Source organism: Eurytemora carolleeae, unplaced genomic scaffold (assembly GCF_000591075.1).
Source record: "Eurytemora carolleeae unplaced genomic scaffold, Eaff_2.0 scaffold1202, whole genome shotgun sequence".
NCBI lineage: Eukaryota > Metazoa > Arthropoda > Copepoda > Calanoida > Temoridae > Eurytemora > Eurytemora carolleeae.
This window is the reverse complement of record NW_019397090.1, coordinates 1-65,089: the sequence shown is the minus strand read 5'-3', so window position 1 is coordinate 65,089 and position 65,089 is coordinate 1. Positions and strand designations below refer to the sequence as shown.

The 65,089-nt window shown below is 34.8% G+C and overlaps 1 protein-coding gene and 1 long non-coding RNA gene across 2 annotated transcripts; one reads left to right on the top strand and one right to left on the bottom strand.

Moving 5' to 3' along the window:
- Positions 1-43,790: 43,790 nt before the first annotated feature.
- On the bottom strand, positions 43,791-48,940 carry LOC111711773 (uncharacterized). The gene is made up of 4 exons (XR_002767315.1): positions 47,633-48,940; positions 45,526-45,649; positions 44,569-44,717; positions 43,791-44,014 (listed from the first exon to the last, which is right to left on the bottom strand). It is a non-coding gene; the product is annotated as an uncharacterized LOC111711773 (long non-coding RNA).
- A 9,145-nt stretch (positions 48,941-58,085) lies between these two features.
- LOC111711774 (uncharacterized) lies at positions 58,086-60,589 on the top strand. The gene is made up of 5 exons (XM_023486208.1): positions 58,086-58,385; positions 58,589-58,658; positions 58,806-58,948; positions 59,057-59,563; positions 59,808-60,589. The coding sequence occupies exons 2-5, from the start codon at positions 58,614-58,616 to the stop codon at positions 59,887-59,889; spliced, it is 777 nt and encodes a 258-aa protein (XP_023341976.1). The 5' UTR covers positions 58,086-58,385; positions 58,589-58,613; the 3' UTR covers positions 59,890-60,589.
- The last annotated feature ends 4,500 nt before the right edge of the window (positions 60,590-65,089 follow it).

Here is a 65,089-nt window from a genome sequence, read left to right as displayed (position 1 = left end):
GGGGGGTGTTCTATTATTTTACCCATAGAGTTGAGATAGGGGAGTGTGATACAAGTCCCTAGTCCAACTTTTCAAGGCCTGCTTATAAAAAAAATTAAACCTCTAACTTTAATGGTTAGGGTGTAAGGGAGAGTTTTTAAAAAAATTACAAAGTAAGTTGAAAAATTTTTCAAAAATAGCTAGTTTTCTTTTGACAAATATTAACACATTTTCAACCAATATGAAAATTTGAAAAATGTAAAATGTTAAGTTGTTTTTTAGCTTAATTTCAAAAGATATAGGATAGGAGGATATTGTCGTTTTTCTAAGTAAGAACTTCAATCAATTAAACATATAGGTAAAAATGAGTGTTCGAATGTGAAATTGTCTAAGCTAAGTGCTATATACATTCACGTGCAAAGCCATTCTGTTGCAATTCCACGAATATTTGTCTGCTTCCGTGTTTACAATAAAGCAAAATTGAGCGCAGCCGCAATTAAAAGGCGAAAGTGGAAGCAATCATTGCGCAGAACGGAATTTCAATTGTAAACTCAAATTACAAGTTATATTGTGACATAATTACAAGTTATATTGTGACATAATTACAAGTTATATTGTGACATAATTACTGGAATAAGGGGTACAAGTCTTTTCCGTGTACATCATGAAACATATTTCTGTTAACCTTAACATTGATGGCTTTCCAAAGCATTTTGAAAATCAACATTTTACCTAGGCAAGACTTTTTAATTTTGACAGATCATCAACCTACCTTTGGGTAATGTGATTATGTGAGTTACACAAAAAAATTGAGCCAGAATGTTTTAGCCATTTTGAGGTAATTTTACATTGTAAATAAAATCATTATATAACAACAAACGTTTGCAGCTTGTCAATAGAAATTCAGGGGTTCATGGCAGCATAACTCTCCCTCCCTCTGTCATGCAACTCAAATTTACAATACTATAAGGAATACTACATATATACATAAAATATATACATTTATGCACTTTGAAAAATAAGCAGAGATAGAAAAAAGTCCAGATATCAAAATATTGGTTTTTTTTTTTACACAGAATCCACAAAATGTTGAGATTTTTGTAAGATTACAACATTTTTTAAAATCTTTTATAATTTTTTAACAAAAACTTTTAAATTTACAATCACCAAAGTGGAAATTTTGCTTGTGATCGGAGGTCGATAACACTGATCTCTACAATGCTTGATCTTGTGCTCAATCTCGATATCCAAAGTGCAGTAGTCTGTAGACTTTAGTCTGTAGACAGTAGTCTTTAGACTGTAGTCTGTAGACTCAGTCTGTAGACTGTAGTCTGTAGACTGTAGTCTGTATACTTCGTCTGTAGACTGTAGTCTGTAGACTGTAGTCTGTAGACTGTAGTCTGTAGACTGTAGTCTGTAGACTGTAGTCTGTTGACTGTGGTCTGTAGACTGTGGTCTGTAGACTGTAGTCTGTAGACTGTAGTCTGTAGACTGTAGTTGGTAGACTGTAGACTGTAGACTGTAGTCTATAGACTGTAGACTGTAGACTGTAGACTGTAGACTGTAAACTGTAGACTGTAGACTGTAAGCTGTAGATTGTAGTCTATGTAGACTGTAGACTGTAGTCTGTAGACAGTAGACTGTATAGTCTGCAGACTGTACCAGATATTTATACCCAATAATCCGTAGGAATTGTCCATAAAGAAACGGAACCCTATAAACCCAAGGTAATTTATTTTAACAGAATACTCAGATAAAACCTTTTCAAGGCTTTAATACTTTCTTTACTGAATATTCTCACTAAACATTAATTCAGAAAATATTGATGAAATATTTCTGTTCAAAACTATTTTTAAATTGTTGTATCTAAATACATAAATGATCCTGGCAGGTGGTGTGCAGTCTAGTGTTTGCAAAATTGACCACAAAGTTTAGCATTAGAACCATTTATGCTGAAATATTAACTTTTCCTTCGCAGAAATAAACAATATTTCATATTATCAGGAAAAATATATATTTTACAAAATTTATAGATGTATAAAAGGAATGTATAAATATAGATTTTTGCAGATTAATTCTTTGCCAGAAAACACGCGAATTTTCCAGTCAGGTCCTTTTCGAGCCCAATTTTACCTATTCGCTTTTTAAATTTTTGTCGGTGGATTATTATAATGCGATTGAATCCAAATAAAAATTCAGTTGAAGCCTGCGCTCGGCAGGGATTGGACCTGCCTACGGTTTCTCAGTTAGGAGAGATCTGCGGAGAAGGGCTTATGACTCATCCTACAGGGGAGTAGGGAAACAAAGGATTTAAACTGAAACTATAAAACAAGAAAAATGGAAACTAAAAAGTAAAACCTCTGGAAGCTTTACAAGCCATGCATAATGATACTGCTTTTTTAAACAGTCAGCTGTGAGGACTTGACTATAATGGAAGATTTCACTTGATGGGGCTTTAAGCAACTTTATATTTTGCATAAACAGTGAAACTATAAAGAGAAACTATAATGGGTCACCTTAATTTCACGTAGTGGGTAACACTTTAAATCTACCGAAAGGAGGGATCTTCTATTGAAATCCTTTATACCATTCTTCATACAAACTTCCTTATCTCTTTCCTCTCCTGCTCTATGTCACAAAGAAGCCTCAAAACGTAGAAAATGAGTAAAAAAAAAAACTAATTTAGGGCAAATGGGGATGTCCCCCCCCCCTCCCTTTCTTTCCCAGCCAGAAACTGAAATGCTGACTAACATGTGCAAACAAAACAGAGTTCAGAAAAATAGGAAAGCAGGAGCCTCTCCACCTAGTTCTGAGCTAGTAGCCCAGCAATTTTTTCAAAATTTGCCAAAATATGATGAAAGATGCATGATCAAGAAGAAAATGGAGAACAAGAATTATAGAAATGTCAAAATATTTGCATCTGCTTTCTTCAAATTATTTACAGAATATTGTTAAAATTTAAATTTAAAAAAATAAATATGCAAAAAAAAGAATTCAAATAAAAGAAATCAAACACATCTCGCTCTGGTAAGTCCTCAGAAAAATTTGTTCACGTAACCTTTACTGCTGCTGCTCTGAATTCAAACCATAAAATCCTGGAACCTGGTTTAAACAAACTTAGATTTAATTTAAACTCTCTACACAGAAGTAGTTACGATATGCTGTAAAAAAGTTTACTGAATTATTATTTCGAATCAACTCCATTTCGTCTTGTAAACCTTTAACAAGTATGATTCTTGAAACAATGATTACAACAGTCCCCCAGTCCTAGCGTTTTAAAAATGTGGTTTTATTTAGATTTCATGATTTATCAAATAAAAAACGAAATTGTCTAAATCTGATCAAACTTTTTCCATATCTCCGAAGATTTTGCAAGCAAAAATGGCAGACCATATTTTCTTAAGAATTTTTCTTGTAAAATAAGTTGACGAACAATTGCTGCAAATTTTTTCAAAAATAAAAGACGATTGTAAAGCCTCCTCTTTTTCAACTATCATGTTCCGTGGAACACCCTGTAATTTTGTGTGGCTTCTGGATATAGATTTGTTGTATTTAAAATATGAAAGGTTGCACCCTTCACTTCCAAAGGAATTGAGTCTTTAAAAACAATCTCTAATGTTCTACGCCCTTTATCTTTGCAACCTGATGGTGTTAACCTTTGATATGTTAAACTATGATTATTTGATCTAACAGAATTCGTAGTTTGAAATATCAACCAGATTGGCTTCTAATGATATGGGGATTAGAAAATCAGAGTTTGAGACAAAAACTCAATTCCTTTCACTGCATTTATTCTAAACCAAAGTGAAATAACAGTATGAAGTTAACGTTTGTAACATAAAAATATTCTGAAAATGTTAAAACTTTTGTTTTTCTAAAATATTAAATACTTTTACAACTTTGTCACAATACAACTTATCTCAATGTTTGAAAAAATGGCTTTACAGTAAAAATATTTTTATTTATGAATTTGGAAACCAAGGTTTAGCCTTTAGACAATACTGCAGGATTGTGTTCATGTTGATAATATTGTCAGGGATTAGAGGAATATTTTCATGTAATCATCCCTCTAATCTATCCTATAATCTATCCTCTAATCTATCCTCTAATCTATTCTGTAATCTATCCTATAATCTATCCTCTAATCTATCCTCTAATCTTTCCTCTAATCTATCCTCTAATCTATTCTGTAATCTATCCTCTAATCTATCATCTAATCTATCCTCTAATCTATCCTCTAATCTATCCTCTAATCTATCCNATTCTGAAATTAGTAAAGTTTATAGAATAATATGTTTCAAGACGATAGTTCAGATTTGAAAAAACTATTCTGAAATTAGTAAAGTTTATAGAATAATATGTTTCAAGACGATAGTTCAGATTTGAAAAAACTATTCTGAAATTAGTAAAGTTTATAGAATAATATGTTTCAAGACGATAGTTCAGATTTGAAAAAACTATTCTGAAATTAGTAAAGTTTATAGAATAATATGTTTCAAGACGATAGTTCAGATTTGAAAAAACTATTCTGAAATTAGTAAAGTTTATAGAATAATATGTTTCAAGACGATAGTTCAGATTTCTCATTAATTAAAAGGGAAGAAGAATGAAAAACACCTTGTTGTTTAATGTTTACAGTTGCTATTTATAAACTTTTATTAATTAAAATTTGCCTTCAACAAATTGCAGACCAACAACTTTTACAGCTGACAGAGGAGAGGGAATTATTTAGTTTATGATTTTGGTTCTTAATCTTGCAATCCACTGGGGGATTTTTTGAATTTGATCCCTCAATTAAAGTATTGACAGCACGTGATATAGAGAAGAAGTTAAAATAGTCCAAATGTCTGCATGAAGATGATCCACGCACCCCTGACCCTTCAGTAAAAGTAAATTCAACCTAAAGTCTGATCACGTCAACCTTGTTGCACCGGCTAGTCCTAATGAGTGTCTGCTTTATTTACCCAATGTTCGGGCGACACTGTACAAACTGGGACCGAAAAGTTTGACCCGGCTCGGAAATTCAAATGTAGTACGACTGCCCGTGGATCTGTACAACACAAAAGTTTTGTTTTCTTAATAGAAAATACGGTTTTTTTTTGATAAGTATATCTAACAATTGCCCATTTCAATATTTTCGATCATATTATCATCTGATCTAGAACTTATATTTTTTTCGTATTTTTTGCTTGATTTTAGTGTACTGCATATATTCTGTGTATACTGTGCTGTATGCATTCTGTGTATACTGCGCTGCATGCATTCTGTGTATATATTACTGCATGCATTCTGTGTATACTGTACTGTATACATTCTGTGTATACTGTACTGTATACATTCTGTGTATACTGTACTGTATACATTCTGTGTATACTGTGCTGCATGCATTCTACTGTATACATTCTGTGTATACTGTACTGCATGCATTCTGTGTATACTGTACTGTATACATTCTGTGTATACTGTACTGTATACATTCTGTGTATACTGTACTGCATGAATTCTGTGTATACTGTACTGCATGCATTCTGTATAAAGTGTATTGTATACATTCTGTGTATACTGTATAACTGCAAGCATTCTGTGTATACTGTACTGCTTGCATTCGGTCTACAGTGTACTGTATGTATTCTGAGTAAATTTTTTGGCATGCGTTTTGTGTATACTGTACTGCATGCATTCCGTGTATGGCGTACTGCACTAGCATTCATCATCCGATCACTCTTTTTTCTGTGAAAATTTTTCCATTTCCTTTGAAAGTGTGAAAACAAATATTTTGAAAATCATGTTATTTTAATTTAAACCATTTACGCAGAATTCATCAATACCCCTCTGGAGATATCAAATAACCTTCCTGGAGATATCAAATACCCCTCCTGGAGATATAAAATACCCCTCCTGGAGATATCAAATACCCTCCTGGAGATATCAAATACCCCCCTGGAGATATTAAATACCCCTCCTGGAGATATCAAATACCCTCCTGGAGATATCAAATACCCCTCCTGGAGATATCAAATACCCTCCTGGAGAAATACCCCTCCTGGAGATATCAAATACCCTCCTGGAGATATCAAATACCCCTCCTGGAGATATCAAATACCCCTCCTGGAGATATCGACTACCCCTCCTTTAGAAATTAAATACCCCTCCTGGAGAAATCAAATAACCCTCCTGGAGATATCAAATACCCCCTTGGAGATATCAAATAACCATCCTGGAGATATCAAATAACCTCCTGAAGATATCAAATACCCCCCTGGAGATATCAAATACCCCCCTGGAGATATCAAATACAAAATAAAATACATTAAATTGTTTTTAAATGTTTAAAACTTACCATTTTCTTAAATTTGTGAGGATTTATTCTACCCTTGTTAAAACAGATAGTTTAGATAAATATTAAATCCTTATTTTCTTTATTTTCCTGTTTTATTATAATCTTTTATACAGTTGTATTTACTTTTCATTTGTTTTCTTCTGTTCACTTGAGGAGACTCTAAAACTGTTGTTCACTTGAGGAGTTGAGACTTTAAAACTTCTGTTCACTTGAGGAGTTGAGACTCTAAAACTTCTGTTCACTTGAGGAGTTGAGACTCTAAAACTTCTGTTCACTTGAGGAGTTGAGACTCTAAAACTGTTGTTCACTTGAGAAGTTGAGACTCTAAAACTTCTGTTCACTTGAGGAGTTGAGACTCTAAAACTGTTGTTCACTTGAGAAGTTGAGACTCTAAAACTTCTATTCACTTGAGGAGTTGAGACTCTAAAACTTCTGTTCACTTGAGGAGTTGAGACTCTAAAACTGTTGTTCACTTGAGACTCTAAAACTTCTGTTCACTTGAGGAGTTGAGAGTCTAAAACTTCTGTTCACTTGAGGAGTTGAGACTCTAAAATTTCTGTTCACTTGAGGAGTTGAGACTCTAAACCTCTGTTCACTTGAGGAGTTAAGACTCTAAAACTTCTGTTCACTTGAGGAGTTGAGACTCTAAAACTTCTGTTCACTTGAGGAGTTGAGACTCTAAACTTCTGTTCACTTGAGGAGCTGAGACTTTAAAACTTCTGTTCACTTGAGGAGTTGAGATTCTAAAACTTCTGTTCACTTGAGGAGACTCTAAAACTTCTTTTCAAATGTTGTCCTTTTAGATTTTATTTTTTTATCCTGCACTGCAAAAATTCTATTTTTTATTTGTCTCTCGAAAATATTAAATTTTTTTTTGCAGTTCAATAATATGGATGACAGTTTTTTAATTCGAAAAGAAATAAATAACAATTTGATCTTATTTTAACATTAAAATTGCAGAGTTACAAGCAGAATAATAATAATAATAATGATAAAGTACGATTTTTACAATTCAAAGAAATTAAATTTTATGATTATAAAGCTTCCATTAAGATTGAAATGAGGCTTAAGTGTTGACTTTTAAAATCTCCTCAAAATCTGAGTGTCCAAAGAAATTGAGTTTTTGTCACAAACTCTGATTTTCTAATCTCTAAATCTTTAAAACCTGATATCGTAGACCTTAGATATTTAAAACTATAAATACTGTGAAATCGAAAAATTTAAGTTGGAAATATCAAAGGTTTACACAATCAGGTTGCAAAGATATAGGGATTCGAGAATTTGAGTTTGTGGCAAAAACTCAATTCCTATTTTGACAAATTTTAAAATTTATTTTTAAGCTTTGTCAAATTTTGACCCCAAAAGTAAGTTTACAAAAAGAAAACCAGAAAAGACCATAAACCAAAAACACTCACTTTTGATTAGCTTTTCTCTTATATTTTCTCTTATATTTTCTCTTATATTTTCTCTTATATTTTCTCTTATATTTTCTCTGAGGATAAAACCATTGCAAAGTTAAAGTACACTATAGTTTCAGTAGAAGTAAATATTTCCATTTAGTGTAGACCGCCGATATAAGGATTCATCTTTAATTGGATAATGAGATAGATAGAAATATAGATGCATTGCAATTTCTATTGGTTCAGAATAGACACCAAACACATGACTAAACCTTGATTGGATCAGGCGCTAATGGACTCGGCATACAAGAGTGACTAAACCAAACGTTTATAGAATACAGTTTTGTATACTGGAAGTTTACAATAATTATATGGTGTCTTTTAAAAGTCGAAAAACCTCATTACGGACCTAATTTATTTGAAGGTCTTGCAAAAATGATTGTTAGCATTTCATAATTTGAACTATTTGCAACAACAAATTATTTGTGAAAATTTATATGAGGGTAATAATATATATAAAAAATGTTATTGGAGAAAATATTATGTGTTACTGCAAAAAATTCAGGCCGAAAAAGAATATGTTCGCATCTTTACCAAGATTGTATTATAAGGTTGCTTACTTTAGATGCGCTCCAATGTGCGGAAAATGTCGTCTCTTATGATAGACAGATGAAAACCTAAGATGACGTCACTCTCGCCTCTTTAATCAATGACGTCATATTAGGTTTTTATCTATTTATCTATAGGAGACGACATTCTCCGTACTCTGGAGTGCATCGAGAGTAAGCAACCTTCTTAAAGATCTTTAATCTTGACTCTTTTAGAATGATTATCCTCCTCCTCCACATTTCTAGAACTTCTTTATCCATATTAAGAGTCTGGAGTCTATAGGGAGGGATTATCTTATTTTTTAAAGAGAAAATACAAATTTAGATTAGAATAATAAGATTAAACTAAAACAAAATTAAATTATATAATAAATATGCATTTTTACATTTTAGACATTATACTAACTATTTTAATTCATTTACAGTTTGCACTCTACACTCTACACTGTACACTCTACACTGTACACTGTACACTCTACACTGTACACTCTACACTCTACACTGTACACTCTACACTGTACACTCTACACTTTAAACTCTACACTCTACACTCTACACTCTACACTCTACACTCTACACTCTTCACTCTACACTCTACATTCTACACTCTACACTCTACACTCTACACTCTAAACTCTACACTCTACACTCTACACTTCTCTCTCAACAGAACAAAAATGTTAAGTATTAAAACAAAAAGCAATATTTTAGCAAACTTAAGAACTAATGAAATTTGCAGGGGACATAATGGATTAAGTTTTCAAGAAAAATATTGTTAATTAACCGTACCCTCTACTACAGTATACTGCATTCATTATTCATCTGTTATATCCTATATCAAGAACAGATTATACAGATAGAATAGATTATACAGATAGAAAAGATTATACAGATAGAAAAGATTATATACAGATAGAACAGATTATACAGATAGAACAGATTATACAGATAGAACAGAAAATACAGATAGAACAGATTATAGAGATAGAACAGATTATACAGATAGAACAGATTATACAGATAGAACAGATTATACAGATAGAACAGATTATACAGATAGAACAGAAATTGTTTCAGTTTTATAAGTTATCACCATTTTGTATGTTATAACAATCTTAGAGAAGAAATATTTTAATTAGAAAGTTTAACAACGATTGGCACAATGATGCCCTTTAAACCATATCTGAAAAAAAACTGAGGAATAAATTCATCTTGATGAACGATAAATTCTGCTAATTTACATCCTTGACTCTGCTGCATTAACCTCCAAATCACTTTAATACTTGAACTGTAAGCAATATGTTTTGTTGTAGAAAGACAAGGATAACTTTATTTCTTTAAATTTAAATTTAAATTTAATTTCGAAAGGTTTAGATATAAATTTTGAATGAAGGAGTCACCTAATATTTCGTCTATAATCCCTTTAAAATGAATATATTCTCTCTGCATGTATTTTTACTTGTTTAATGGTTAGTAGATCTGCGTTAGTGAGAATATAATTTTATTCTTGTTTGCTCTTCAGTCTTCATAGAGGAGAAACAGATTTAAGTACAGGGTTTAAGTACAGGGTTTAAGTACAAGGTTTAAGTACAAGGTTTAAGTACAGGGTTTAGGTACAGGGTTTAAGTACAGGGTTTAAGTACAGGGTTTAAGTACAGGGTGTTAAAAAGTAAACGTAAATTTAAGTGACTCATATTTTCATTTGTGGGTTTTCTGCAAAACGAAAGCAAAGATGTTCAGTATTAGCTCTTCAATTGGAAAACCCTTTTCATTTTTATTTACGTTTCTTATTGCTTTCTTCCTCTCTATAATACGAAACCCAGCAAGAATAGGAGCACCTTGGACGGGATCATGGACGCCCTGAAGCATCCCCAAGACCCTCAATTTTCCAAATAATATTAAATTTCATCAAATATATTGTAATATGAAAAAACAATTTCGCATTTTTCGCGAAACGATTTTCGCTGTAAACCCGAGTTTGAAAGTAAATTTTAGACTTCCTGGGCCGTCTCCGGCTCTTGCTGGTAAACGCGTCAAACTTAAAATAATTTTAAGATATCCCCTAGGTCTTGGCGTTTCATAAATGTGGTGAACCTTCTTTGCGACCAAAATAGAGTGATCAGGGATTTCGGGAATTTTTTCAAGACCCAAATTTTAAAAACCTCCAGAAAGTTTTTTAAGATGAAATTTAAACCAAAAAGATTGATCAGCAAGACACAAGAGTTTTGTTTTTGTTTATTGGTTTAGCGGCAACCTCTTATCAATTGATTAAAAAAAGTTTATTTTAACTTCTTGTTTCTTTTTCCCATTTCCCTGAAGATTTGATGTTTAGAACTCAGTTCACGAACTTTAAACTAAAATACATTTATTACTTTTTATTTGATTTATCCGCTACAGCAGACAGCCTATTTATATAAAATACATTTACTTCTTTTAATTTGATTTATCCGCTACAGCAGACAGCCTATTTTATATATAAAATACATTTACTTCTTTTTATTTGATTTATCCGCTACAGCAGACAGCCTATTTATATATAAAATACATTTACTTCTTTTTATTTGATGTATCCGCTACAGCAGACAGCCTATTTATATATAAAATACATTTACTTCCTTTTATTTGATGTATCCGCTACAGCAGACAGCCTATTTATATATAAAATACATTTACTTCCTTTTATTTGATGTATCCGCTACAGCAGACAGCCTATTTTTATATTAAATACATTTACTTCTTTTTATTTCATTTATCCGCCACAGTAGACAGCCTATTTTTATATAAAATTTGCAATTTTAAAATTTTAAATTCATTTTCAAGATTTTTTTTATTAAAGAGGTCACGTGATTTAGATGTTGAGGTTACATGGTCAGTGAGCCTTTATTTTCAATCCTATTTTCACTAATTTAACGTTGATTTAGAACCATTTAGAGAAACGTTTGAAACTCAAAATTATGCTCTTAGAGCTCATACAATTTTTAGGGTATTTTCTTTAAAATTTTTTCTTAATCATTTTTTTATATTACAAAATTTTTAATTATTTTTTATTATACTGTCCTCCCTACCCCCTTACTCTAACATCTTCTCTATACTGCTACCCCCTTACCTTCTATACTAAAGTATTTAGAACTGGTAGGATATTTAAACTTATCCTAACCAACCCAAATTGCAGCGGTGCAGCAGCGGTGCTGCACCTGGTGCAGAGCCATGAAGAAGTGCTCTGAGAGCAAAGTGCTTGAAACAAAAGTTGTAGCCCACAGTTGTCTGCATACAAAATTTCAACCCTGTAGGTTGACCAGTTCGTGCGCACGTTCCATATTGTAATTTTAAATCGAGATTTGCGGCATTAAGACGACCTCTAATCGCAATGACACATAGATACAAAATTGTTTGCAGTATATGAAAATGGTGGGCGTTGCAAAAAATCAGACCTCTATCTCTAAAAATGAAGGCACTGCAGCGCTCGGCTCTTTCAGCACTCAGCCCCCCTATCTCGAAGGTTCTTTAAGCTACGGCCCTGAAATTTTTTTGTAGGTTCTTCATACCAAGACAAATTTTCTATAGAAAAAGAGTTTTTAAAAAAAATCAAAAATGACGATTTTGTAAAGAAAAAACGTTTTAGCGCCAAATTGCCGCCAAAAGGAGCCAAACTAACCAACCTACATACCTGGGTGCAAATATTTTGAGGCGGTGCAACAGCTATTTAGAGTGCTCTGAGAGCCAAGTGAAGAAAAACAAACTCGTAGATCTATCCAAAATAATTTTTTTTTTTTTTTTGCGATAGGACGATCGTCAGCTGAGAAATTGACCTCGGAAGTTTGACTTTTGAGCAGCGTTTTTAGCCCTGAAGACGACTTCCAATCATGATGTGAGATGAGTCTAAAGTTGTTTGCAATATATGAATTAACTACTATGTGTTTTTTATTTAAGCTGTATCTTCGAAAATGAAGCCTACAGAGCATCCGGCTTCCAAATGACGTTTTTGGTGATATTAGGTGACATTTTTGAGCAAATGATCTAAAATTTTTTTATAGATTCCCTTTGTAAATCCCAATTATATTTTGAAAAAAAAGTCAAAAAAGTTCAAAAATGACGATTTTAGATCAAAAAGACGAGTTTATTTAAATATCTGTATAGAAGTTAAGATTTTAGAAGTTAACTCAATGTTCTACAGTTGATCTTTTGCTTAAAACGACGCAGTTTTTTTTTCTAATCAAATGTTACCACAAATAATGAAGGTGTTACGTCTTTTCCTCCACGCATTAAAGTCTACCAGACTACTCTATCTTTAAACGCTTATATCTCTGGAACTAATAGAGATTTTCAAGAAATTTCAAAACTCACAGGTAGGTACAGATGTCTATCTCTGTGCAAAGCCACTACAAGCTGACCTGCATAATATAAGCGAGAGCGCTTCGCGCCAAGTGTTTTTTCTCATTTTATGAGGGTCTTTCCATATAACCTTTCTGTTATTAATTAATACACTCTTCACGATTAGAAAGTTAATAAAAGTGTATTTATTAACAACATATGAGGTAACCCCCAGGATATTGTTACTTTATTTTTGCGTATCGATGGACACCCTAAGTTGTGTCAATTAATTTTAGTTAATTGACAAAAGTTAGGTTGCCTACCCCTATGTGCAATGATTAAGTTAAAATAATGAACTTTAAAATTTTAAAAACTTAATAACTTAAACTTTCTTTTTAGTGGGTAAGGGGATGGGGGAAAAAAGGGTGGGGAGGAGTGGAGGTTAGGGATGGAATAATTACTTAACCTACATAAAAGTTATTAGTAAACAATAGCATTACCAGTGAGGAAGGCGGTCCTTCCTGGGAGGAAGATTTTCTACATATTGTGCTACACGTGAGAGCTTTTCCTCTGAAATATCAGAACTTTATAGTTCTTCTAGTACTCTCCTACGTACACGAGGTTTACGAGTTTCAGGAGCCTCTGAGTTATCACTCTCAGACTCACTCATAACATCTATTCTTTTCCGTTTCGCCTAAAAATAATAATAATGATAATAACAATAATAATATTAATAATATAATATTATTTTTATTATTATTATTACCTGAGTTTCATCGACAGTGCCTATGGCAAACAAGGTTCCAACAGTTCCATCGTCCCTTATAGTGACAGCCGTCCTATTAAAACTTCTCAACGAGAACTTGACCCTTAGGCAGAATACCATTAGGCTACTAGTTTTCTTGAGATCTGGTTTTGCAATCTCAAGAATCTCAGGCTGACCCAACATGTATGACAACAGCCAGTTGTTAAAGTAGTGATAGATTTTTGTATTCTGTGGTGCTTCAACAAACATGGCTTTACTGAATGACACATCTCTAATTTCGAGAACTGAATACAAGATAATGTTTCTTAACTCGCTTCTAATAACTTGTCTACTGTTAACTTTTCTGCCTGACCGTTTCTTTGCTTGAAGACTTTTGTGAAGCTGATGTTTAATCTTATCATTTGCATCGCACATTCTTTGTAGTTCCTCTTCCTCGCGACGAGGATCAAGAGGAAGTGCGTTAAAGGATACTTCCTTTTCCCTGTATAATATAACGGTTCCGGTTTCAAACCTACTAGTGGGGTTTAGGAGGTAAGATTGTTGCACTGTCTCCCTTGAGTGCGCATGCTCCGCACCATGCAAGGTACTGTTCTGTTCTCCTCCGGCGGCATCAATAGCAGTGCTCTGTATCTTATGGGAATCCATGATTCTGAGATCCGAACTGAATCCCATGGTAGCTGTGAACTGGTACAAACAAGGAGCTAGCTGTGAACTAGTACAAACAAGGAGCTAGTTGTTAACTGGTTCAAACATGGAGCTAGCTGTGAAATGGTCCGAACATGGAGCTAGCTGTGAGCTGACTCGAACAAGGAGCTAGCTGTGAACTAGTACAAACAAGGAGCTAGCTGTGAACTGGTACGAACAAGGAGCTAGATGTGAACTAGTACGAACATGGAGCTAGCTATGAACTGGTACGAACATGGAGCTAGCTGTGAACTGGTACAAACAAGGAGCTAGATGTGAACTAGTACAAACATGGAGCTAGCTATGAACTGGTACGAACATGGAGCTGGCTGTGAACTGGCACAAACATGAAGCTAGCTGTAAACTAGTACAAACTAGGAGCTAACTGTGAACTGGTACGAACAAGGAGCTAGCTGTGAACTGGTACAAACATGGAGCTAGCTGTGAACTGGATACAAACATGGAGCTAGTTGTGAACTAGTATGAACATGGAGCTAGCTATGAACTGGTACGAACAAGGAGCTAGCTGTGAACTAGTACGAACAAGGAGCTAGCTGTGAACAGGTACTAACAAGGAGCTAGCTGTGAACTAGTACGAACATGGAGCTAGCTGTGAACTAGTACAAACATGGAGCTAGCTGATGAACTGGTACGAACAAGGAGCTAGCTGTGAACTAGTACGAACAAGGAGCTAGCTGTGAACAGGTACTAACAAGGAGCTAGCTGTGAACTAGTACGAACATGGAGCTAGCTGTGAACTAGTACAAACATGGAGCTAGCTGTAAACTGGTATGAACAAGGAGGTAACTGTGAACTGGTACAAACAAGGAGCTAGCTGTGAACTAGTTCAAACAAGGATCTAGCTGTGAACTGGTACGAACATGGAGCTAGCTGTGAACTGGTACGAACATGGAGCTAGCTGTGAACTGGCACGAACATGTAGCTAGCTGTTAACTAGTACGAACTAGGAGCTAGCTGTGAACTGGTAGTAACAAGGAGCTAGCTGTGAACTGGTACGAACTGGTACATGTAGCCTTTCAAGCTCTCCTGCAAGATAACATAATTAAAGGACTGTCTACGGAGGGGAGGAAGGCAAGCCACAACAATTTCTCGTACGAGCCACATTAACATATATAATTAACAAAAAAGATTAGAGTTTTAGAAACACGGAATTATTAGCGGCATTCTACACCAGGAATTTCTGAAAATGCTTGTAAAAAGGTGAAAATGTCTAAGGACATTGGACTCGAAAACTTTAATTCACTTGAAACTATTTTATTTCGATTTACAAAAATTCAATATTTTATTTTAATAAAATTGTTTATATAAGAGTATTAGACACTTAAAAAAAGGATATTGGAAAGACGAGGATTTTGAGTTGGCTTGGACGAAAAATGAGGAGAATATAGCTCAGACTAGAAATTGTTGCTGGCCTTCCTCCCCTCGTGTACGTCATATTGAAGGGGGTTTAGCTGAATCAGAATTGAAGTAAATATCGATCGCTGCCATTCTTAAGTATTTCTTAGGTATGTCACTATACTGACAACTTGATGTAATATGTTTACAGCAAATAGCATAGTTGTCCAGTTGATTTTGCATTTTCAGTTGATGATAACATTAAGTTCAGTTCTGCGATATTAGATTTAAGTAATTTATTTCAGATTCAGCCTATACCTCATTTCATATAATGTTGAGTGCCTTAAACATTAATTTAAAAAGATAAAATTAAAGTGTGAGCATTATTTTCTCACAATTTGTGTAATTTACAGAATCTTTCAAAATAATCCATAAAAGCATCATATATTAAAAGTTGTTGTTAAATAAACAGTTTCCTGTACACTTAAGTTATAATTACCTTAAAGTTTGGAAGAAGCTTTTAGTACTTTTACATTCTTAACTGCTCCATTGCAGACATCTAAAAATAAAATAAAAATGAAACGGTGAAATGTATATCAAATGATAAAATAATTAGTAGGGTATTTTTACTGTTGTTATGGAAACGGATTAACAAGGTAACGATAAACTTGGAAACAAATCCAAATCTTAAAAAAGTCATACAAATGATTTTTAAATGATTTGGTTCCAAAATATTTAAAGTTAATTAGTTTTTCCAAAGAAACTGTTAAATCGAAGTTAGGTACTTTTTCAAAGACATTTTTCTCAGCATCTATTTCCCAAGGGCATTTCCCCAAGCAACAACTTCCCAAATGTGCTATTTCCCAAGTGGCAACTTCCCATATGTACACTTTCAGCCCCCTAGCCTGTCCTACCCGCAGCGCTTATCCACCTTTGTAGCCTTTTGCACCTCAAAAGGCCTAACCTAACTTCAGTATGGGATATTGTCACTTAGAAAGTTGCCTTTTGGGAAAATGTCCTTGGAAAAAACTTAATTCTCAATTATAACATCTCTGATTTCCTAAATATAGGTTAACCCAGAAAGGAGACTTTAATGAGGACCTTAAAAGCGTCAAGAATGACTTTCTGAAGTTTGAATTTGGTGAATCCAAGAATTCCATAATTCCATCAAACTTTATAATTTTAAAGGGGTTTCCAAATATTTATGATTCGTTTCCCAAAGACAAATGTATTTGATCAGTTACCCCTTTTCTTTAGTCTGTTTCCATGGCACCTAAGTTTACACATGTTGGGAACCAAGTTAGTCTGAAAAAGTCTCATTCTTTATGGGAAACCTTCTACCAAATACAAAGAACATATATAAATGCACAAACAATCAGTAAGTGATAATACAGGAACAAAAATAAAAATTTATATGACTTCCTTGTTATTTTTGAATTCATTAGAGGAACCTTTGAAGGACTCTTAGCCAGGCATTTCTTGTTTATGAAGTTCACAATATCCACCCTTTTGGGAATAGACCCACTGCTAAGTTCTTTCTTAAACATGTGCCTAAAATTTAAAAGAAATTATTTTATGGTCCGAAGAAGTACTAATCCTACATTGTATAAACGGTTCTATATGATAAAGAGAGGAGTGTAGAGAAATTGGGTTTACAAGATAAAGAGAGGAGTATATAGTTTAGTCATCTTTTTATCCTGTAAACCCTATTTCACCAAAGCATGGACCGAGGAAAAGATAAAAAAAATACCATAAAAAGTAATGGTTGGGCATTATTCTATAGAACTTCCAGGTCTCAGAACAGTTGAGATTGAAATCCTAGTTGTTCCTTCTTGAAACTTATTTCACTTTTAAGATTCATGACAAATACCATTATAATGAGTAAAGCTGGTAAGCAAAATATTTCATAAAATTTGAAATTGCACTTTCAAGATATAAAATACTTAAACCAATTCCCAACCAAGAATATTTAGTTAATACCATTGCTTTACTAGTATAATCAGTTTAAACTATTTTCAACCTGGAATATTCAGTTTAAACAGTGTTAGGTAGTATCTCAAAGGCATTTTTCCAAGGGCGACTTCAAATTAATGATTTCCCAATGGGCGCAACTTCCAAAATGTGCTATTTCCCAAGCGGTAACTTCCCAAATGTTAGGTTAGGCCTTCTGAAGCACCACAGGCTGCAATGGGAGCTGAGAGCTGCAGCTAGGATGGGCTAGGTGGCCGAGTGCTGTGTTCAGAACAGGCTGGGGGGGCAAAGCACTACGCCTATGATGGGCTAGGGGGTCAAGTAACGTGGCTAGAACAGCAAGGGGACAAGCGCTGCAACTAGGACATACTTGGGAAACTGCACATTAGTGAAGTTACTACTAAGGAAAATACCTTAGGAAGTTGCAGCTTGGGAAATTGTTTAAAACCACTTCACAGCCTATAATAATCAGTTTAAACTACTTCCAAAGCTTTACTAATTTTTTTTTTATCATTTTCTTGGGTAAGGATGGGTGTGATGCATGGAAAGCTGACTCAAACCAAAAATTACCTATATGTTGAGTAAAACTTGTTAATATAATTATCTTTTTTGTGTTTGTAATTATAATAAATATAAGAGCAACTTTAGCAAATCGTCACAAACAGTTTGTTTAAAGAACAGAAAAAAGTTTCTAAATCGACTTTGAAATTTAAGACCAAGTGCTAAAATATTTGAATTGAAAATATGTTTGTTTATTGCATTTGGATAAATGATATTTTTCTAAGATTAATTACTATTTTAAGTTTTACTCTAAAAGTTGTGTAATAATAATGATACTTACAACACCATACCTTTGTAGCCTTGCTTCAGTTTTTGACGTTTATCATATGGAGAGACAACTCCAACCATCGAATTAAGCAACTTTGTCTTCCTTGGCGTTATTGATAATATTGGAAGAAGTTTCTTCTTTGAAGGTGTGTCCTGTAACGGGATCAAATAAAAAATGAATGCTCTTAAGAGCTAGAAATTTATTTTTCTATTTTTAATTCTTTGAAATAAAATTAGCTTTGGCATTATTTATTTTTATTTATGTTCCTGGATTGATGATTCTACATGGCCGGGGAAACAGAGATCTCTAAACAAGAGAAAAATATATTTAAAAATGTTTAGAATACACTTAGTGATTTGTTGACTAACAATCATTTTGCCTTTTAACCTTTTTAAACAAATCATTGTCAATATTTCAAAATGTGCAACAGCTTAAACATGAAATGAAGTATCAGTTATTAGTAAGTGAATGCTTTTGATTCTTTCTTGTCTTAAACTAAAACTTTTTACTATACAGTATTGCGTGGTGTCAACATATTAATCTCTTTGGATTGCTTTAATCAATAAAATATTTATTTGAAACATGTGTCACTAGTGTTTTAATTAATGTGACACAATTTGATTTATTCATTTTAATGTTGCAAATTAAAGCATTTTCTTTTGGGGGGGCACTTAATCACATTTTTATTGATACAAAATTGTTTTTGTGTAAACATGTTACCCATTTTTGGAGGTCATTCAGATCATTAGAGGTCGTAAGAGGTGAAGGTCAAACACTGGATTAGTTGATGCTACTGTATTCCTGAGGTTCCTAGCTTTTAATTGACATGCACAAAGCAATAGTTAAAACATTTTCATTTTTGGAGGTCATTCAGGTCATTAGAGGTCATTAGAGGTCGTAAGAGGTCATGAGAAGGTAAAATACTGGATTTCTTGCTGTACTGTATTCCCGGATTCCTAGCTTTCGTTTGATATGCATAAAGCCATAGTTAAAACATTTTCATTTATGGAGATCATTTAGGTCATCTGAGGTCATTGGAAGGTCAAACACTGTATTTGTTGCTACTACTGTATTCCCTGGGTTCCTAGCTGTCGTTTGATATGCATAAAACCATAGTTGAAATATTTTCTATCTGTGGAGGTCATTAGAGGTCAATAGAGGTCATTAAAATGCAATTTTTTTTTTTATTATAGGACTTCCGATCACTAATTAGGAGTGCCATCAAAAAGTTGGAAGATTTGAACCAAAAATAGAGAAGGGAGTCTTACGATCCAATCCTGAGAAATACCACACGGTACATATATTAGGTCTTTAGGGAAATCGCTAAGTAGCGAAACAGAAGGGTACTGACAAAATTGTGAACAGATAATTAAAAATATTCAACAATATATGTATAAAAAAACAAATACAGTTTACAATCACCTTTCTGGATCCTCCTCCTCGTCTAAGTCTAGAACTGGTTCCTCTACCTCAACATCTTCTGTTAGCTCAACCTCCGTAAACTCAACATCATCTTCTATCATCTTAACATCTTCTATATTTGCGTCCTCCTCCATGTCTTCTTCTGCATCTTCTTCATTTCTCTGGTAGTTAGAATTCAAGACCTCTGTAACAGTTGCTGTTTTAGCTGTTACTTCATTGATACCAACCTAAACAAAATTTACTTCATGGTAGTTATAATTTCATGTGAAATTATGGACTTTAAGTTTTACTAAGAGATTATTAACACAATGTAATAATTCTTTTTCTTTCTTTCATAATTTTATGCGTTTATCAAAATCGAATTTTTCATTTATCATGGACACTCCCTTTAATGTTTAACATGATGAATCTTTAATAATTCAATGTATAGCACTAGACTTTACACACATGAAAATCTTCTTAGCTAAAAGGGTCATGTTTAGGTTGATCTGGCATCCAATCATGGCTCATTGATGCATACTGTAATGTTGAAATCTAGTGTTCATGATTCTGTTCAATATTGAAAAATCACCTCTGCGTGGACTAAATCCACAGGAAAATCTGCCAGACATGTTATAATCTGATCAGAGTCTGGGTCTGATCGGACCATTGAGGCCACACCCCTACCATAGAGGTTATTGATCTAAAAAAGAAAATTATTTAAAGGGACTGTCAAAGTCATATTGAAGCCGGTTTGGCTGGATCAGAATTGAAATAGATATCGATCACTGCCATTCTTAAGTATTTCTTAGGTATGTCACTATACTGAGAACTTGATGTAATACGTTTACAGCAAATAGTGTAGTTGTCCAGTTGATTCTGCATTTTCAGTTGATGATAAAATTAAATTCAGTACTGCGATATTAGATTTAAGTAATTTATTTCAGATTCAGCCTATACCTCATTTCATATAATGTTGAGTGCCTTAAACATTAATTTAATAAGTTAAAATTAAAGTGTGTCAATTAAATTCTCACAGTTTTTGTAGTTTACAGATTCTTACAAATTACTCCTTTAAAACATTTTAAAAAAAGTTGTATTTAAATAAACAGTAGAAATTCTACACGTACAGTCATAATTGCCATAAAGTGAGCAAAAAAATAATTATAAAAAGATGTCACCAACTAGTTTTGTTAAATTTGAGACCCGGCTCAATTTCATTAAATTAAGATTAAGTTTGAACTTTTATTCTTCTGTAGGAAATTTTTTTACCTTTAAACCACTGTACATGTATATAGTGTAGTGAAGGATAAACCACTGTACATGTATATTATTGCACCTTAATATATAAGGCTTTATGAATCCCATCTGAGTGAGCCATTGCACGTGCCAGCATAGCCTGTGTAATCATTTATGAATTCAGCCAGTTATTGGACATCATGGAAATCAATGTCAAGAATTTTCTTTAAATTTTGGACACAGGTAACAAATTATGATTAAACCTTACAGTGAGTGACTGGCTATGTGAGGTAGTTGAACTGAGTATAGCAGTGTTGTTCAAAGCTTCTTTCGGGTTCATTTGAGACATATCAAACTTTTTAAATATCTGTAAATCCAGAGTTTGAGCGCAAATTCGACGTTCAAAACTCCTACTTTGGGGGTGGATACGTTTTCAGAATTAGTTTTTTTTAATTATTAAATAATGACAATGACAAACAAAGTTAAAATTTTACTGTAATCAAATTAGATGGTTAGGAAAATTTTTTTTTCAAAAGAAATTTGCCAATACATCGATTATTTCGTATTCATTAATATATTGAATTTCTAATTTTATTTGAATTTATTAGCAATTTCTTCAAATTCTTTAAATGTCGTCTTTTCATTAATAATTCTAAAAAATCTGCAAAAATCTTTGTTAACAATGAGAAACCAGAATGATGAGATAATAGAAAATAATAATTGAACAAGATTACTTCTTTTTGATGATAAGATTAATTTTTATTTTCTCAAAATGTTCCTAGACATGACGTCTGTAGATTATTGTAGAACTTTTTACATTTCATGTCGTCGTTATTTAATAATTTAAAAAAAAATATTCTGAAAACTTATACACTGTACTCTGTACACTGTACTCGGTACACTGTACTCTGTACACTACTCTGTACACTGTACTCTGTACACTGTATACTGTACCCTCGGTACCCTGTACACTGTACTCTGTACTCTGTACACTGTACCCTGTTCAGGTTCAGGGTTAGGACTAGAAGTTAGAGGAATAAGGAGTAAAGTGTACTGAGTACAGTGTACCGAGTACACTGTACTCGGTACAATATACTCTGTACACTGTACTCGGTACACTGTACCCTGTACACTGTACTCTGTACACTGTACTCTGTACACTGTACTCTGTACACTGTACCCTGTACACTGTACTCTGTACACTGTACTCTGTACACTGTACTCTGTACACTGGACTCTGTACACTGGACTCTGTACACTGTACTCTGTACACTGGACTCTGTACACTGGACTCTGTACACTGGACTCTGTACACTGGACTCTGTACACTGGACTCTGTACACTGGACTCTGTACACTGGACTCTGTACACTGGACTCTGTACACTGGACTCTGTACACTGGACTCTGTACACTGGACTCTGTACACTGGACTCTGTACACTGGACTCTGTACACTGGACTCTGTACACTGGACTCTGTACACTGGACTCTGTACACTGGACTCTGTACACTGGACTCTGTACACTGGACTCTGTACACTGGACTCTGTACACTGGACTCTGTACACTGGACTCTGTACACTGGACTCTGTACACTGGACTCTGTACACTGGACTCTGTACACTGGACTCTGTACACTGGACTCTGTACACTGGACTCTGTACACTGGACTCTGTACACTGGACTCTGTACACTGGACTCTGTACACTGGACTCTGTACACTGGACTCTGTACACTGGACTCTGTACACTGGACTCTGTACACTGGACTCTGTACACTGGACTCTGTACACTGGACTCTGTACACTGGACTCTGTACACTGGACTCTGCACACTGGACTCTGTACACTGGACTCTGTACACTGGACTCTGTACAGGGTAATCTGTACACTGTGCTCGGTACACTGTACTCAGTACACTGTACTCTGTACACTTAACTTGGTACAAATTACACTGTACAATGGACTCTGTACACTGGACTCTGTACACTGGACTCTGTAAACTCTGTACACTGGACTCTGTACACTCTGTACACTGGACTTGGACCTAACATTTGAGGAAACCGATAAACAAATTGAGATTTTAAAAGTTTTTGAAAAAATCGGAAACGGATCAAAAATATGAGGAAACGGACCTAAAATTTGAAGAAACTGATCAACAAATTGAGATTTTTAAAGTTTTTGAAAAAAGTGGAAACCGATCGAAAATATGAGGAAATGGACCTAAAATTTGAGGAAACTGATCAACAAATTGAGATTTTTAAAGTTTTTGAAAAAAGCGGAAACAGATAAAGAATATGAGGAAACGGATCTAAAATTTGAAGAAACTGACCTAAAAATTGAGGAAACCAATCAACAAATTGAGATTTTTAAAGTTTTTGAAAAAATCGGAAACGGATCAAAAATATTAGGAAACGTACCTAAAATTTGAGGGAACTGATCAACAAATTAAGATTTAATGTAATATAAATAAATTTGTTATTTTGTATTCTACAAAACTGGACTTTTATCAGAGGCATGGAAATTTTTGCAGATTTATTCCTGTTTTTATTTTATTTCAATTAATAAATAAATTGCATATTGTGCACCCCCCACACAAATGATGTTGTACGTCCCTGTTTTGTTTGTTAATGTTTCGACTTCATATGGTCTTAAAATGGGCCTTGTATGGATATGATTGCGAATGCAGCACCAGACACCAAGGAGAATTGAATAGAAGGAGGGGGCAATAGGGTTTCCATACACTTCGCTGTGACGTTTTTGGACTGCTAGAGAACTTGTTATTGCGTAACAACAAAAATAAAAGCAGCCGATCTATTGTAAACAAACATGAGTTAGTAAACTGTGAATCTTGTTGAAAGACAGTGATAGATATGAAGAATATGATGGCAGAAGGTAATTTCTTTCATTATAATTAAGGGGAGGGGGGTGATGTCTACGCCAACGACCCCCCTCCCTCATGATGCACCTCAGAAATTTCAAGTGTTATAGCATCTTGAAATTATAAGGGACTGAAAGACTAATTTCAAGTGACTATCCATTCAAAGAGTGCAATGCCCAATTTACAATGGTACTCGTACTAGCTTAGTTTTATCAAGTTTGAATTTGTTATCTATGCTTATAATTTTTGCAACTGAGTATTTTCAATTGTGGTTTCTTTAGATAATTAACTTGGGCCTTTCTACAGCAGCAAAATGTACAAGAGTATCAGAATTAAACACATTTAAACCCAGAAAAACGACAAGATCTAATACTTTATTTCAACGATATAATAACCATCAGAATTGATACAATTATTAACAATCTAAAATCAGTTATCTTTATATATAGCTTTACTAAGCTATTTGTCGTGCTTAATTATATAAAGCTATTTATTTTGCTTTGCAGAGCTAAGGATCATCTTTATACAAATAGCTTTACAAAGCTATTTGTCTTATCTAGCTTTGCAGGGCCAAGGAGCCGGCTTAGCATTATGAAGCTATTTGTCTTGCATAGCTTTATGGAGCTTTTTGTCCGGCTTAGCTTTACAGCGCTGTTTATCCGGCTTAGCTTTACGGAGCTATTTATCTCATCTAGCATTGCAGAGCTATGTATGGTATTTAGCTATGTGGAACTATATATTCTAGTCCGTTGATGTAGAGCTAGATATTTAGTTTTGCGAAGCTATTAACTTTGCGGAGCTATCAGCTTTGCGGAACTATTAATGTTGCAGAGCTGTTAGCTTTGAGGAGCTATTAACTATTGATCCAACCAACCTGGCTCATTCTTCCCATGAGATTTAGGGAAATTCCAATTGTCCTGATAATTCAATCAACAGCAGAGGACGAATTCATGGAGTTCAGTCAAGATCAAAACAGCTTTGCCTATTACTCAAGCATGGTTTTGGAAAATTATTAGGATTCCAATGAGTCCGAATCAAATCTAATTTAAGTATAGAAGAGTCTCAAAATTGGAAAAAAATGTACTGAGAAAGTTGTGAAAAGGTGAAAAGCTCGAGAAGCTTGGCGGAGATTGTGCACACCCTCGCCCTGCAGCTATGGTAAATATAATTAGAATTCTCTAGATCGGAAAACAGCCAGAGCATGTCAAATCCACTTTTGGTGTCCAATTTGAACTATCAGAAGAACCTATTGAGGCTACTGATCATTCTTCATAAAATTTTATCTCGACCAAATTGGCTGAAAATCTAGAAGCCGATCCTATTAAAGAACTTCCAAAACTTGACCCGGAAATCTTCTCCCTTCTTAAAGAGGTATGTTACTTAATGTCAGAAAGGTTTTGTTTAAGTTTAACAGATATCTAGCTAATCTATTCTATTTTTACTTAAGAATTTTCAAATACACATGTATTTTTTGTTAATTAATGTTAATGTTTCAGACGTTAACTGGAACAGAAGGGTTACAATATATTGTTGGTTGTGTCCAACGAAAAGTTAAACTGAAATTTCCCAACCTGGAAATTCAGCCCGGACAACCCAAAGATGGATGGATTGAGAAAATTTCTCAAGGATTTCTCACCATACCAAACTGTGAAATTCAGAAGCAGTGTGAAGCCCTAGAAAGTATATTTATTCAGTTTAACAGTCCCAGAATAAATATGGATCATGATCCTATTAAAAAAATTAACATATTTATTGATCTTGTCAAAATACTAGTTTTTTAATGTGTAAAAAAATAAAAATTGAAATTTAATAGTTTTTAACACTTAGTGTAGTGTAAAGTTTTTTTATTGATTGTGTAAAGTTAAGTGTTATTTTTTATCACATAGTTTTTATGACTGAAATCTGAATTCTAAATGCAAGTTTGAAAATTTCTTTCTGAAGTAATGATAATGGAATTTAGAAAAATTTGTTTAAGAATTATTAAAAGCAAAAAAGTTTAGAGATGAGAGATAATTAGACAGTGGGGCCGATGCATAGAAGTCCGATTTAGAATAGAACTTGAAACCTCAGTAAACCAATTCTAGTTAAATCTCTATTTGGTGATGCTGCCCTCAACCAGTGAAGTTACACACAATTTAAGAAGCCTAGACACATAATCTAAAAATAATGCATATAATATATTGGGTAACAGACAGGAATACAAGGAAGTTTTGTGTACAATTAACTATGAAGAAATGGCTCCAATGATGATCCAAGTGAGTCTTACATATTCTCTTCTGAGTACTGTAGACCAGGAATCTGTAGGAGCTCTTTCCTGATGGTTGCCTGAATATTGTGAGGTTATGAAATTTGTAGGCTCTTGTGGTTACTGGTGAGGCACTATACATATAAGCAATGTCGTGCAGTGAACCTAGTCATTTAAATCTGAAATATTCCCAGCTGCTCCTTCATGCGCTGTTCTAACATGGTCAGCTTGAAGCCTCACTTGCTCGAACGTCAGTGCTGCCCAACCTTTGTATAAATTTAACTGCAGCAGCAGCATACTCCTCATACTTTGTAGGATCATACGAGACTTCTCTATTAACTAGGAACCCTATATAGTTTGCCATGTATGTTGACCTGTCATTATGTGTATGTCAGATCATCTCAGCATCTTAAGAAATTGTCTAATATTGTTCTTAACCATATTGAATCCCCAAATATGGACACACCTGTGAATAAGATGACTGCTTAAGTCAAATTTTTACACGCTTACTTTTACCCACACCTATCTTTAAGATGTCTCATCAGTAAGATAGTGTTGTATTTTCACATTCAATCATCTCAGAGCAATGAATCAAATTCATTTATTTTATGGATAATGATACACACTAAGTCTAATTCTTTTATCAGATTGGACCGTTATGTAATGCACTATCTTTGAGACCTGATACTTTCATATATGGGACTAATCTTATACTTGGATTCAGTCCTAATATTACTCATCATCTTGGTAACCTGATACTTTCATACATTGAGCTAATTCTACTTTCTAATTTCGAATCCACTCTAATATTACTCATAATCATTGCAACCTAATAACACCCTTTCTCTCTAATAAACATTTCATACATGTATTTATTTATAAATCATTATACATTACAGCATTATATTATTATATTATGTACTTTGACATTATAATCAATACAGGTGAATCATGGTCGTTATACAGTATGATTCTCAACTTGATCTTTAAGGATCTGATCAGTTGATATATTATTACGTACAGATAAGACCATTATGTTGATTAATCCCTCAACTATTTCCTGATCTTCTGTTTTCCAGGTTCGTTGGGCAACGGGCTCCTTCATCTTCTGGAGCAGGTCGCAGACCTTGTTATACAAGCGAGCTATAAAAACATCTCTACTTGCAACTGGGTAGAGATCAAACTCTCTTTCCCAAGCTAACCCCATGTCCCACAGTTTATCGTCGGGGACTACTGGTGGTTGACTAGAGCTTGCACTTCTCCTCATGGTGGTATTGAATGCTTGGATCTGCTCTGATATCTCGCCAAGGAAGTCGTACATCTCCTTCATTGTCTCCTCTTGTCTTCTCACAATCAAGTCCTCATCATGTCCATCATCTGGTGTCAATCCGTGTGCTTGGTTCATCATTGCTCATACTCGTAGAAGCTCTCTGTAAGCTGTGCTGGTAGTACGAGGCCCGGAACAATAGTGGAAGACGGACAGCTGTATATGCGTGTCTTCTCTTCTAAAGTTCGGGCGGTACTGATCCTCATCCCGTTGTATCTAAGGGACTGTTCACTCTTATTGAGATCAGTCTAAGATACAACAATAGGTGAGTGTTAATTTGAGGCTAAGCAATTCAAGAGTTTGAAGGAATACCAGTGAGATGAAGGGGTATACAAAATATCAAACTTTAAAAGGGGGGGGGGGTTTATAATGTATGGATTTAACCCCCCACCCCCTCCGTCTTAATATTTAGAATGTAAAAATTTAATTTAAAGTCCCATTTCAGAATACAAAGGAAATGAGTTGCAAAGATTTAGGGACTAGACAGTTTGAATTTGTGGCAAAGATACAATTTCTTTTGATTGCAATCTAATTTGAGTTGAATAAATTTTACCAGTAATTATGTAAAAAAGTTGACAGATACATCTTCTTACAAACGTTTAATTAAAAAGTGAATTTAAATTGTCAGTTATGTAAGCGATCCTCTATTTAAAGGACAAGAAGGGTAGCCTTATGATTCGGAAAACCCACTCTGTTCATTAATAACCATTTGAAATTGTGCATGTATAGTCCCTGTAATAAAGATGGTTAGACCTATATCTGTTAATTAACCCTGAATTTATCTGACCTAACACAATAATACTTATATCCACTTATACAGCATTAATAATTATTTTTTTATTCTTTTTTGTTCATATGTAGTTGTTTAGTTAAGGCTTGAAAAAAATATCATAAAAGATCTGTTTTAATATATGAAACTTTAAGGATCTTTGATACTTCCAAAAATCATTTTAGACCGATTAGTTCAGCCGTCTTTGTGTATATTGGATACAGACAAACAAACAGACACCAGACCCAGACTGACAAGCAAAGTATTTATATAGATAACAGGATGAGAATTAAATGACCCCTTTAGCGCTTTAAGGTTTAAACATGGACTTTTCCCTTAAATAAAGTTGTTTATTGATTTATTTAATGTTTAGGCAAAGAAATTCCACAGGTTTAGGGAAGTTAGGATAACCTTTTTGGATAACCCTGTAGTAAGTCGATATTTAATCAAATGCATTTACAGTTGTAAATGTGTTACTAATATTTAGGCTAATCAAGAGTAGGATTGTATATCTGCGAATACTATTGAATCTTGATATAAATTCTAACAGGATTTGACACAAAAGATGATTTATCGAATAATCCACCCCTCCCCCAGCGCCAGCCCCTCCCTTCCTCCCCCTCTCTCTCTCCCTAGACGAAGACAAGATAAAAGATTAAACCATCATTCAAATAAACACACAATAGGCCTGTCAAGCTGCAGCGAGACAGCAAAAAAACCTCTAAAGCTAAATCAGGCCAGAAAAACGATCCAGTACATCAAAAAAGTGAAGGTCATGGTTAACATGGCAGTCCGGGTCAACCCCTAGGCAAACTAGGCCAAACCCAAGCAGTATAAAAGGCCGAAAATTTTAACAATATTTCAGTCTTGGTTCAGCTCTGAAACGAACCATATATGTATGCTCAAACCCTCCCTCCAAACATTGCTTAAAAGGTACTTAAAGGGAAGAATTGGAGACATTGAAGATTTAATCTCTTATCCTGTTCCTAAAGCATCAGATGAGTATACATGCAAAAGTAGAACCGGCTAGCACCATTATTTACTGAGATATTGAAAAATGTCATTGATGCAACGCCTCCTTTGGCCTGTCTGGTGACATCTATTTATAATTTCTAGTCTGAGCTATATTCTCCTCAATTTTTCGTCCGAGCCACCTCGGAATCCTTGTCTTTCCAATATCCTTTTTTTTAAGTGTCTAATCCTCTAATATAAACAATTTTTTTAGAATAAAATATTGAATTTTTGTAAATCAAAATAAAATAGTTTCAAGTGAATTTAAGTTTTCGAGTCCAATGTCCTTAGACATTTTCACCTTTTAACAAGCATTTTCAGAAATTCCTGGTGTAGAATGCCACAAATAATTCTTTGTTTCTAAAACTCTAATCTTTTTTGTTAATTATATAAGTTAATGTGGCTCGTATGAGAAATTGTTGTGGCTGGCCTTCCTCCCCTCTGTAGACAGTCCTTTTCTTGCAGGAGAGCTTGAAAGGCTACATGTACCAGTTTGTACCAGTTCACAGCTAGCTCCTTGTTACTACCAGTTCACAGCTAGCTCCTAGTTCGTACTAGTTAACAGCTAGCTACATGTTCGTGCCAGTTCACAGCTAGCTCCATGTTCGAACCAGTTAAAAGCTAGCTCCTTGTTCGTACTAGTTCACAGCAACAAGGATAATATTAGCAATCTGTCCTCCGTGTAACCAGTTCACAACAGAATAGAAACAAAACTATCTTCCGTGGGTTCTCTACAGATTATAAATAAATCTACTTTCCGTAGAACCGATTTTCTACAAAATATTAACAACTCCTTAGAACCGGTTCTCAACAGAATGTAGCAAAACCTTATTATTGATTTGTTTTGGCATACTGAACAAATTATATTATATGATCACCACTGTGATTTATTTTGTCTAATGCTTGAAAGAATTCTTAAAAAGTTGAACAAATGTGAAATTTCCATTTTAAAATATTATAACTGTTAATGCAACTGAATAAAATAATGTTTAAATTTAATGATTTAGAATGCCAGTTGATATGACCGACAAAGATAGATATTTGAATTAGACAGTGATAGTTTAACTACATTTATTTCACTTATTTCATTTATAAAGGAATTGAGTCTTATCCACAAAGTAATATTTGCTACCATGCGATGCCAAAACCTGTCGCAAAATGCCAAAAACTTGTCATGGGATGCTGTAGAACAGTGTTGTGACGCTGTCATCTCCATTAAACTTTCTCTGTTTTTGTTTAAATATACTACCAGTTCTAAATATTTTAGTATAGAAGGTAAGGGGGTAGCAGTATAGAGAAGGTGTTAGAGTAAGGGGGTAGGGAGAACAGTATAAAGAAGGGGTAAAGGGGGAAGGGAAGAATAGTATAAAGAAGGTTAAATGGGGATAGTATAGTTAAGGAGTAGGGGGGAGNTGGGTAGAGGGGATAGTATAGAGAAGGGGGTAGGGGGAAGTATAGAGAAGAGGGTAAATGGGATAGTCTAGAAAAAGGGGTAGGGGGGAGGTAGTATACAGAGATGGGGGATAGGGGGGTAGTGTATAGAAGGGGTTAAGGGGGGGATGAGTATGTAAAAAAATAAAAATATGAACAAATTATTCAAATCTATCAGGAGATAAGAAAACAAACAGAGCAAGTTGCAGGTATATAATAGTTTTTGTCACCAGCTTGAGAGATGCCAAAAACCTGTCGTGGGATGCCATAAACTGTCACGGGATGCCAAAAACCTGTCATGGGATGCCCTAGACCAGTGCCATGACACTGTCATCTCCATTAAACTTGGTCTGTTTTTGTTCAGATGTATTGTTCTAAATACTTTAGTATAGAAGTATAGAGAAGGGGGTAGGGAGGACAGTATAAAGAAGGGGTGTAAATGGGGTAGGGAAGAATAGTACAGAGAAGGTTAAATGGGGATAGTATAGTTAAGGGGTAGGGGGGAGGTAATAAAGAGAAGGGGGTAGGGGGGATAGTATACAGAAGGGGGTAGAGGGGACAGTCTAGAGAAGGGGGTAGGGGGAAGTAGTATACAGAGATAGGAGGGTAGTGTATAGAAGGGGTTAAAGGGGGGATGAGTATGGAAAAAAAATAAAAATATGATCAAATTATTCAAGTCTATCAGGAATATTTGCAGGAATATAATAGTTTTTGTCACCAGCTTGAGGGATGCCAAAAACTGTCTCAGGATGCCAAAAACCTGTCGTGGGATGCCAAAAACCGTCATGGGATGCCAAAAACCTGTTGTGGGATGCCATAAACTGTCATGGGATGCCAAAAACCTGTTGTGGGATGCAGTAGACCAGTGCACTCGGTACACTGTACTCTGTACAGTGTACTCGGTACACTGTACTCTGTACACTGTTCTCGGTACACTGTACTCTGTACACTACTCTGTACACTGTACCCTGTACACTGTACCCTGTATACTGTACCCTCGGTACCCTGTACACTGTACTCTGTACTCTGTACACTGTACCCTGTTAAGGTTCAGGGTTAGGACTAGAAGTTAGAGGAATGAGGAGTAAAGTGTACTGAGTACAGTGTATCGAGTACAGTGTACCGAGTACACTGTACTCGGTACACTATACTCTGCACACTGTACTCGGTACACTGTACACTGTACCCTGTACACTATACCCTGTACACTGTACTCTGTACACTGTACCCTGTACAATGTACCCTGTACACTGTACTCTGTACACTGTACACTGTACTCTGTACACTGTACACTTAACTTGGTACAAATTACACTGTACAATGGACTCTGTACACTGGACTCTGTACACTGGACTCTGTACACTCTGTACACTGGACTCTGTACACTCTGTACACTGGACTCTGTACACTGTACTCGGTACACTGGACTGGGTACACTGTACTCACTTTACTCTGTACACTCTACTCTGAACACTGTACTCTGAACACTGTACTCTGCACACTATACTCAGTACACTGTACTCTGTGCATTGTACTCTGTACAGTTTTAAGCTTATTCCAAGAAAAAATCAGGGTTCAAGTTCAAGTTTACTCCAAGATTAAATAAGGGTTCAGGTTTATGTTTACTCCAAGATTCAATCAAGGTTTAGGTTTAAGTTTATTACAAGGAAATTATTGTGTGTAAAGAACCATATTAAAAGGAGTGTTTGCAAAGAAATAAAGGGTGTATAGACTTACAGTGAAAAATAATCGCTTACGATCACTACTAATCTTACTTCTGTCTGTTGCGTGTATAAGGAGAAAATGGTTAAAAACTACTGATACCAAAGAATGTAGTGTTCATACAAATAGAGAAAATTGCAACATACGACCAGGACCGTAAAAAATCAATTTTATATAAACAAATCAATTAGTTATTAAAACCTTTATGTCATCAATAATTTCTCGACGCATTCATTTACATGCTAGTTGCGACCTTGACTAAAAATACCTGAACTTCTTCTCATTTACTGCAAAAACATATTTGCTATGTTTTACTTCATCTGGGAGCTCTGTAGTACACAGTAACAGGAAACATTTAGTTTCCAACTTACCCAAATAAACCTATGATAGGTAGATTTTACAAAACCAAAAAATAAAGTTAATTGAATCGACCCCTATGGCCTTTACAACCTTGATAAATGTATTCTTTTATGACAACAATTTGACATTACATTTCAAAATTAATCTTAGTTCTAGGCACAGAAAAGACATGTTTATCTTTCAAAAAAAAATATCAAGCTTACAGCATTATGTCCGACACATTTTCCAGCTAACGAAAGTGAACAATATTTATTTACAACTTCTGGGTCCAAGTCCTTCATAGAATATTTATCAATTTGATTGTTTACCTACCCCACTATCCTGGTGAACCGCATTATAGAAAGGGGTGATAAACCAGGATAGAGCGGGATAGACTAGGGTTATCCAGTTTTACCCCGGTCTATCCAGATCTACCCCACTTTATCCTGATCTACACCACTCTATCTCGGTCTACTTAGGTCTATTCTGGTCAATCCTGGTCTATCCTGGTATATCCCAGTCCATTCCGGTCTACCACAATCTATCCGGGTCTACCCCAGTTCTATCCCTGTATTCTTGACAAGAGCAGAAAATAGTGTACATCATCATTGTGTTGACACTCTTTAGCAGACTTTATTGCAGCATGAAAAACTGTCCAGGTCAGCTGCGCCACCTCTCCACCCCTAAATTAAAACAAGAGATATGTTTTATTAGGTTAAAAAACTATTTGGATCTATACAATTACATTTAAATTTAACTGCAATTACACATTTCAACAGTCATGCATTATTCCCAAAACTCAGAAATTAAAGAATAAAAAAGCAAGCAAAAATTTAAGAACACACTTTTCTTACTTATTGGAAAGTGTCTTAACCATAACGTAACCCTAAATAAATACTAATTTAATTGAAAATTGGGGTCTGTCATATTGAACAATTTTTGGACCCCCCCCCCCCTCCTAACAATACATGTTATTGGATGTACAACATAATCTTTCAATTTCAAAATGTCCAGAAAACAAAAAGAAACTCAAATCACTAAATAGTGTCAAATTTAAATATGTCTTAACGTGAGCCCTAATCAATAGTAAAAAATATTGTTTTCGTGAATTATTTTAATAAAACCACTGTTGATTTTGCAGAAATAGTGTGTGCAACATTTATGATAACCCTAATTCCTACAAGAAGATTGATTGATTATCTTAATTTATACATGTATATACAGCTGTATGATTAGTAAATCTGAGCCAAGCTAATTAGGCAGGGCGGACTGCGCCGACAATTTATCCTATAGTTGATCCATGGTTCATACATGTTTTCATTAAGGACACCAGGCCTAAGTGTAAGCCTAAAATATGTTCTCTCATGATACATGGAATATATAAGTTTAGTGGCAATACTGGCAGATCATTATAGAATATAACACCATTGCGTTCTACTGAACCATCTAATTTGGGCTCTTTAGATTGATTTATTATGAGTTCCTCTCTAGTAAGGAATTTATCTATGAAATTGGTTTGTTCCATAAATAATTTCAGACTGTTGAATTGTACTGGTGGTGAACTGTCTTGTACTAGATCAATAAAATATTGATTTTGGATTTCAGTGTTTATTTTAGATTCTGAGAATTTGATTAAATTTGGATTTTCTTTGAAATATTTTGTAATATCAGTCCATGTTAGAAGTTCAGGCAGTTTTTTTCTTTCATCATGATTTATTTTGAGAGGGCATAAAGTTTGCGTAAAAAATGTTTCTTTACTTAAACCTAATCTACTTAAAAAATCGGAAATGTTGTCCCTTCCAGAAATATTTAAGACATGTACGTTTTTATAAGAAAGTGCAAAAGTGCCTCACTTTCCTTAAGATAAATTGCATGATTTTGATCACTTTTTGGTATAGTTCTAGAAAACTAAGATACAAGTGTAAAAGTGTTACCTATTCTTATGATAAGCAACCTTTTATAAAATTGCTGATATGAATCGCAATTTGACTATTTTTAATGTTTAAGATAAATAAACGAAGTACGACAATAAATCATATAGTTTCTGATGAGTTTTTGAATAAAAGATTGTACAAAGAAGATTCCAGTAGCTTTGGCTCGCCCAAAAGCAAATAATGCAGGATTCAAAGGTTAAACAAAAACAGTTTTGAGGCCTCTATTCTGTTCTAATAGTTTAATCAATAAGCCCTGCATTAAAGGCTGCCACGCATTTTATGGCGGACAAAGTATTTCTGAATAAGTTTTAAGGTTTCTTTGTTATGAACCAATTTCTATGTTTCACTTTTTGTTCTCAAGTATATACTATTCAATTATTTAATCCGGAAGGTTAGAACTTTTAAATATGTAACTTTAATCCTACTCAGATATTGTTCCTCTCCGTTTTAAGAGAATTATAATCCTTCTTAACTACTATCTCTATATATATTTTTAACACTGAGGTTTTCGTTTAGCTATGTATTTCAGTCCAAGGGAAAAATTTTGACAATATTAATCATATAAATGATTAGTTAAAACGAAAATATAATTACGAATATAGAACTTAATATATAACGATATTTGAATAAAAGTATAAACAATCTGATTTTACAAAATATATATATATCTATCTTTACTTAATACTATTGGATTTCAACCTCTATGAATCAGTTTAGGGCGAATAGATAAATGCGAATTACGGATATTGACAAAACAAATATTTACAAATAAAATGATTTATTACCTAGATTTTCCAATTTGTTTCTTCAAAGATACACGTCAAAATAAATACAGATCTGAGAGCAAAGATCTAGGATTCAAATCCAACTAACTAACCCGAGTTAGAGTCTTTCCTGGCTTTTTATAGTAAACCATGATAGATTGTTCTAGAACATTCTCGAAGCTGTTGCGCTTGTTTTTTGGCGCTGCTTGATAAATTATTCTAGAACTTTCTTGAGAAAAGGTTCTCTGACTCACGTATTCTTTGCGTGCATCTTTTCTTCTAGCTGGTTCTAGAAGTTTTAGATGTTTCTACGATCTTTTACCCAGGGATCTCGATAATTGATGATGGGTATACAGGCTAGATAGTTCCCAGATTCAAGGCCAATTATATCTTTATCATCAATTATTAATCATACAGAGAAACATAGTTAGAATTAAAACTTGCAGTTTTACATATTCCCCTCTCTCCAAGAAAAGAAAGGATATCTTTCCGAGGGGGGGGGTTTGTGTAAGGATAATGGCTAAACAGATTGTATCTTTGAAGTGTTGAGGTGTAAATTGGCTGTATCTAGGGCATTATCTTCAAGCTATCTTGAAGTGTAATATAACATATTCGATTACAATATTTTATATTTGTGTTTTTGTAACTTTACAGGGTTAAATCTTTATTAACGAAAATTCATATTAATGTTTTTATATAAAAGTTTATCTATTTTGGATTTTAAATTTATTGAATTTCAGGTTTGAGTTGTGGATTTTGATTGTAAATTTATCCCTTTATAGTTCTCCAGCTATTTGGTTTTGCTCATATTTGAAAGTTTCGGGTTGTAACATGTGTTTCTGCTGCAGTTTAATATTAGCTTTCGTAAAATAAGTTTCTTGCATAACTTACAGTGGTAATGTTTTGTGTTCTCTTTTCAGATTTTTAATTATCACCATTTGGTTTTGGAATGGGACCCGTCCTTGTTCATCCAATATCAAACATTACTGAGGAGCTGTCTACTGTTCCTAATGTTGCATCTGAGGATAATTGGTTTCACACTTGGTTTCCTAATCCTTCAGTGTTAATTAGCTTGTGTTTGTTGTTCTTGAATCTTCTCTGCAACATAATTGGTACAGTTTTATTATTGTTAAGTTTTAAACCCTTATTATTTCTTTAACTTTGGGTGTTTATGTTAGGTCTATGTTTGTTAGTTCGGCGTGGAAATTCTGTTGCCCGTAGTGAGACTTCTTATTCTTGATTGTCTGGTGAACGGCGGCATAGGGTTACTGAGGTTCCTGTTGAGGCTGATGAAGAGACTCGAGTCTGGTATGCTAGAAATCCTCGGAGATGCGAGGACTGTTCCCCCTGCGCCAGAGGACACGGGTCGGAGGAAGTGAGGACTGGTATCCTAAATGAGAATGTGTTCGAAAATGTACCATTGGATATGTAGACAGGTTGGGTTAGAACTGGAGGGGTAACCAGAAACAGGAATCATGGTGATAGGCATTAAGTTAGTAATGAGAGAACATGGGACATGAGCTGGAGAGAGGTTTTAACAGGGAGAAATATGGGAGAATAAAACGAAGTATAATAGACAGAAAGATAGATATAGGTATGGGAAAATATATACTTATAGTTAATAATATATAAATGACATTGTGTATTAAGATAAATATTGGTCTGGAAAAAAAATTATTTGCATAAGCGTGAAAAAAGGGAAAGTATTGTATACGTAAAAGTAAGAGTGAAACTAACATAGGGGGGGGGGAGGAGACACAGAGTTCAAGTTCAAGGTTAAGTGAGCGGTCTGTGCGTCACAGAGGGGGGGGTTTTAGAGAGGTGGGGAAGTATAGGGACAGGGTAGGGGGGGGTTTGTTTAAGTACATGAAAATGAAAAGCGTGAAAGTACAGACCATGAATTAAAGATCAATAAACAATTTGGTTGGTATCATGAGTGAAAGTACAAATGTTTATAAAACGGACAACGAATGGAAGAGAAACAGTAAAGGAAGACAATGATGGAAAGATGAAGTTAGAAGAGCGGAAAAGGAAAAGGAACTGCAGGGTCCAAAACAGGTTTTCGGAAGTGAGGTTGTTAGAAATTATTGGCACGAAAACTGTTTGGCAAAAACAGGTTGGAGATAGCAAGTTGCAGTAAGTTTAAGTCATTCACACATGAGAAGTGGGGCCCGACAGACAGTTAAACATTCACGGATGGCGTGTGGAATTAATCTTATATTTTTTTTGATATAAAACTGTGAGAACAATTAATAAATAATATAAAAACGGAAAATTATAATAACAGGGAATGAGTGAAACGGCGTTAACCATGTTATTTTGGGAAACAAATTTGAAATTGAATTGAAAGTATAAATTTGATGGAATTTTAATTGGTAGAATAATTAAAACATAATTTAATTGAAAGTTGTAATTTGCTGTAATTAATAGTAATATTTGTAAGAGCGTTATGTGATTTTATTTTCATTTAGTTTTATATAAAATCCTAAAATGCGAAGTTTTTCAGAAGGAAAGAGACTGTAAACATGAGAGGAGGGGTTATTAACCTAACTGCTTTGAACGCTGTATCCAGCGCTGTGAGCAGGAGCGCAGAGCAGGCCGTTATGAAGGTATGCGACAGCGTGGGGGAGGCAGTGACAGAGACCGTGAACCATCTGTTGGCCCAGGAGCAGGAGGGTTCGTCTAGCATAATGTCAAACCGGATTTTAACATCCGTGACCAGGTAATTAACGATATGAATGAAGTATTTCCATGATTGATGATATGCTAAGATGGTTGATGGATTAAAAACATTTGTTGACAAATGATGGGTTTAGGTCCATTAAAGAGTGCCTGGCCAAGAGCACAGTGTCTGGTAGGGAAGTAGAAGGCAGGAGCGAAGTTAGTATCAAGAGTTGTATCGGGGAGGTAGTGTTGAGCGTCGGGATTACACCGCTGATCGCCGGAGTTATATATCGATTGATGGTGTTAATATGGAGGTAGTTTAGTGGTGACGGGTTCTGTTATGATGTTGGTGATGGGTCCCTTTATATTATGTTGGTGATGGGACATTTAATAGCATGTCAGTGATGGGTTTTTTCATATTATGTTGGTGATGGGCACTTTAAATCCTGTTGGTGATGGGTCCCTTTATAATTGTGAAAACAACGGTGACAGAATCTTCACGGATTGACATGTTTTATTGTTTTCTGTTTTGTTCAAGGAGGTTAGCTTCGGTACTAACTGATAGAATAGAAGATGAATATTAGGGAGCACTGTTATATATCCTTTCTATTGAACAGAAAACATGTTAAGGCGATCTCAGAGACCGGTAGGGAAGTGGGCTGGAGTTGAGGGCGAGGGAGAGAAGCCAGAGGTCAGCCAGCCAACAGTTCGCACGGTGCCTGAACACAGGTGGAATAAGAGATATTTATAAATTTATAAACCGCAACTGGTAGAATAAGCTGAAAGGAAGTTAAAGGGAAAGGTTGAATCCATATGAGTTTTGTTAATTAGTAATTACAACATTTTGTAGTATTTGGTAAAATGTTTAACTTTTGTTGTTGGAAGAGGCAATAATTTTATGAATGTTTATTATTTAGATATGAACCTGTAATTCCTCGCCAGGTCGCGGAGAGGGGGGTTCAAACCGAAGGGACAAAACAGGACATGGATAAGGTAAGAGAGTATAGATATTAAGTAATGTGTGAGATCAAAAAGTTGGGTTTGGTATCCTGAAAGTGCACGGGAAAAGGGAAGTTTTAAGAAGGTTTGAACAATTGCAAGTTTTATGTAAGACGAATTATACGGTTGAAAGGAATTTTACCTTGAGTATTGTTTAGGCTTCTGCCGAGTTACTATGGTACCGTAATAGATCACAGAGGAGAGAGGAAGACCAGAGGTCAATGGGGGACAGGCAGAGCCAACAGACGGAGGTGTATACCGAAGAGGACAGGTGGGTTAAGTTTATAGTGGGGGGGGGGGGGTTTTTGGAAATATAATATGTATGACGACAAAAAAAATTCCGCAAATCAATGCATAAAAGTAGTAGACAAATGTCAGAAACAAAAGACGGACATGGGAATAAATAAAAATGGAGATAGGTTAGGTTATAGAGAAGGAAGGAGACAGGGCTTTATCAATATAAGATTGGTAACATTAGGAAGGTATCCGAGAAAGGAAGAGGAAAGGAAGGGAAAAACAGCAGTTATTTTTTGTTTTTATTGAAAAGTTCATTAGAAGAGGAAAGGAAGTATAATATATAATCTTTTAGGAATGTTCGAGACAGGACAGTCGAGGACGTACAGAGGTCGGAATCCGAGGATGTCCAGGGATATTTAAATACTTTGTGTAAGGAGAGCCGGGAAAGGGAGAGATCTGAGGAATTTATCGGCGTACAGGAGAGAAGAATTCTTGACGTATTGCAATTGAAGGAGGAGAACAGCCAGACAGATGTTAAAACTACATCAAAAATTGAGGACGCAATCCCGGAAGAGCAAAGGGTGGAGAGATCCGGTCACATAATTGCGGAGCCGGACAGAATGACGGAGTTCCCTAGGGTCGGAGAAACCGCTGAGAGCCACGTCGGACAAGCCGGCAACATTGACAATGTCGGAGAAATCCAGATTGTGGCGGTGAAGGAGGCTGATACTGCGGATCAGTTCAGGTATTTATGTGTAAAGTAATTTGGTATTGAAAATAAAGGAGAAGTACAAATAAACAAAAGTTGAGCGATTAAATTCATGTTTTTAAATTAATGGCAGGAAGGAGTTTAGAAATTCATGAATAACAGATTTCAAACACAAATGATGTATGACAGAAAAAAAAAACATGATTAAAGTTCTCTAGCCAAATACATAGTCTATTGAAGGTGTAAGGAAAGAAAATAATTAAAATTGACTATGTTTGTTAACGTAATGTATTTTTAATTGCAGTACTCCGAACGGTGGTGAAAGTGGAAGATCATACAAAAGGAGGACGGAAGTGGAAAGGCTGGGAGAGGTGGACGAAAGTAAACTTGGCACTCGTCAGGGGTCATTACGGCAAAAGAAATAAATAGTCAGAACCGGAAGATAAACAAGTAACGGTCATCAATCAAAGTTTATAATCAACTTTACAGTAATGGCCTGGTTTACTTTATATATATCCGGGAAACATTCATATCTCAATTTTTGTTTAGAAGAGGAAGAAACTTTGTGTTTTTGTCCTGATATTTTGATATCTTTTTATGAGATTTATAAGAATGGAAAAGAAACAAAAAATGTAAATTGTCTGTTATGTCAGATTTGTCCGTGAAGAACTGATTATCTTTTAATTTTTTTTTTGTGTTATTGTCAAGTTACATAACATCTCATGGAAGAATTTATTTTTTTGAGAGATTTGTTTATGTTCCCATATGCTTAGTCAAAAAGAATTATAGTTTGTTAAAATAAAAGTTTTTCTGAATAAACGAAAGGAAAAAACAATTTATTCTTGTTTAACTAGTTTTAAATAGTAAGAAAAAGCAGTAGAAATAAATTTGTAATTCAGTTGATTTAATTAAATATTCTGAGAAAATGCGAAGAAAATAGGAATGAAAAGCAAATTTATGATATAAGTTTATGTTTGATTCGTGGAAATCAAGAGAGAGTGGACAATGTTTGGTGAATAATTTACTTAAAAGTGGGAAAAAATGAAACGGAAAGGCGGATAAGGGAAAGAAAGTATAATAGTGAGAAGTAGAAAGAGGACAGGTAGAGAAATGGATAATGTAGGAGAAAGGAAGACGACAAAAAGGATAGTACAAACATCCGAAAGAATGACGAACAGGAGGAGGGAAGAAGAACGCAGGAAATAGAAGTAGAAAGAAAAACAAAAGGATAAAAAGGGATTATGTAAAAATTATTATAAAAATAGAAAAAAAAGAGAAAAGATAGAAAAGGTTGAAAAAGTAAAATTGGAGAATATGTTAGAGAGGCGAAATGCAATTATAGAAAGGGAAAGGAAGTGGATCATCATATTTTGGTACGATAAGAAAGGAAAACATGACGAAGGTAGGGACAGGAACAAGTTTAACAGAAGAGTAGAAAAGAAGAAAATGAAAACAAGGTAAGGGGAAAAGGCAAAACGTAAGTAGGGGGAAGGAGAAAGGAAATGGAAAGATTGGGGACAAGCACATTACGTAATTGTTAGTAGAGGGAAACATATCCAGGAAAGGAAAGGGAGATGGAGAAAGGAAGAAAAGAGAAAAAAAGGAATAGCAGGTCTTAAGAGAATATATGTTTATATGAGTTCAAAAGGAACAAAGGGAAAAAGGCAAAAGAGGGGGTATAGGAAGGGAATGAGAAAGGAATAATGAAGGGAAGGATATGGAAGGGAGACTATGGTGGGCAAAGAAGAGAAAAAGAATGACAAAAGTGAAAGGGTAAATGATTCTGAAGGAAATTATATACGGAGAGTGGTATATACCTCGTAAAAGGTAGGAAAGGATGGTATCGGAGAAAGCAGACAAGAAAGAAAGAAAGAAAGGACAAAACTCTAGAAGCCGGAATTCAGGAGAAAAAGTAGAAAGAGAAGATAGTGGAAAAAGGAAAGGAAAGTTTGATGTGGGAGAAAACTAGGAAAGTGAAAATTAGAAAATCTTTATTTTGTTTAGAGAAGGAATAGGATAAACAAAAGGAAGAAGGTAAAGAAAGGAAGAAAATTAAAGGAAAGGAACATGTAGGGGGGGGGGGCAACATGAAAGGAAAGGGTAAAATGTTAATAAGAAAGGAATAGATCAATAGCACAGAAAGAAAAATCAGGTGAAGCAAATCTTTATGGTATAGGGCTAAATTAGAAAAGAAAGAAATATGTAATCAGAAGAAAATCGTTTGAAAGCAAGAACGTAAGAAAGGGGAGGGTACAAAATCAACAGGAAGGGAATGAAGCGGGAATTATACAGAAATAATATATATTGAATGAACCGGTAGAATCAGCTATCCAGGCGATGGTGGAGTAGACCCAGTTTATCTTGCAGTATTAAACATTAAATTCACGATGGAAATTTAAAATTCAGTATTATAATTGAGTGTTGGAAAAAAAAATTATTTGTAAGAAAATGATCAATAAATACTAGAAAATCGACGTAAAAGGAATAAAAATGGAGAGTATGCAAGTTTAAGAAAATTTTAAAAATTCAACTGCAATTTTTAATTTAATTGGGTAAGTTGTTTTGCAGAATCTTTTTACGTTGTTTACTTATACTGTGATGATGATCTGGACGGACTATTGACAGACAAGTAATTAGGAAAGTTGGTGCAGTATTTATTTTAAACAGAATTACATACAAATTTATCATTAGAAATAGGGAAAAATATTTAAAGAAAGTGAAAGAATACAACGATATAATGTAAACGGTGGAGACATAATGAAACGGTGGGGACATAATGTTCAAAATAAATTTATCTGGGGAGTAATTTATTTGGGGAGTAAACAAAAATCCCATATTTTTGAAACATTTCAGTGGACGAGTTGCAGTGAATCGATCAAACTTAAAATAATATGTGCAATACAGATATACATATTGAAATAAACAAATTTTAAAATACAGATTACAATTGTTTATTTTTGTCGCTAGAACGAGAATGGATTTGTCATCTGGGTTCAATAAGCCGACATTAGTTTTAAATAATTTTCATGTTTAAGTCGAACCCATTGATGACAGTCATATTCACGGACATGAAAGAGAGTCATGTCAAGACGTGGGTTTATGTAATAGTCATGATATTGACAAATAGCAGTGTAATTATCTAAAAACAAAGGAACTTCAGGACATTGGGCCCTGGGAATATAAACAACTTTTTCCAAAAATGTTTGCAATAAATCATGAACTGGTATATTTCTTGACAATTTTGCAAAAAAAAATTTTTGCTGGTTTAGTACGTTCCAGGTATTTTAAATAAAAGTAAAATAAGAGACTATTAGAAAAATATTTTTCAGTTTCATAAAAAGCTGGGCGGACAAAATAATAATCACTCGTATGTTTTACATAAAAATTAAATATATACAGAGCATGCATATCGGGTTGAGCATGTTTATCAGTATATTCATAATTATTGTGTCGTTCGCAACATAAAAAGTCAATTAAAATTGCATTTTTGAGATGTATCGGCGCACTTAACAATTTAATCAAATTTAAAGTTGACAAGTTTAAGGTCTTAGCCCATTTAAACAAATTTTTGTGGATTATTATTTGTGCCCACGATGTTAACGGCAACAATTTGCATTGATTTTGACACAAACGGAAGGTGTTTATACAAGTTAAATCAAAAATAGATTTATACACAAAATTCTCTTTAGTAAAATTTGCCCTTTGGAAATGAAGATCGACACCTTTAATGACTTTCATATTTACACAAATTGAAAAAAAACGTTACTGAGTATATACTGATCAGAAAAATTTTAAAATATGGTTTTATGTCGTTTCGCCTAATATTTAAAGTTTAAAATGGCGAAAAAAAATTAATCAGTATAAGCTGTAATTTGAGTAAATATTTGTCAATTGTTTTTACTGGAAATATTTTTACGTGTAGCCTTTAATTATAAAGATCAAGATTAAGGACTGATAGCAAACGAATAATGAAATATAATAATACAAATGAAAGTTATAGGCGAAAGTGTAAAAGCATGCAAAAGAAAGTTGTTTTATAAAATGTAAGGGATTTCTGGCGCCAGCATTCAAAGATATGTAGGTGACAGGTGCTCTGCAGAACTGAAAAAAAGAATCAGAATAAAATTATAATTAATTACATTTAGGATGTCCTTTAATAATGTTTAAATCATGTATCATATTTCTTATTATAGCGGTATAGCCGTAAGACAGGGAAATATCTGTTTGGAAAATATTTATGTTCGATTATGAGGAAAAAAAAACTGGTTTAGACAGAAAAATTAAGAGTATATGCACTATAAATGTGGAACCGCGCAAATAAGAAAAATGAAAAGAAGCTTAAACATATGCCGTTACGTACGGCGGGAAGCGGCAATACGAAAAACTACATTTGGACGGGGATGACCCGCAGCAGTGCGGACAGGGTTAAATTTCGTAAAAATAGCCAGTATAAGGAATAGAATGGAAACAATCGAAGACGCCACTCCCCAAGTAATTTTTTCAGCTAATGAAGGGGTATAGAAAGGGGGAGGGGGTGTAAGAAGATCCAAAAGCGTTTTTGATTCTTGCGCATTTAAATAGAAAGCAGTAAACTTTGAACCATCAGCGAGCGTGGGTTGAAAAGTATATTCACGATTATGAGATGTTAATTTTACCTGGGAGGCACTTTGTATGAGAGCAGGACCTTTAGTTGACCGTGGTATGGGCGGAGAGGGTAGTTCTTGTGGCAGAGGTGACAGTAGGTCTATTTGATATGAGTTTGGGACAAATATTCCGTCTCTGGTCAAGACAGGTGTTTCTGTACCTTTAATAAAATTACACATTAATTTGGCGTCTGTAAATTTCTTTTCTTGCAATGCAGACAAGCAAGAGTCATTTATTTGACGTTCAGGGCATAACGTATGTGGAGGGGAACATGGGAAAAAAACCAAGGAATCGTCGGGCGTTTTATAGGCGGGGAAGGGAGTGTTTGAAATATTTAGAAAGTAACCGAAAAATTGGGTAGGACGGAGGGGTATATATTTACGTGTTTTAAGGATTTGAGTAACCAAAACAGAAATTTGAGGCCCTTTTGAAGAAGCCTGAAATGAAAGAATTTGATAACTATTTTGAATAGAAGGAGAAAGACATGTAGAAAGGGGGAGTAAAGAGAGAACATATGGAGGTAAAACATGAGATTGTAATTGTAAATAAAATTCTTGTTCCAAGTCAAATATATTAGAGAGGCTGATAAAATATTGCCATAATGGCATGACGGTACCAAGTAATGTTTGAGCAGGTTGTGTAGATAGGTCAGTAAGTTGACCTGCCTGTACTACAGTAGGCGACAAGGAAGCTATAATTTTTGATAAGGCCCCTAGAATAGGAATATAGGAGGGATCCAGGTATACTATATCCAAGAAACATGAAGAAGCCCATGGGCTAGATTTTCCGTTGAAAAAAGAAGATCTAGTCTTTAGTTGAGTTAACAAATGTTTATAAGAACTTTTTAAAGAGGTTAATAATATTTTTAACTCCGAATTCATATTATCCATTGAGTAAGAAAAAAATATTTTCATGGTATCATTTAACAAAGCTATGTCGGACAAGACTGGAAGGTTTACAAAATTTACTGTTAAACATGCTGTGGAGAGGTCTGTAGGAAGTTGAATCGGAGTATCCTCAAAAACAAAGTTTAAAGTTTGGGTGCTGAGCGGGATGGTGAAGGTGAGAAGGAGTGCTGGGACCAGAAACATCCTAGAATAAAATGTATATTTGTAAGCGAGTATTTAATCGTTATATGGAAGCAAGATAGACAACAATTTAATGAATAGAGGTTAAATAGAGCATTAGCTATAACTGGCAACTCGTAGTTGAATAGAAAGATAGTTTAGCAAGGATAAGAAAATTTATGCAGAGGTATGAAAAAAAGTAAGGATATAAAGTGTATAATTAAGTAAATTATGAGCAGATAGAAAATATTGGGAGTTTAAGATGGCAGACACTACCTAATTACATTAAAGGTTTGTTTTTATGTAGAAGGTATTAAACTGTGTCGTCACTAATTTGAACATGTTCTGGAAGTCTTGAAGCATTTGTTCAGAATATTCAGTGGTAGGGTAGCACGACTCCAGGAAGGCAGGTGTATTCACAATTGGGATGTTATATATGGTAGCAACACAATAGGCAAAACAGTTTATTTTAATCAGGAGTTCTAGATTATCGGCAATGCTCAACTGTGGCAATTTAAAGGGTGCCTGATTAAGTATAATCAGACACCCTTTTGCCGGAGAATTTGGCAGAAGAGTTTTTAGGACATTCAGAATACAAACGAAATAGCTTATAATTAACTCTTGTAAATTTGTTTTTATTGCAAGGGGGAGTATTTGCGGTGGTCGAGTGTAGAGAAAGCCTACGACGTCCATTTCAATCAGAACAGGTTTGTCCCCTTTGAGCTCAGGAAGAATGCGGGCTAGATGGATAGTGAAGGAGTTATGCTGTAGAACCGAATAGGGTTGAAAAAATGTTGTTGAGATATACCCCAAGAAAGACTGGGGTTCTGGAGCTGTGGATAGGTATGTGGTCGGAGCGTACATTGTTCGCAGCGTACTGAGGTTCAGAATCTTGAAATCTGATGAAAGGTTCGACCCACACCAGCGCAATAAATGTGAACCTATTAAAATCATTTGGTACGATCCGTTCAGTAATTGTTGTATTGTAGACGTATCAGGAAGAGGCAGGGGCGCACGGGCAGGTTGTGGATACAATGGGTAAACGCTGTTGTGAGGAAAAATCATTTGAAAAGTTTTATACAAGGTATGGTTGTCGGACATATCGTTGAGAAGAACCTGCAGGAGATGTTGTTTGTATCTATTGAGAAGGTTATGGTGTTGCAGAAATGAGGCGCCCTGTTCATATATATGCACCAAGACAGTGAGGGCAGACGCTTCTGTAGAGGAAATTCGCGCTAGAAAGTGTGGACCCAAATTTTTCGGAAAACTTGTGAACTGGGAACATGCGGATCAAACACCACATTTATTATTTAATTGAAGAATTCTGGCATATTGGTCTGTATTCAAAATTTGTGGCAGGAGTTCTGCAAATGTTATAAACTTTACCGCCGGAATCGAATGTGAACCTCAGAGTAATGTATGTAGATCTTCACTAAAAGATTCCAGGATGTTGTTGAGCGGAATCGTTGTATGTTGAACTGGATCAAGAATATGATGAATAAGGTCAAGGACAGGTAGGTGAAGAGAACAGAAGACACACGGCAGAATAGGATGAACGACAGAGACATGAGATAACAGAGTCGTTGATTCTATAAATGCACAGCATATGGGGCAATAAATTTTTGTTGGTGATTTGTGAGTAAACAGTTCATGGAGTAGTAGTGATATAAGAGACGGGAACAACCTCACACACGGTAGACACGCGAATATATTTTCAGAGAAGTTGGCTACAAGGGAATCTAGGGAAGCCATGGGGTGTAAAGATTTTGCATGACTACAAAAATACAGAGTGGGAGGAGTCGGCGTGTTGACTAGGAATGTTTCAAAATTACAGATTTTACACACCAGTTGTTTGTTCGAATTAAATATTGCCCAGTATGCCGTAAGGGTTATTGATGCTTCAGCGCTAGGTAAATTAGCCAACGAATGATGAGAAGCGAAGGGGCCACACTCAGTATGCTGTTCTAATGTCACCTAAAAGAAATCAATCAATTATTAAAAGGTATACCTGATGAAAAACAGAAAACAAAAACAAAATTCAGCCATTGTTAGAATCGGAAAATGAATAGGTATTGTTTACAGTTGTGTCTATAGTGTACACTTAAAGAAAGCTGGAGAAAGGCTCGACAAAAAATCGCGCAACCTCTTTCGGTTAAAGTATTTTGAGCGTAGGTATAGAATATGAATAATTAAAGAAAGAAACAACCTGAGGAATTGTAGAACAGATTTCACAATGTCGAACTTCAGGAAAGGGAAGTAGAGAGGGTTCGAAAGGTTCTGGAACCAAAGGGATAGAACCCAATAAAATAGTGAGATTTAAAGAACTCACAGTGACAGAAGGCGGAGTAGATTGAGGGGGATTTGGTAGATGAAGAGTAGGAGGGGATGATAGGGGGGATCTGGAACAGGCTCTTAGGGAATAATTTGGAGCAGGAGGCGGAGAAGGAGGAGGAGAATGATTGGACAAGTTTAATGGGATAGCCGGGGAAGGAGGACGATAAGGGGGCAGGGGGTTTGGAGAAATAGGGCTATAGGGTGGTTGAGGGGGGGATAATGGACGAGGATCAAGGGGCGACGGAAGACGATCCCAAGGTTCGTCAGGGGTTGATAACGAGAAATTATTACGGTCCAAATTATTTAAAGGAGGCATATTGAATTAGAGGAGAAAATTATTCAAAGGAGATGAATAAAAAATTAGTTTTGTATAATTTGAAAGGAAGAAAAAAATGAAAAGAGGGAAAAAACGGAATATGACGAAGGTAAAAACAGGAAATTGAAACACTTGGAGGGGAAAGAAAAGAAAAATAATTTGAAGTGATGCGCAAGGAAGAATATAATATCTGAAATTAAAGCTATAGGTTAAAAAAAAATGGTTTAAAGAAAAGAAGAGTGGAAATTGAGAAAGGGGAATGGGTACAAGATAGGAGAAAAGTGCAAGAAGGGTAGGAAAGGGCAATAATATAGGAGAAAGAAGTAGAGAAGAAGGAAATAAAAAATTTGAAAAGGAAGAAAAGTTCAAGTCGGGATATTAAGAACGCGAATATTTACACGAAAAGAGAGATGGAGAACAAGATAAACCCAAGAAACTATAAGAAAAATAAAAAAAACAGATAAGGGGAGCGGTATAGATAAAAAGAAGAAAGAAACAGAAAAGAAGCAGGAGAACAAGAAAAAACAAAAGGGGTAGAGGGAAAACAGTTTGTTGAGCACTGGTGGGTATAAATGAAAGGAAACGTGGAGAGGAAACAGATCTTATAGGAGAGGAGAATTTTGATGGAGCAGGAACCATGTTGCATTGAGAGAAAGAAACAAAATGAATTAGAGTACAAGTTGAGGTGTAAACCTAAGGAAGGTAAAAGGTAAACTAAAAGTTTGAAGAACAAAGAGCAAAAAAAATTAGAACCAGCAGATCATGTACTCGCGGGCTATATGAAAAATTGTAAGCAATTGCAAAAAAAATTAATGTAATAAGATTAATGAGTTATATTATGTAATTAAGAAGTATCTTTAATTAGTTACGAAGTAGAGAGGAGATGTCTAAGATCAGGAGTAGGAAAAAGGCGATGGGGGGGAAACAACTATCTGAGGGATGGTGTGAGAAAAACAAACATAATTTAAGATATGTGGGAAAGTAAGAGTAATATGTTATCAAGAGAGGGGCGCAGCAATGAAAAGTTAAGGAAGAATGAATTTGGATGGTGTAAAATGAAAAAGTAAGTTTTCTTATGATTGTAATGTTTTTTGTATTGGTCTTTAATATTGAATGAAAGGAACGAAGGAGTGAATAGCATAAAATCTAATAAAACCAAGAAGAAAAGTTAAAGAAAAATGTTGAATAGGAAACTAAGAAGAAAATAAAAAAAAACATATTAACAATGAAAAGTCAAATATATGGAAAGTGTTTAAATATACCAGAAATGTTTAAAATGAGAAAAAGTATTCTTGTTAAATTTTAAAAGAAACCTGTTTTTTGGGTGAGAAGTCTTCATTGTCTGAACTATCAGAACTATCAGAGGTAAGTTTCAATTTAGTTTGCTCTGGTGTTATATTGATGAGTAGGAGGTATTTTATGATCAAGTTGTGGAGTAGGTAACTTGGGAATTTCAGAAGTGAGAGAAGTAGGTTTAAAGGGCGAAGAGGTGAGATCCTTTTTATTCGGAGATGAAACTTGTGATGATTGATCCTTAGGTGAAATGTTGGTATTGTCCATAAGGGTGGCATCAGGGAGATTAGTTGGGTTTACAACAAAACTGTTTGGATTGGGAAGATTTTCCGGTTTTGTATTAAAAGTGGTGGCATTGGTGGGAGTAGCAGTGTTATTATCAGAAGTGATGGTAGCGGATTGATTGGGCAGGTTCTTGTGTTGAGAATTAAAAGGATCATGAGGAGGTAACTGAAATAAATCCGGTTGTAGGTCAAGCCCTTGTGGAATTGGGATTTCCGCATGTTTTTGGATGGTAGTAAAATCTAACTTATCCAGGTCAGCAAATTTATTTATTAGAACATTACGGACCTCAGAGGGAAGATGAGAAAAACTAGCATCTAGACGGTTGTATTTTTTGACATCATCCTTTGCATAGACACTTTTAAAAGTGTCACATAAACGTTGAGTGACTAAAGTAGTGGGACGATCATTGATGACGATGTGGGGGTCATCACTATAGGTAGGTCTTATCGAAGGATTAACACCGGGAGTAATGGATCGATCTTTCACAAATATATAATCTCCAACATTGTAGGGTGTAGAGCTACGGGTTTTGTTAATTTTTTGTTGCAGTTCAGCTTTTCGGAGTTGAATTTCTTTTCTAATAAAAGATGTGATTTGGTCTGTTTCTATCATTTTATCATTGATTTGTGTTTTAAAATTTTGTAATAATGGGTAAACCTTTGATGAGGTTGGTTCCTGAAACGGAGAATCTGCAGATTCCCCATTTGACCATGTAACAAGGATAATGGGGAGAAACCGGTAGAAGGGTATGGAGTACAGTTTAACTGTTTAACCAAAATGGGCAATAGATTGGTCCACGGGGCGTCAGGAAAGTGAGAAAGTGACTTTTTCAACAGATATTTTAAAGTCTTTACGGAACTTTCAGCCTTTCCATTGGCTTGAGGATGAAGGGAACTGATTTGTACACGTTGAACTCTTAGCGTATGAAGTAGGGCCAGAAAATTTTTCTCTATGAAGCAAGGACCATTATCTGCTAGAAAATATTTCACTCTATGATTTTGAAAGATTCCGTATTGGAAATGAAAGGCAACCGTAGTGGCTGTTTTATTCTTAAGCGGAAAACAGGTGATGAAGTTAGTAAGTGGGCATGCCATTATGAGGATATGTGCATAACCATTTGACGGTGGTAAGGATTCGGCCAGATCAGCTACAACAGTTTCATACATATAAGATGGTAATGGGAAGCTACCCATAAGGTGTTTCCTGGTTTGAGGGTTGGTTAATGCACATGGAAAGCATCTGGAACAGAGGTGTTTGATTTTATGTAATTTTCTGGGAAAGTAGAAGGGTGCAAGGAGACTCGACATTTTAACAACTCCTGCATGTGCATGTGCAAGGTGATGGTACGCTAAAAAGACTCCTTCCAGAGAAGGAGGTATTAATATTTTAAAAACCTCTTTATCCTTTATATGAATCAATCCATTTGATAGTAGATATTCAAATTCACCTTTGGTAGATAGAAAGTTTGGTGCTAGCAAACAGGCTTGATAAACATCAGGAAACGCTAATTTTTGTTTGGCAGCAATGTTGTGATGAGTCATGTGTTCTTGGAGTGCGTTGGTTGGTGATAAGAAAGTTTGCATGTCCTTAACCGTCTTTGACATAGAAGCGATAGATACTTGTTTTGATGTAGTAGACGAAGGGTCCAGGTAGCGTAGGAGATGCTCATGTTCTCGTACAAAAGTTTGCCATTCAGGTATAGTGAACTCCCGGAGAGGGTCAATATGAGGGGATAGGTCTGATAAGTGGAAGTTATGTAAGGCTAGACGTTTTAGGTCATGTTTAGTTGCACAGTAATCTCTGGTCAAATAGTCTGCGATATTGTCATGCGTGGATATAAACCTGAATTTTAAATTTGGGTATGTCAAATGTAGTTTCATGCCCCAGCGAGCTAGTTTGGATACTGATTTTGAGACTGGATTAGAGAACAGGAGAAAAAGGGCTTTAGAGTCCGTTAGACAGAGAGTGTCCGAATTTCCAATTAGTTTGGTGAAGGTGTCCATAGCATCTAAGATGGCGTAAAGTTCTTTTTCTGCAATGTGTTTGCGTGCATCATTAGGAGAAATAGCTCTAGAATGAAAAGATACAATTTGAAACTTATGGGCGACCTCTTTTAGATTGAAAGAAGAATTGCGGTTGATATAGTAGGGGCGAAATATATATAAATTTTGTCGGCGATAGAGACCTAAAATAAAAGGCGGTTTATTAGAATGATGTACATATTTTAAGATTTCTTTACCTTTATGACAGGGTAAGGTGGATATAATGGTAATAGGTCGATTAAGAATATTCGCCAAGATGTCGATCATAAAGAAGGAGTCATCTATTTGACCATCATGATGCAGGATGTCATCCAGAAACTTGTTGAAGGCTGTACGATCATTCTGGAACTGGGAATCCAGAATACGGTGATATGTTAAGCTGGTTTTAAGTTTTGATACAATTTCTTTTCGAAGTTGAAGTGGGTCAGATAATTGACAACCATACGCATATTGAATGGAGCGAATAGAAATAAAGAGTGAATTTTTGACATCGGTTTCTGCATATCCGAGGTGATTGTGTTGGAGAAATGATATGTCCTTGATAGGTGTTAGATGAAATGATGTTGGAAGTTCAGAGCGTGGGACGTGTTTTTGGAAAGGATATATGGGTACAGGTTCAAAACATAGTCTAGCATCAAAAATGATTTAATCAACCAGGTCAGACAAAGATAAAGAATCAGGAATGTGTGTGTCTTTAGGGTTCATCTCCTCTAGTTGACACAGGACAGCAGAGTAACACCCAGTTTCACTTGCATCCACAAATAATAATTTGCGGGCAGAAGGAGACACAATACGACTGAAGATGGGAGTATCGGTCAATAATTTTTTGACATTTTCAAATGCAAGTTTATGAGCTTGTTGTGGTTGATATGGTTTTGTTGAACTACACAAAGGTTGGAGAAGGGTTAATTCTTTCATGAATGTGCAAGGGAGAGTGGTCCTAATGGTTTGAAGCAATCCCAGAAAAGCTCTCATTCCTTGTAAGGTGGATGGAAAGGGGCTATCTAATAGTTTAGAAACTCTTTTTTTATCGGGAATAAGAGTATTATGAGCCACATACCAACCTAAAAATTTCACATGAGTTTGACCGAAAAGTGATTTGTTTAGAGATAGTTTAGCTTTGTGAAAGGTCAGACGTTCAATCACTCTTTTGATGAGTGCGTAATGAGTTTTTACAGTTTCAGCATACGTAGGACAAAGCTCAGTAGCGAAGATAAGATCATCATAAAAGATTTCACAACCGTGGATGTGGTCATGTTCAAGATCAACCACGTTTTTCTCCAAAAAGATTGGATTACCTTGATCATCTAAACGAGGTCGCATATGTACCATCCTATGGGTCAGTTCAGAATAGCAACTGGGTGAGGTCGATAACCCCATAGGAGTTATTAACATGTGAAAGGAACCATGATCAGTAACAAAGCGGGTAAGAGCCCGAGATGAAGGGTCTAGAGATATTGAAAAATAAGCTTGTCTAAAGTCCGATACTGAAAACATATATTTATTACGAAGAGCTTGTAACGTGTTCGTTAGATTAGGTATTACAGCAGGTGCAGTTAAAATTGCTTCATTAAGCATGCGAAAGTCTATAATCATGCGAGCTGCTGATTGTGAGTCCGGTTTCGGTACTAAATAGGCTGCTGATGCGAAGAGATTGACTACATCAGAATTTTGACTCGCGCGTTCTATAATCTTGTATTTAAGAAGAAAATCGAGGATATCTCTCATTTGTTGTTTTTGACTTGGTGCTAAATAATACATTCGTTTAAAAGGTGGAAGAGGTGTATTGTCCTTAAGTTGTATTTTGTAGTAGCCTAAGGTATCACTGAGCGAACCCACATCATAATTATGTTGGGAAACCACTGTTGGAAATGTATCAACAAATATGTCTTTAATATATTTTTGGTGTAGTTCATCATATTTATCTAATTGTAACATGTCTTCCACTGTTTGTGGGAGGTGGCAGGGTATTTCGTAACCCTGAGGAAGAGTAAGAGAAACAGGTATATCTTGGACCTGTTAAGGTTTATCTGGTGTAAGCGTCCCGAAAGGGATAGATTGGAGCTCATTAATTAATTTTTGGTTATTTGAAGTTTTATAGCATGCAGAAGCGGAGTTAGTTTTAGTTTCATCATTGAAGGGATGTAAAGATCCTGACGGGGATGAGGAATAAGGATGAGTAATATTTGTACTTTCATAAGGCGTTCTAATGAGAAAAGAACTTAACGGAGTAACTTGTTTATTCGCTATAGGCAAAGGTTCAATTATATTCAGCGTCTTCATTGGAGCAGGCAAATTTTGGTAAGGCAGTGCTTCTTGAATTATGGGCAAGGATGGCGGCAAAAGTTTTATATTATCTATTCCAACAATGTTACAATTTTTTATGGATTCGGTTTGGGCGTGTACTTTGCCCGTATAAACCTTATCGCTGAGATTTGTAACAAAAGCAGCTAGTGGAGTAGTCGACAGGGAGAACGCTTTAAATCTTGAGGGTATGACATGAATGAGTGGATCTTTAGATTCTGATATCAGCACATGATCTCCTTTTTGTATATTTGACAAAGGATGAGGCGTGAATGGGACTATTCTAGTTTCATGTGGATCCAAGGTTATGGTAGTAGAACAGGTCTCAATGTTTTCAGGGAATTCATAACGAGTTTCTATGTCAGCTTTAATTGGGCAAGTAATTTTGACAAAAGGTGTTTGACCAGTATAACCCATTATCATACCCATAGTTTCCATAGAATCTTGTCCGAAAACGAAACCATGAACCTTTTCTTGTCTATATACACTAAATGTAAGGTCAATGGTAGGTCCATATTTACTATGACTCCAAGGCAGAGTAATGTCATATAATATATTGATTTGTTCATCATTAAAAGTGACCACAGTGTGTGTTGAGGCAAATTTATATTTAGTAATCTCTTGAGGCGTTTTAGGTACGAGCCCTTGATTTCTAAGAGCATGAAAGAAGCCGCCTGTCAGACAGATTTATTTCCAGAGCTGCAGGTAAAGTTATATGTATAAACTTTTACATTGCTGTTGGCATTAAGCTAATTCTAAATTTAATACAATATCAGATTGGAATTCGAAAGAAAAACTTAAAGAATAATATAGTCCAGTTTTTGCCTAAAATTTAATTAAATTTCTTGATAGTTTTGAAAAAAAAACTTGTGCTGTTTTAGTACGTTCCAGATATTTTAAATAAAAGTAAAATAAGAGACTTTTTGAAAAATATCTTTCCGTTTCGTAAAAGGCTGGGCGGATAAAATAATAATCACTGGTATGTTTTACATAAAAATTAAATATGTATAGGGCATGCATATCGGGCTGAGCATGTTTATCAGTATATTCATAATCATTGTGACGTTCACAACATAAAAAATCAATTAAAATTGTATTTTTGAGATGTATTGGTGCAATTAATAATTTAATAAAATTTAAAACCGACAAGTTTAAGGTCTTGGCCCATTTAAACAAATTTTTGTGTATTATTATTTGCGCCCACGATGTTAACGGTAACAATTTGCGTTGATTTTGACACAATCGGAAGGTGTTTATACAAGTTAAATCAAAAATAGATTTATCTAGAAAATCCTCTTTAGTAATATTTGCCCTAGGGAAATGTAGATCGACACCTTTAATGACTTTCATATTAAAAAAAATGTTACTGAGTATATATCGAACAGAAGAATTTTAAAATATGGTTTTATGACGTTTTGCCTAATATGGAAAGTTTAAAATGGCGAAAAAAAAATTAATCCTTACAAGCTGTAATTTGAGTAAATATTTGCCAATTTTTCTTTTGAAATATTTTTACGTGTAGTTTTTAATTATAAATATCAAGATTTAGGACTGATAGCAAACGAATAATGAAATATAAGAATACAAATGAAAGTTATAGGCGAAAGTGCAAAAGCATGCAAACGAAAAGTTTGTTATAAAATGTAAGGGATTTCTGGCTCCAGCATTCAAAGATATATAGGTGACAGGGTGCTCCGCAGAACTGAAAATAAAAATAATTAGCTAAAAATTTAATAATAATTATATTTAGTATTTTATGTTTAAATAATGTACCAATCATGCATATATTTCTTATTATAGCGGTATATACGTACGATAGGGAAATATCTGTTTTAAAATATTAACACCGACCAGGAGTAAAACTGGTCCGGATAGAAAAAGGAAAAGTATATTCACTGTGAATATGGAACCGCGCAAATAAGAAAATGAGATAAACTTAAAAATATGAAGTTACGTGCGGCGGGAAGCGGCAATACGGAAAACTACATTTGGACGGGGATGACCCGCAGCAGTTCGAATAGGGTTAAATTTCGTAAAAATAGCTAATATAAGGAACAAAATAGAAACAATCGAAGATGCCACTCCCCAAGTAATTTTTTCAGCTAAGGAAGGCGTATAAAAAGGGGGAGGTGGTGTAAGAAGATCCAAAAGCGTTTTTGATTCTTGTGCATTTAAATAGAAAGCAGTAAACTTTGAACCATCAGCAAGTGTGGGTTGAAAAGTATATTCACGATTTTGAGATGTTAATTTTACCTGGGAGGCACTTTGTATGAGAGCAGGACCTTTAGTTGACCGTGGTATGGGCGGAGAGGGTAGTTCTTGGGGAAGAGGTGACAGTAGGTCTATTTGATATGAGTTTGGGACAAGTATTCCGTCACTGGTCAGGACCGGTGTTTCTGTACCTTTAATAAAATTACACATTACTTTGGCGACTGTAAATTTTTTTTCTTGCAATGCAGATAAGCAAGAGTCATTTATTTGACGTTCAGAGCACAACGTATGTGGAGGAGAACATGGGAAATAAACCAAGGAGTTGTCAAGCGTTTTATAGGCGGGGAAGGGAGTGTTTGAAATATTTAGAAAGTAACCGAAAAATGGAGTAGAATGGAGGGGTATATATTTACGCGTTTTTAGAATTTGAGTAACTAATATAGAAATTTGAGGCCCTTTTGAAGAAGATTGAAATGAAAGAAGTTGATAATTATTCTGAATAGAAGGAGAAAGACAAGTAGAAAGGGGGAGCAAAGAGAGAACATAAGGGGGTAAAATATTAGATTGTAATTGTAAATAAAACTCCTGTTCCAAGTCAAATATATTAGATAGGCTGAGAAAATATTGCCATAACGGCGTTATGGTACCAAGTAACGTTTGAGTAGCTTGTGTAGACAAGTCATTAAGTTGACCTGCCTGAACCACAGTTGGGATTTTCTTTTAATTATGCATTACAGAACTAAAATGTTGAAGATTAAGAATGATGAATTTGTAGGCTTGAGAGAACAAAACCCGAGATGTAGAGCGAAGTGTAGAACTTTGGCGGGAAACTATGTAGGCAGGAAAAACAACACCAGAGACGTAGAGTGAAGCCGAGAAAATTTGGCGGGAAACTTTTTATGAAGTGAAATTTGGCGGGAACCGAAACAGCTATGCCGGAAAGCAGGAACCGGTTATGGAAAAGTTACTTTTCGGACAAAAGAGTCCTTTCATTCATTTTCATTGAAAACATTACGGTCGTTTAAACATTTAATTAATTATTAATTTTAATCAGCATACGGTGCAGTTGTTGTATGTAATATGTAAAATTTAGGAATATTATTGTTTAGAATAAGTTTTAAAATATTTAGGATTAAAAGTTAATAGAATGCCGTATGATATTTTATCATTTGGAATTAAAGTATAAATTTCGTTTTGAGCAGCCAAATTAAGTTTTACTTTTGTGTGTAATTAGAGATATTAAGAATGAAAGGAATCGTCCTTAATCAGACTCGGGAGCTGATGGCAAGTACCGTAGAGGCTACTGTTGAGGCTGTCAAGGAGGCCGGGAAAGGGATTGCTGGAGCTGCTTCTGGGGCTATTATGGAGGCATTCAAGGAGACTCTGACGGAGGGAGGAGAGAACAGCATGACCAGGTATTGTGTAAAATAAGTTTCATATGCGACAATGATTTTAATTATTTTTGGGTTCAGGATGATAATGGAGTGTATCACAGACCGCCAGACAGATGAAACCAGGGAAAGGGGATATGGTTCCAATGATATAATATCTTTGGAATGTAAATTGGATTGTCGGGGACAGATTATCATATCCGTGGGAGTAGGTGTGCTTGCTGGTGCTTTAATCTTAGCTGTAGGAAGATGGGGTTTAAGGTATATGGTGGTGGATAATTCATATATGAAAAACCGATTTTATTGTTTGTTTGGTTCGGTTGAAAAATTTGCATCATATTAGAAGGATATGCAAAGTGTATCTGTATAGACGCCTTTGTATAAAATGTATTTTAGGTTATGTGGGAGGACGACATTTGAAGTGTATGTAGGAGATTCAAGTATTATATCACGGAAATCAATAATACTGTGAATATTTAGGAAGCTGAGTGCACCTGTCGGACGCCATTTTAGCCAAGAAGTGTCTCCAGTGGTTCAGAACGTTTACGCTGACTGTGTGGTTGGTGATGGTATTGTTCAACCTAGGTAAAGAACATAGACATATTAAGATAGGACCAATTATCATAGACTGGAAGAGAATTATCGAAACAAATGCATTAAGAGAAAATGTCATTTTCGTTACTTTAAAAAGATAACGGTTAAATAATAAGTTAGAACCTAGGAAAACTGGAACGAATTGTATTTTATAGGAAAAAAAAATTATTTTATTTTTACTGTGTATATTTTAGGTACGAGCCCTTGATTTCTAAGAGCATGAAAGAAGCCGCCTGTCAGACAGATTTATTTCCAGAGCTGCAGGTAAAGTTATATGTATAAACTTTTACATTGCCGTTGGCATTAAGATAATTCTAAATTTAATACAATATCAGATTGGAATTCGAAAGAAAAACTTAAAGAATAATATAGTCCAGTTTTTGCCTAAAATTTAATTAAATTTCTTGATAGGAGGGAAACATCGAGAAGTTGGATATCAAGGACGACCGGCTGATTGAGCGCATTTCTCGGATGGCTCTCGAAGTGGGGCCCTTGTATGCCAGCAGACAATTTGAGAAGTTGATGAAAGAGATGGTCCGTAGGGAAGTGAACAGGTGAATAATCCGCTTTCGTTTTTATAAACAAAGGATAGTAGTAGTTATCAAGAGAAATATTAGTAAGCTTTTGAAAAATGAATAAAAATTGGATTTATGTCTTTGTAGGATCCAAACCGAGTACAGGATTGGGAACGAGGACAAAGAGGAGATTAGCCAGCAGTACATGGCAATGGCATCTCAGCGGACCAAGAACGTGTTCAATGTTCCACCATATGAGGATCTTGAAACCCTGGCGGATACTCTGCTCGAACAGGAGAAAGAACGTTTGAGGTCAATGGAGAGGAGCTTTGTTGATGGAAGTGCGAACAGTTTGGATAGTCTGGATAGTTTGAAAAGGATTGATAATATGGGAGACCAGGTTATGGAATTGGGCAACGTCGAGATGAAACATCCTTTTCAGGAGCTGGTTGTTGGCGACAATACATTTAAGGGAGACGAGGCTAAGGAACCGGGCAACGACGAGAACAATTATATGGAAGACGGGGAAGATGATGAACATTTTGGTGAACACGGTGAAGGTGGACAGGACGACCCGCAAGAATTCCCTGACGACGGAGACGCAAATCAGTGTAAGCAATATCAGCAAGAGACGGACCTGGAGGGTAAGAAAAGGTGAGCAAAACAAATAATATTCTAATGTAAAGGAAAATATTGGTATAGAAATATTTGTAAAAGAAATGCTTAAATTTAAGTCATCTGTTTATATTCAAGTTATCGTTGTTGGGAGTAAATTGTAAACGTTAATGACCTTAGCGAGCTCGATTTTTAACAATTTGAAAATCTTAAACTTAATTGAACGTGGGCGAGAATGTAGTACATACTCCTTTACAAAACAATTATACAGATGTTTTTGTAGAAAGCGCAAGACTGAGGTTGAGCTGTTGAACGAGATCGATCCTACCAAGCTGGGTACCCGTAGTGGATCTTTCAGAAAATAAGTACAGTCCAGACATTGTTATGACGTTAACGACTACGAACCCAGTAATCACATTGATTTACATTCAAAAATCTTCTTGCTTATTGTGAATATTCCGTTTCTTTTTATTTTGCAAAAACACTTTTGTTTTCTTATACTGATTTGTATTACCTTGATTTATAGCAAAAATTTTCTTGCTTTTTGTGAATATTTCGTGTCTTTTTATTTGGCAAAAAAAAACGTTTGTTTATTGATATTGACTTGTTTTCCACCGGGTGTTTATTTTATTTCCTGGGAATAAGAAAAAGCGTCGCGCTTATTTGAAAATGAGAGCTGTCAAATACTTAATTTTGAAGTGCAAAGAAATGTATTGTACTTAGTCGAAATAAATGTAAATTAGAAATGAAAAGAAAATTTATGATAGTAATTATGTTTGAATTGTGGAAAGTAAGAGATAGTGGACAAATATTGGGAAAAGATAATTAAAGAACGGGAGTAAAGGAAACGGAAAGGTGGATCATGGAAAGAAAGGGAGTTTAGTTCGAAAGAGAAAGATGAAAGGTAAAGAAACGGATAAATTAGGATAAGGAAAGACAACAGAAATGATAATACAAACCGAAGAACAAATGACACACAGGAGGAGGAAAGGTTAGGTATGGGAAGACGAAAGGAAGACAGAAAAGGTGAAGAACATAAGACAGAAAAGGAGAAAAACAACAAAAGGATAAGAAAGGGTTGGGTAATGGGAAGGAGAGAGGCAATGGAAAGGGCCGGTAACAGGTATGCAACGTAATAGTGAGGAAACAGGAAAGGAAACTTAGATCAAGAAAGGGAGAAAAAAGAGGAAAAAAATGGCATAACAGGAATTAAGAGAGTATATATTTAAAGTAGGAAAGGAAAAAGGAAGAAAGGGAAACAGAAAAAGAGTGGGGATAGAAAGGAAATGAGTTCGTAAAAATGAACAGAAGGGTATGGCATGAAGAATAGGATGGGCAGAGAAAGACAAAATGAAAAATGAAACTGAAGGAAAGTATATATGGAAAGTGGTATATGTTTTTAAAAGGTAGGAAAGGACGGTAACGGAGAAAGCAGACAAGAAAGAAAGAAAGAAAGGACAACATTTTAGAATAAAGCTAGAATTCAGGAGAAAAAGTAGAAAGAGAATATAGTGGAAAAAGGAAAGGAAAGTTCGGAGTGGGATAAAACTAGGAAAGTGAAACTTAGAAAATCTTTATTTTGTTTAGAGAAGGAATAGGATGAACCAAAGGAAGAAGGTAAAGAAAGGAAGAAAAGTGAAGGACAGTAATACGTAGGGGGGGGGAGCAACACGAAATGAAAAGGTAAAACGTTAATTAGAAAGGAATATATTAATAGCAAAGAAAGAAAACTTAGGTTAAGTAAATCTTCAGGGTATAGGGCTAAATTAGAAAAGAAACATGTAATCAGAATAAAAGTGATAAAAAATAAAACAGTTTGAAACCAAGAAGGAAGAAAGGGGAGGGTGCAAAATCAACAGGAATCAATAGGAAAGGAATGTAGCGGGACTTATACAGAAAAAATTTAATGGAATAAACCAGTAGAATCAGCTATCCAGGTGATGGTGGAGTAGACCCAGTTTTCTTGCAGTATCAAACATTAAATTCACGATGGAAATTAAAATACGTTATTTAGAATTGATTGTTTGAAAAAATTATTGGTAAGAAAACGATTAATAAATACTAGAAAATGGACGTAAAAGGAATAAAAATGTAGAGTATGTAATTTCAAGAAAATTTTAAAAATTCAATCGCAATTTCCAATTTAATCGGCACTTAGTTTGTGGAATTTGTTTGCAGAAGGTTTTTATGTTGTTTTTTATGTTTAATGATGATTCGGACAGACTATTGACTGACAAGTAATTATTAAAGTTGGTGCAGTATTTATTTTAAACTGAATCATATACAAATATAACATTAGAAATATGGAAAAATATTAAAAGAAAGTGAAAGAATACAACTATATAATGTAAATGGTGGGGCCATATTGATCAAAATAAATACATCCGGGAAGTATAAAAATCCAATATCTTTGAAACCTGCAGTGGACGAGTTGCAGTGAATTATACAACTTAAAATAATGTGCAATACAGATATACATATCGAAATAAACAAATTTTAAAATATAGATTACAATTGTTTATTTTGGTCGTTAGAACGAGAACGGATTTGTTATATGGGTTTAAGAAACCGACATTAGTTTTAAGTAATTTTCATGTTTAAGTCGAACCCATTGATGACAGTCATATTCACGGACATGAAAGAGAGTCATGTCAAGACGTGGGTTTATGTAATAGTCATGATATTGACAAACAGCGGTGTAATTATCTAAAAATAAAGGAACTTCAGGACATTGGGCCCTGGGAATATAAACAACTTTTTCCAAAAACGTTTGTAATAAATCATGAACTGCTATATTTCTGGATAGTTTTGAAAAAAAAACTTGTGCTGTTTTAGTACGTTCTAGATATTTTAAATAAAAGTAAAATAAGAGACTTTTAGAAAAATATCTTTCCGTTTCGTAAAAGGCTGGGCGGATAAAATAATAATCACTGGTATGTTTTACATAAAAATTAAATATATATAGGGCATGCATATCGGGCTGAGCATGTTTATCAGTATATTCATAATCATTGTGACGTTCACAACATAAAAAATCAATTAAAATCGTATTTTTGAGATGTATTGGTGCAATTAATAATTTAATAAAATTTAAAACCGACAAGTTTAAGGTCTTGGCCCATTTAAACAAATGTTTGTGTATTATTATTTGCGCCCACGATGTTAACGGTAACAACTTGCGTTGATTTTGACACAAACGGAAGGTGTTTATACAAGTTAAATCAAAAATAGATTTATCTACAAAATCCTCTTTAGTAATATTTGCCCTAGGGAAATGTAGATCAACACCTTTAATGACTTTCATATTAACACAAATTGAAAAAAAAATGTTACTGAGTATATATCGAACAGAAGAATTTTAAAATATGGTTATATGACGTTTTGCCTAATATGGAAAGTTTAAAATGGCGAAAAAAAAATTAATCCTTACAAGCTGTAAGTTGAGTAAATATTTGTCAATTTTTCTTTTGAAATATTTTTACATGTAGCTTTTAATTATAAATATTAAGATTAAGGACCGATAGCAAACGAATAATGAAATATAATAATACAAATGAAAGTTATAGGCGAAAGTGCAAAAGCATGCAAAAGAAAATTCTTTTATAAAATGTAAGGGATTTCTGGCTCCAGCATTCAAAGATATGTAGGTGACAGGGTGCTCCGCAGAACTGAAAAGAAAAATAATTAGCTAAAAATTTAAAAATAATTATATTTAGTATTTTAGTTTTAGATAATGTACAAATCATGCATTTCATTTTTTATTATAGCGGTATATACGTACGATAGGGAAATATCTGTTTTAAAAATATTAACACCGACTAGGAGCAAAACTGGTCCGGACAGAAAAATGAAAAGTATATGCGTTTGAATGTGGAACCGCGCAAATAAGAAAATGAAAATAAACTTAAAAATATGAAGTTACGTGCGGCGGGAAGCGGCAATACGGAAAACTACATTTGGACGGGGATGACCCGCAGCAGTTCGAATAGGGTTAAATTTCGTAAAAATAGCTAATATAAGGAACAAAATAGAAACAATCGAAGATGCCACTCCCCAAGTAATTTTTTCAGCTAATGAAGGCGTATAAAAAGGGGGAGGTGGTGTAAGAAGATCCAAAAGCTCAAGGCCAATTATATCTTTATCATCAATTATTAATTATACAGAGAAACATAGTTAGAATTAAAACTTGGGGTTTTACATATACCCCTCTCTCCAAGAAAAGAAAGGATATCTTTCCGAGGGGGGGTTTGTGTAAGGATAATGGCTAGCCCGATTGTATCTTTGAAGTGTTGAGGTGTAAATTGGCTGTATCTAGGGCATTATCTTCAAGCTATCTTGAAGTGTAATATAACATATTCGATTACAGTATTTTATATTTGTGTTTTTGTAACTTTACAGGGTTAAATCTTTATTAAAGAAAATTCATGTTAATGTTTTTATATAAAAGTTTATCTATTTTGGATTTTAAAGTTATTGAATTTCAGGTTTGAGTTCTGGATTTCGATTGTAAATTTATCACTTTATAGTTCTCCAGCTATTTGGTTTTGTTCATATTTGAAAGCGTCGGGTTGTAACATGTGTTCCTGCTGCAGTAGAATATTAGCTTTCGTAAAATAAATTTCTTGCATTTCTTACAGTGGTAATGTTTTGTGTTCTCTTTTCAGATTTTTAATTATCAACATGGTTGGATTTGGTTTTGGAATGGGACCCGTCATTGTTCATCCCATATCAAACATTACTGAGGAGCTGTCTACTGTTCCTAATGTTGCATCTGAGGATAATTGGTTTCACGCTTGGTTTCCTAATCCTTCAGTGTTAATTAGCTTGTGTTTGTTGTTCTTGAATCTTCTCTGCAACCTAATTGGTACGGTTTTATTATTGTTATGTTTTAAACCCTTATTACTTCTTTAACTTTGGGTTTTTATGTTAGGTCTATGTTTGTTAGTTCGTCGTGGAAGTTCTGTTGCACGTATAGAGACTTCATATACTCGATTTTCTGGTGAACGGCGGCATAGGTTTAATGAGGTTCCTGTTGAGGCTGATGAGGAGACTCGAGTCTGGTATGCTAGAAATCCTCGGAGATGCGAGGACTGTTCCCCCCGTGCTAGAGGACAAGGGAAGGACGTGAGGACTGGCATTCTAAACAAGAATGCTTACGAAGATGTACAACTGGAAGTGTTGATAGAGAATGCAAACAGGAAGGAAGGAAGGAAGCAGGGGACAGTAGAGATATCGTAATAATATGAAAGAGAATGAAAGAGATGCAGTTTTGAGATATTCGTAAGGACAGAATAAAATTCTTAAATATTGAAGGGTTGAAAACTTGAAGTAAGGTAGGTCAGGAGCGATGGAGATAAATGTAAAGATAGATAGAAATACAGGGGTAAATATACATGTATAATTAATAAAAAGGAAATTGTATTGCGTCATAAGTTTTATTTTATAAAAGCGTGAAAAGAGGTTTAGGGACAAAAAAAATTGCGTAAGTTTTATAAAAAAGGATATCAATAATGCGTCATAAATTTTGTAAATATAAGAGTGATAAGAGGTTTAAGGACAAAAAAA

Bases quoted from the DNA above. Each gene is read 5' to 3' on its own strand.
- LOC111711774 (XM_023486208.1), top strand. From the start codon at position 58,614: ATGAAAGAAGCCGCCTGTCAGACAGATTTATTTCCAGAGCTGCAG. The intron at 58,659-58,805 runs GTAAAGTTATAT...ATTTCTTGATAG, and splicing joins ATTTATTTCCAGAGCTGCAG to GAGGGAAACATCGAGAAGTT. The intron at 58,949-59,056 runs GTGAATAATCCG...ATGTCTTTGTAG, and splicing joins GTCCGTAGGGAAGTGAACAG to GATCCAAACCGAGTACAGGA.